The sequence below is a fragment of the Mesocricetus auratus genome, unplaced genomic scaffold, assembly GCF_017639785.1.
Source record: "Mesocricetus auratus isolate SY011 unplaced genomic scaffold, BCM_Maur_2.0 Super-Scaffold_100013, whole genome shotgun sequence".
NCBI classification, from domain to species: domain Eukaryota; kingdom Metazoa; phylum Chordata; class Mammalia; order Rodentia; family Cricetidae; genus Mesocricetus; species Mesocricetus auratus.
In genome coordinates, this window is record NW_024429196.1 from 32904211 (window position 1) to 32976299 (window position 72089).

At 37.6% G+C, this 72089-nt stretch overlaps 1 long non-coding RNA gene across 1 annotated transcript; it reads left to right on the forward strand.

The window, feature by feature from the left end:
* The first annotated feature begins 18671 nt into the window (after positions 1-18671).
* On the forward strand, positions 18672-34314 carry LOC121143530. The gene is made up of 3 exons (XR_005880764.1): positions 18672-18711; positions 26357-26471; positions 30260-34314. It is a non-coding gene; the product is annotated as an uncharacterized LOC121143530 (long non-coding RNA).
* Positions 34315-72089: the final 37775 nt, after the last annotated feature.

Consider the following 72089-nt stretch of genomic DNA (forward strand, 5'->3'; position numbering starts at 1 on the left):
TTCCTTTGCTGCTCTTAATATTCTTTATTCTGTATGTTTGGTGTCTGGATTATTATGTGCTAATGTGCCCCATTTTTGTGGTCCACTCGATTTGGTGTTCTGTAAGCTTCTTGTACTTTCATTGCCATATCTTTCTTTAGGTTAGGAAAGTTTTCATCTATGATATTGTTGAATATGTTTTTTGTACCTTTGAGGTGGGTTTCTTCACCTCCTTCTATACCTATTATTCTTAGGTTTGGTCTTTCCATGGTGTCTCATATTTCCTGGATTTTTTGTTTAAGGATTTGTTGGACTTAAGATTATCTTTGGTTGGTGAACCTATTTGTCCTAGTTCATCTTCAATGCCTGGATATCTCATTTCAATCTCTTGTACTATGTTCGTTATTTTTGCATCTGTAATTCCTGATCATTTCCAAGATTTTCTATCTTTATTGTCTCATTTTCACTTTTCACTTCTTGAGGTGTTTGAGTTATTTTCTTCATCTTTTGATTGTCTTTTTCTTGGCCTTCTTAAGAGATTTGTTCATTCCTTTATGTTTTGGTTTGTTTTTTCTTCCACTTCTTTAAGTGATTTCCTCATATCCTCTTTGAGATCATCTGTCATTTTCATGAAGTTGTTTTTAATGTCATTTCCTTCTGCTTCTTCTGCCTTGGGATATTCAGGTGCTGTTTGTGTAGAGTCAATAGACTTCACTAGTATTATATTGCTTTGTTGTTGAATGTGCTTTTATAATGTTTTCTTACCAACCCTTCTTCCAGTCAGTGCAGGTTGAGTCTCTTTCTCTCCTGGTGATTATGGGTCCAAGGTTCTCTTCTGGTAGGTACATGCAATACTCCAATGGCTCTCATCTTCCTGTAGACGGATGCAGGACTCCTCCCATGGTGGAGGTAGAACTAGGATGGTGGCAGACTCTGGATGGCCTGTTCTGCTGGCATGGCTTCCCTAGTGCACTGTCCGCTGATCTTTGGAGGCTCCATCAGGGTACCAAAAGGCAGGTGGGAAACAGGCCCATGCTTTCCTCCTTCTATATGTAGAGGTGGGACTAAGGATTCTGGAAGACTGTGGATAGCCTGGTCCACTGAGATAAGTTCCCCCATGAGTAGTCCCAAAGCCTCAGGAGATTCCACTATGGGACTATTCTTATTCAAACCACTGCACTTAGTTAGCTGATTTCAATCATTATGGTGAATGGAAAAAGCTGTCCTCTGATCCACACATGCCCTTTGTTTTATGTGTTTCTGCCCTCACACACATCATGTATTCTCATATATACATGAATTCATAACAATAAATAAAATGGTGTTAATAGAGAGCTATTAGAGAAATCACATTGAGTTTCTCTCCATTTTGTTTGATGTTGACAGTTAGTTTGCTGTATATAGCTTTTATTATGTTTAGGTATGTTCCTGTTATCCCTAATTTCTCCAAGTCTTTTATCATGAAATGGTGTTGGATTTTGTCAAAGGCTTTTTCTGCATCTAGTGGGATAATCATGTGATTTTTGTTTCTCAACTTGTTTATCTGGTGAATTACATTGATGGATTTTCGTATGTTGAACCATCTCTGCACCACTGGGATGAAACCTACTTGGTCATGTTGAATGATTTTTCTGATGTATTCTTGGATCTGATTTGCCAGTATTTTATTGAGTATTTTTGCAAAATGTAATGGATATTGGTCTAAAGTTCTCTTTCTGAGTTGTATATTTGTGTGGCTTGGGTATGAAGGTTATTGAAGTCTCATAAAAAGTTTGGCAATGGCCCTTCTGCTTATATTATGTGGAATACTCTGAGGAGAATTGGTATAAGCTGTTTTATGAATTTCTGGTCGAATTCTGCACTGAAGTCATCTGGCCCTGAGGTTTTATTTTGGTTGGAAGGCTATTGATGACTGCTTCTATTCCTTAAGGATTATAGGTCTATTTAAGTTGCCTATCTGTTATTGATTTAATTTTGGTAAGTGACATCTATCCAAAAAATTGTCCATTTCCTTTATATTTTCAAATTTTGTAGAGTACAGGTTTTCAAAGTGTGACCTGAAAATTATCTGGATTTCCTCACTGTCTATTTTTATGTCCCCCTTTTCATTTCTGATATTGTTAATTTGCATGTTCACACTGCTATTTGCTAAGTTTGGATAAAGGTTTATCTATCTTGTTGATTTTCTTAAAGAACCAACCCTTCTTTACAGTGATTCTTTTATTGTTTTCCTAGTTTCTACATTATTGATTTCAGCCTTCATTTTGATTAACTCCTGGCATCTACTTCTCCAGGATGATTTTGCTTCTATTTGGTCTAGAACATTCAGTTGTGCTCTTAATTCTCTAGTGTGACTATTCTCCAGATTCTTCATGTGGGCACTTACTGCTTTGAACATTTCCTCATTGCACTGCTTTCAAATTTTCCCATAAGTTTGGGATTGTTGTATCTTCATTCTCATTCCTCTCTCCATACCTCTTCAATATTGTACTTGAAGTTCTATCTAGAGCAATAAGAAAACAAAAAGAGATCAAGGGGACACAATTTGGAAAATAAGAAGTCAATATTTCACTATATACAGATGATAAGATAGTTTGCATAAGCGACCAGAAAAACTCTACCAGGAAACTCCTATAGCTGATAAATACCTTCAGCAAAGTGAGAGGATACAAGATCAATTCAAAAAAATCAGTAGCCTTACTATATACAGATGATAAAATGGGTGAGAAAGAAATCAGAGAAACATCACTCTTTACAATTGCCATAAACAATATAAAATACCTTGGGGTAACACTATCCAAACAAGTGAAATACCTGTATCACAAGAACTTTAAGTCTTTAAATAAAGAAATTAAAGACTACACCAGAAAACTAGAAAGATCTCACATGCTCTTGGATAGATAGGCCCAACATAGTAAAAATGGCAATCTTGCCAAAAGCAATCTATAGATCTAATGCAATCCCCTTCAAAATTCCAGCACAATACTTCACAGACCATGAAAGAACAATTCTCAACTTAATATGGAAAGGCAAAAGACGCAGGATAGCCAAAACAACCCTGATCAACAATACAACATCCAGACACATCACCATCCCTGACTTCAAGCTCTGTTACACAGTTATAGTCCTTACAATAGCTTAGTATTTGCACAAAAATAGACAGACCAATGAAATTGAATTTAACACCCTGATATTAACCTACACACATACGAACACCTGAACTTTGACGAAGAAACTAAAATTATACAATGGAAAAAGAAAGCATGTTCAACAAGTGGTACTGGAACAACCGGATGCTGGCATGTGGAAGACTGAAGATATATGCATATATACAGCCATGCACAAAAGTTAAGTCCAAATGGTTCAAAGTCCTCAACATAAATCCAATCACACTGAACATCTTAGAAGAGGAAGTGGGAGGTACACTACAACAAATTGGTACAGAATACTGCTTCCTGAACATAACACCAGTAACACAGACACTGAGACCAACAATTAATAAATAGGACCTCCTAAAACTGAGAAACTTCTGTAAGGCAAAGGAAACAGTCAACAAGACAAAAAGGCAGAACACAGAATGGGAAAAGGGATTCACTAACCCCACATCTGACACAGGGCTGTGATGGGGGAAGTCCTATGTGTATGTCAATAAAGCACTGTTGGCCAATAGGCAACCAAGATAGGTGGGACTAGGAGTCCAGGAGAACTCTGGAAAGGAGAAACACAGGAAGTCGAAATCTAACTGCCATGGGATAGGATGCCCAGAAATTTCTCTGGTAAGAGAAATACTTAGATTAACAATTATGGGGTAAATACTTAAGTCAGAGCTAGCCAGTAAAAAATAAGCAAGGCCAGCAGCTTCATAATTAATATAGCCTCCTGTATGTTTATTTGGGACTGATGCGGCTCTTGAACCAGGCTGGTGGAAAGGCTTCTCTTTACAGGGCTGATCTCCAGAATATATATTAAAAAAACTCAGGAAGCAAGACTCCAAACACCAAAGGATCCAATTAAAAAGTGGGGTATAGAACTAAATAGAGAATTTTCGATAGAGGAGCATAAAATGTTCAAGAGACACATATGAAAGTGCTCAAAGTTCTTAACCATTAGGAAAATGCAAATCAAAACTACTCTGTGATGCCATCTTACTCCTGTCAGAATGGCTAAATCAAAAACACAAATGACAGTTTGGCTGGAGAGGATGTGGAGAAAGAGGAACACTCCTTCAATGCTGGTGGAAGTGCCAACTCATACAGCCACTTTGGAAATCAGTATGGATATTCCTCAGGAAAATGGGAATCAGTCTACCACAAGACCCAGTAATTCTACTCTTAGGCATTTACCAAAAAGATACACATTCCTACAACAAGGACGTCTTTTCCTGTACGTTCATAGCAGCATTATATGTAATAGCCAGAAACTTGAAGCAACATAGATGTTCCTCAACTGAAGAGTGGTTAGAACGAATGTAATACATTTACACAATTGAGTTCTACTCAGTTAAAAATTGGAATCTTGAAATTTGCAGGCAAATTGATACCACTAGAAGAAACCTTCCTAAGTGAGGTAATGCATTCACAAAAAGACATACATGGTATGTACTCACTCATATATGAATTTTAGACATGGATCAGGGGAATGCTAGCCTACATTCCCACTGCCAGAGTGTCTGGAAAACAGGGAGGACACTAAGAGAGATATGTATGGACCCCAGAGAAAGAGAATGGGGGAGCAGGATGGTTGAGTTGGGGGAAGAATAGAAGAGAGATCCCATAATAGAGGAAGTCATTATATGTTTGAAGAGAGATTTGGCACTAGTGAGATTTGCAGAGATCTACAAGGATGATACCAACTGGCAAACTAAGCAACATTGGAGAGACTACCTTAAATTCCCTTCCCAGATAACAACTACCTTATATGCCATCCTAGAACCTTCATCCAGTGGCTAATGGAAGCAGAGGCAGACACCCCCAGGTAAACACTCAACTGAACTCCTCAAACCCAGTGTCAGAGGGGTAGGAATGATGAGCAAAGCAGTCAAGACTGGGCTGGTGAAACTCATAGAGATAGCAGACATGTACAACAGGGAGCTCTTGGACCCCACACTGATGACTGAGAGGCTAGCATGGGACTGATCCAGACCCCCTAGATTTGGGTGTCAGTGAAGAGGCCTTGGCAATCTACAGAGCCTTGGGTAGTAGATTAGTATTTATCTCTGGCTTACAAATGAACTTTGGGTGTCCATCCCAAATTGAGGGATGGTCTGTCATCCTGGACACATGGGGAAGGGCCTAGGCCCTGCCCTAAATAAAATGACAGACTCTGGAGATCCCCCATGAAGGGCCTCAACCTCCCTGGTGGGCGGAATGTGGATTGGGTGTGGGGCTGGAGTGTTTGGTGGGTGAGGGACAGGGAGAGGTTACTGGGATTGGCTTGTGAAGCAAGCTTGTTACTAATTTAAATAAAAAGATTTAAAAAAGAACTTTTAGATTTGATTATTAAATTTAGCAGCAATGATTATAAGTGCAGATATATTGTTGCAAGGATTAAAATACAGAGATTATGACTTGATCTAGTAGTTATAAGAAAATAAAGAATGACACTCTAACAGAGTACTCCATGTATATGCCCTAGATGATGTAGCAAAAGTTCTTATTTCTTCTTTTCAGAAGAGAGAAACTACAGAAATATGCTTACTCATCTTTTTGTCAAAGTGCTAGATGAAGTCATAGGTGATGTAGGCTATACAGGAAGACATTGATGATACAGAGACAGGCCAGATTTAAGGTCTGGGGTACAATATCAGAGTTAAAAGCAAGAGGCCATACAAGAAATAACAAGCATCTGTGTAGGAAAGAGTCAGGCTGCGTATTGCCCAGAGAGTAAGACCAAGGAAGAGCAGTTGGGACATGCCAAGCACATTGGAAAAGCTATGCAAAGGAAAGACCAATGGCTATTCAGTAAAGATTAAAACAAAACAAAGGGAAATCTCATTGATGACAATAGTCAAGTGTACCAGCAAAATTCATAGTGAAAATCAATCTGATTGAACTGGAATTGGATAGAATGGGACACAGAGCAATGAGATGACTCTTTCTTTTATCTATAATGGACATCCATAATCAAATGGAAAGAATAGGTAGATTTTGTGATTGCTGCAATAGTCATATACAGAATTCTTCTCTAGTTGGACAAATCACTCTCTCTGACACACACACACACACACACACACACACACACACACGCATGCGCATACACACACACACACACACACACACACACACATGCATACACACACATCCTACCCTGGGATTTATAAATGTGAAGAGAATGGATATTCACAGCACCTTAGAAGAGAGATGTAAGAGATCTGGACATACAGAGGTGTGTGCATTACAGAAATCTAGACATGTAATTCTTGTTCCAAACAAATTGGAGTCAGTTGGAAAACAAAATTTGTAATTTATTTCCATTTCTTGCAGGAATAATGAAGACACTATCACCAAAAGCACCAGTGTCTTTCATGTTTTCCACCATCTCTCTTCTGTAAAAAGGACACAAACTGTCCATCAATTTAACAATGCTGCAAAAAAATCTGTGATTCTTTGTCTGGCACCATTTGAATCCCTAATCCTTTTATTCCACCTTTTACATTTCAGTCATCTCTTCTCTCAGTTTAGAAAACAAAAGATATAAATTTCCATGCTCTGATCAAATTTGTAGAGGATAGACCATTTACTTGTTTATTTGGAAAGAGAATTCATAAGTGTTTCCCCTTTATTCCTTGAAATAAAAAACAAGAAGCAAAACATTCCAGTTGCTGATATTATCAAAAAAGAAAAAAGACAATATGGTAAGTGCTTGTTGATTCTGATACATTGAGCTCAGTAGCAAATAGCAAGATTTATATATTCTCTGTTATTGTTATTTCACAGCTCTGGGGGAAATTTTCAAATGATAATCTCAGTATATCAGATTCACTTCTCAATATGTTATTGAGCATATTCATTTAAAATGAACTGTATATCAAAAGAAAAGAAGTACATACCTTTTATTTTTTTGTGTTACTTGTAAGGCCATGGAAAATGTCATAAACTTCCTAGAGGGAATTATGTCTTCTTTTAGGATATAGTAATGGCAGACCTTGACTGTGTAAAGATCAGAGCAAAATCCAGAAATTACATCTTATTTAGGCTTATCATGTTTGTAACTGCTGCAAGCAATGAATTTCTGATTATGTTTCTTTGCCTCCATTCTGAAATATAGTGTAATAATCAGGGTTCTCTAGAGTAACAGAACTTACAGAATAAATCTGCCTATCACTCTCTCTGTCTCTCTCTCTCTGTCTCTCTCTCTCTCTCTCTCTATATATATATATATACATATATATGTAGGATTTATAACAAATATATTTATTTCATTATTTCATTATAGAAATAAATATATTACAGTAGATATTTCATTTATATATTATAATAAATATTTTACATAAATATAAAAGGGATTCATTGAAATGATTTGTAGGCTGCATTACAACTAATTGAACAACGGTTGATTGAGAAGAAGTCTGACAATCCAGTAGTTGCTCAGTCCACAAGACTAAATCTGCTGGTCTTCAGCATATGCTAGAATCCTGAAGAAATAGGCTCTAATAGCCGTGAAGGAATGGATGTGCTAGCACAAAGGTCCAAAGTAGAAGTGGATTAACCCACTTCAGACCAAGTAAAAAATCATTCACCAATGTGCCCTCTACTTTTGGATTGCAGTTCATTTCAGTTGTAGTCAAACTGATAACTAAGAATAGTCATATCATAGTTTGTATAAGTATAATATCTATAAGTATAACTGTATCTGTATTTATATCAGCATCTACATTTACATATATATATATATTTTCCATTTTCTTATGTTATGAAATCCTTTTCTAGAGCACAGACTAATATGGTATGTACTCACTCATATATGGATTTTAGATATGGATCAGGGGAGTGTCAGGCTACAATCCCAGTGCCAGTGAGTCTGGGAAACAGGGAGGCTCCCAAGAGACATGTATGATAACACAGAGAAATAGAATGAGGCAAGATCTCCTGAGCACACTCGGAATATCTGTGGAGGGGAGAGGGAACCAGGAAAAAGAGAGGTGGATAAGAGGAGGGGAGAGGAAGGCATGGGGGAGCAGGAAGTTTGAGTCAAGGTAAAAATAGAGGAGAGTAGGATGAGAGATATCATAATAGATGGAGTCATTATAAGCTTGAGGAGAGAGCTGACATTAGTGAGATCTCCAGAGATCTACAAGGATAACACCAACTGGCAAACTAAGCAATAGTGGAGAGACTACATTAATAAACCCTCCTTGATGATAAGGTTGATGACTACCTTATATGCCATTCTATAACCTTCATCCAGTGACTGATGGAAGCAGAGACAGATACCCACAGCTAAACACTGAACTGAACTCCTGGAACCTAGTGACAGAGATGGAGGAGTGATGAGCAAAGGGGTCAAGACTGTGATGGTGAAACACACAAAGACAGCTGACTGGATAAGGGGGAGCTCTTGAATCCCAGACTGATGGCTGAGAGGCCAACAGGGGGACTGATCCTGATTCCATGAATGTAATGCCAGTGAGGAGGTCACAGAAATTACTGGGGCATTGGGTAGTAGATCAGGTTTACCATGGTGTATGAATGATCTTCAGGAACCCATTCCAAATAGAGGGATGCTCTCTCAGCCTGGACACATGGGGTAGGGCCTAGGTCCTTCCCTGGATGAACCCCCAAGGAAGGCCTCACCCTCCCTGGGGAATGATGTGAAGATAGGGTGGGCTTCTGTGGGTGGTGGTGGAGGGACAAGGAAGGAGGGGTGAGAGAGGGAGCTGGGATTGACATGTAAAATATTCATGTTTCTAATTTAAATAAAAGCATATATTGAGGAAAAATATGCAGCTGATTCAGGTAATGCTTTGACATTGAATGGAGGTGATTGGAGAGGGCAATGTTTCAGAGGCTAAGACTGCTTTCTGTGCTATGTCTGGATCTTAACACCCATGTAAAAGATTGGTCATTGTAGTGTATATGCTATAACCCTGCTGCTGTGTGCACTGGAGACAGGAGGACAGGTGAGACTTAAACTAAATCCATGTTCAGAGACAGAACCTGCCTCAAGCAAAGAAAGCTAGGTAGTCATCAGAAAAGCGACCCAAATTACTCCATTGACCTTAGCACATGTGCACATGGAAGTGTGTGCCAAACACACACATGAAAGGAGGCAATATATTATATATAGGTAAGAGCATTTATTTCAAGTGAGGAGCTGCATAAAAACTATTCATTTGTTCACATTCCAATTTTTCCACATTAAGAACTTGTTTTGAGAATGTGAACTTGATTTTCATAATACATTTATAAATTTGTTCCCACACCTTTTGGAACAATAGGCAAAAATGTTTTAGAATTGTCTCTAATCATTCAATTTGGCAGGAGATGGAGAAGCATAGTGGTGCAGGACAGCAATCATCTTCCTTTCTAGAAATGTGAATAGAATCATAAAGAGGATTTTATTGAGCAGAATGCAAGCTGGAGGTAATTCAGAGCCAGTATTTCTCAGTGCATGTAACGTTTTAATCCTCAAGCTTTATGATATATATATAGAAGGAACTCGTTCAGCATTAGAGAGATACCATCCAGGTATGTCTGCCCTCAAAATCTATTCTGCTGTGAATGACAACTAATTTGTCAGAGAGCATCAATTATGGTGATCCTGAATTATTACAATATATTTATAAATGTGCTTAAATAAGTCTCATAGTCAGATTTAGCTGGGCATGAAAGACAAACAGTTTCAAGGGATAATTTGAGGATCTTCCTGGATGTAAAATCATCTTATATATCTCCCTGCTTGAAGGCATTTCTTAACATTAAATCCTGGGTCCGTTTTCTGCTTGGGATGCATTCTCAACACCACATCTCATACCTAGGGGAGAGGGTTCACTGCATTTAACATCCCCACTTAAAAGTGCAGTAAAATATTTTCTATGTTTTTCAAGGTCCTCATCCAAACATAAATCCTCCACTTATAAGGGACATTTTTGTCAAACATTGCAATGTTCCACCCAGTACTTTCCAGACTGCAGATGAGAGAAAGGTCACTGTAGGGATGTAGGATCACAGCTTGGAACATAAAAATCAACCTAGTCTGCAAGTACTACCACTTGATGTAGCAGTCAACAAATATGACAAGCATGCGTGTCATAATCTACAAGGCTTGGTTCTGGTATCATGACTGGGACAATGAGGGAACACATTTACAGAATGGAATCAGGTAGTCTGTGCTTGCTCCGACAGAGTGACACCTATTATACAAGAACCTCAACGTTCAGTGAGTTCCTTGTATAGCAGGAGAAGAAAGACTTGTCTAGTCACTGGAGGAGGTTTCCATTGGGGAGCAATCTCAGATTGCAGACAGCCTGGAGGAGGAAGTTGCAGTTGCTGATTTTTACACACAGTGGTCAATCCTTGGTAAACATTTATGCTTGGACAAGATGAAGGCTTTGCCATGCTGCTGAGACTCATCTGGAGGAAAGCTTGTCTAATTCCATGGGTATGAGTCCTTGGTCCTGATCAACAATATACATTCAATCAGGACTTCATCTGTTCATTGTTCATTCACTCAGGATTCTCTTAGCTTTCTAAATATGTTTGTAACTCTTTGAGATGGAACATACCTTGAAACAATATTGGTGAGACTAATTTAAAGCAATAAGTACAAAACAATAGCTGAATCGTTAAATGCTATTACCTAAAAACTGTTAAGAGTATACATTGGTGATAAAATCGCATAAAACTACATTCAGATGTAATACTGGTATGTATGAACTAAAAAAGAGACTTCATATGTATTCCTTACCTTTATTATTACTTTCTACTTGCTTCAGAAGATAAATGGAGAATAGCATTATATATCTGAACATTGTATGTGAAAACAAATCAAGAATACACACACATAAAATGTGCACATACTATATCTATATATGTCACTATCCACATGTTTATTTGGCTTTATAATTTTTATTTATTTGTTGGCCTATCAAACAAACATTCAGTTTATCATCTGTCATTTATCTACTATTTACCAATCATTTATTTACTACATATTTGTAATTTGTCATCTATCTCTACATATTTTTTCTATGTGTAAATCAATCAAAATTTATCATTTAATATCCTTTAGGTAGCAGGAACCAATCATCTGCAATCTATTATCTATTTTTACTATCATCTGTCTACCTGCCTACTATCTGCTATGTATCTATCTATCTATCTAATCATCCATCTACCAATAACATACCTGTACAATTATCATCCCTATGTCTGTCTGACTACATGTTATCTATCAGCTCTTATCTATAGATTTATCTGTCTATCTGCCTCTCTATCTGTCTACTATCCAGCCATTCATTCATTTGTGCATCCATCGATCGATCGATCCATCCATCCATCCATCCATCCATCCATATCTCATATAGCCTTGCCAATGTAGGAGGAAATCTGTATGCCACCATTAAACACGTGACTTACTAGAGGCACATACAGATGAGGTAATAAAAGGGCAGTTTACCACACCGCTAACCACACCCACTTTAGGCATGACTAAAGACGTATACAGCCGGGCGTAAAGACGTATATGTACGTAGGCGGTGAACTACGTCACTAGCCAGGCCCACTTTTGGGCATGGATAGGGGGCGTTACAGGGGAAGGCATAAAAGACAGCACACAGCAAATTTCGGTCTCTTTTCCTGGAGTTCGGCTTCCGGTTCGGCAGCGGAAAAATACTTGGCTCATCTGGGTTACTTGTTTGGTGTTTTGTGAGTAATTTCTACAATAAATACTTAGTTTTACTTTCAGTAAGTGTGTCGCTTATCGTTACAGCATCATTTGGAGCATCATTTGGTGTCGGAAGTTTTGGAATCCGGATCCAGGTGCCCAGAAAAGCAGCTGCTCCTCGGCCCGACCAGGCACATGTGGACTCTCCTTCCGCTAGGTTCCTTACCACTTCGCTCAGCAAGGCACGATTCCTGCCGCCAGAAACCAGCACCTTCTACCTGCCGGTAAGGTTAGGTGGTATTCCGAGATTTCTCTCGCAGCCACGTGCTGTTTTACTGGCAGCCTGCTGACTTCGGCCACGTCTTCTTTCGCTGGCAGCCTGCTGATTTCGGCTTGAATTATTCCACTGGTAACAAACTTAACTGCTTTATACAATGTCAACAGCTAACATTATGATGCAGATGTTAAGAATTTTCTTGTTTTTTGTATGGATGGGATTTTAGAAAGGGTTGAGGACCTACCTGAAATATTCTTCCTACCCACGATGGTGATTATTAGTTTCATAATAAATATAATTTTGCTAAAGAAATGGCTCAACAATAGGACTAAACTTATACAGGTCATATGGTCATCACAGGATAGTTTTGAAATCTTAATACATAGAATTCAGTAAATGCAAAATTCCTTGCAGGATAGTAAGAAAGGGTTGGTAGAAAATATTAAGGATATTAAAAATGATAATGTTGGTCTGACAAACAGGTTTAAAGAGATGGAACACAAAATTGAATTACTTTCAAGAAAAATGTGTTCAACAGATAGAATTGAAAAAGTGGAACATAATGTTGAAACATTTAACCAACAAAACTGTTCCATGTTCAATGATTTCACTAGCAAACTAGAAAGACTGGAACACAAGATTGAAATGCTAACAGAAAAGAATTGTTCCAAGTCTGAGAGCAATGATAAACTAACTGATAGAATATCATTTGTGAAAGGCAGTTTAAATGCTATTGAGGTACTTTCTAAGGATGAGAATATTAAAAATTTGGAATCACATGTAAATGATGAATGTAAAAAAAAATGAAAGATTCCATGACGTCCTTAGAAAATTATTTGTCCAAGGAACTTCAAGAGCTCAGAGAAACAATGATGAATAGACTTCAGGATTTAGAAGACGTTCAATCTGATAATTCAGAATCAGACATACAGGCAACAGGTCAGGACAGGAGTTTCCCAACACCTCTCAAATGCCGGAAAGATCTCCCTAAGGTTGCTATACATTCACCTATGGTTTTTCCAGTATCTGTAACAGAAAAACCAGCAATGAAAAAACAATCATATGGTCCCATTGCTTATCACTGGGAACCTATACAGATGAAGGATCTAAAGGAAATCAAGGAGGCCATTGTCTCGCATGGTCTTCATTCTCCCTTTGTCAGAGAGCTCCTAACCTCATGGGCTACTGTAAATAAAGTAAACCCAAAAGACTGGGCCCAATTAGCCTCCGCAGTGCTCGAAAATTCTTGTCAAATTCAATGGAGAGCTTTATGGAGGCAAGAGGCACAAGCTATAGAGATTCAGGAATTAAAGAACCGTCATGAAGTACCCCAAGACAAGATTCTTGGAGAGGTTCCTTACGCTGACACGCAGGTTCAATCTGCATATGGCGAGCACATGTTGTCTTTATGCCATACAGCTGCTTTAAATGCCTTGGATAAGGTTTATGAAACAGGAGAGATAATGCAACCCTATACCAAGGTATTGCAGGGCCCAAGGGAAAGGTTCACTGAATTTTTAGAGAGATTATCCAGAGCAGTAGAAGTACAGGTAGCAAATCCAGAATCCAGGAGACTCCTTATAGAATCTTTGGCGTATGAGAACGCGAATCCTCAATGCAGGCAGGTAATTTGGCCATTAAAAATAAGATCAGCGCCATTGGAGGAATGGGTCCTACATACAGCAAACCTGGAATGTAAAAGTCAGGATACAAGAGCTTGGGTAGGTGAAGCTATTTCTACAGGCTTGAGGAGGTACCAGGATGCCAAATACCCTACCTGTGATGATATAGAGGCCTGGGTATGGAAGGCAATCTCCAATTTTTAATAGGCATAAAGATGCAACATGCTTTAACTGTGGTAGAATAGGACATCTTAGTAGGAACTGTAGACAACGCATTCCTAGAAATAATGCTTTTACCAGGAATGCATCAAACAGAAGGCCTCAGCCTCCTGGTCTCTGCAGGAGGTGTGGGAAGGAGAAACATTGGACTGATGAATGCTGGTCCACAAGAGATAGACAAGGTAGATTTTTAAAGCCGGGAAACGGGGATCATGGGCTCAATCGAGCCCCAAAAAGAAAGATTATCCGGTCATTCCCAGTGACATTAGAGGACAGCCTCTCCCAGGACAATTAGAAGATCCCCTGCCCATTGTAAATAATACGTCATTGGATAATATATTAGCTCCAGAGGATGAATCAATTACATCAGGAGGAGATACAAAACATGTATTTTGGCAAACTTCTATACAATATCATAGACCCAAGCTATCAGTTAGGGTAAATAATAGGGTGATTAATGGCATTTTAGACACCGGAAGTAACATCACTATCATTAATCAGAAGTCCTGGCCCCCCAATTGGGCTTTAAAAGAGGTTAATGTTCAATTCTTAGGGATTGGAACCCTATCTGAAGTTAACCAGAGTGTCAGATGGATTGACTTTATTGGGCCAGAAGGACAGAGAGGAAGGTTAAAGCCATATGTTGCAGATATTGCTGTAAACCTCTGGGGTCGTGATCTACTCCAGCAATGGAATATGCAGATTAACATACCTCCTGTATCAGCTAGGAATTATAGACAAGTTCTTAGTGGTAGAAAGAATATAGTAAGACAGTACATAAACAGATGCCAAATGTACAGGCTGTACAGAAGCAAGATGCTAGTGCCAAACCTACAGAGCAACCAAAAGCTCTACCCTTAAAATGGCTGACAGATGAACCCGCCTGGGTGGGTCAATGGCCTATGACATCTGAGAAGTTAGAGGCTTTGGAGAAGTTAGTTCAGGAACAGCTAGATGCTGGACATATTGAGGAATCAACTAGTGCATGGAATTCACCTGTTTTTGTTGTCAAGAAGAAGTCTGGTAAGTGGAGAATGGTTACTGATCTTAGAGCCATCAACAAGGTAATTCAGCCTATGTGGTCTCTACAAGCTGGGATGCCGTTACCTTCTCTAATTCCTAAGGATTGGCCAATTATAGTTATAGACTTAAAAGATTGCTTCTTTACCATACCATTACAAGAAAACGACAGAGAAAAGTTAGCCTTCACGGTACCTACCTATAATAATTCCCGTCCAGTACAGAGATTCCAGTGGAAGGTACTACCACAAGGTATGTTAAACAGTCCAACTTTGTGTCAATATTTTGGGAATAAACCTCTAGAAATAATTCATAAAAATTTCCACATTCGTTAATATATCATTATATGGATGACATATTATTGTCTGATTCAAATAAGGATACCTTGGAAAAGATGTTTGAAGCAGTAAAGTAAACTTTGCCTTGCTGGGGATTACAAATTGCCCCAGAAAAAATACAAAGAGAAGATTCTATTAACTATTTAGGTTATAAAATAGATGATCAGAAAATTAGACCTCAGAAAGTACAGATCAGAAGAGATCGTTACCGGACTCTTAATGATCTTCAAAAACTATTAGGAGAAATCTCTCAATTACAGATAATTATTGGTGTAGAAGGGCATGATTTAAAACACCTGAAAATGGCGTTAAAAGGAGATAAAGACCTAAACAGCTCACGAGTACTATCAGCTGAGGCTGAAAAAGAATTAGAATGGGTAGAAAAGAGAATATTAGAAGCACATGTGGACCGTGTGGATCCAAATCTGGATTGTATTCTGATTATTTTACCATCTAGAGAATACCCCTCAGGAATATTAATGCAGAGGGATGACATCATTCTAGAATGGGTATTTCTGCCACATAAACAGAATAAAAAATTGAAAAAGTATATAGAAAATATCTCCGATTTGGTATTAAAAGGTAAGTTAAGGCTTTGTCAACTGACTGGAAAAGACCCAGTGGAAATTATTGTACCTTTAATGAATGAGGAAATTGGCAAATAGCTTGCAGTGACTTTTTGGGAAGTATTAGTAATAACTATCCCAAAACAGAGAGAATCAAATTCATAAAGAAAACAATTTGGATTCTTCCACGTATCATGAGGCAAACACCTATTTCTTGAGTTCTTAGCTTCTACACAGATGCAAACAAATCAGGTAAGGCAGGGTATAAATCAGGAAATATAAGTAAAGTAGTTCAAAGCCCTTACAACTCCGTACAAAAGGCAGAGTTATAGGCCATTCTCATGGTACTTAAAGACTTTACAGAGCCTCTCAATATAGTCATGGATTCTCAGTATGCAGAAAGAGTTGTCTTGCACATTGAGACTGCAGAATTTGTTCTTGATAATATAGAATTAACCTCATTGTTTTTACAATTGCAGGAAATCATCAGAAACAGGACTCATCCTATATATATAACACACATTAGATCCCATACAGGTCTGCCAGGTCCTCTGGCAAAAGGCAATGATGAAATTGATCGTTTATTAGTAGGTAATGTGTTGGAAGCTTCAGAATTTCATAAGAAACACCATGTTAACAGCAAAGGTTTAAAGAAGGATTTTTCTATCACCTGGCAGGAAGCCAAAGAAATAGTAAGAAATTGTCCCAGTTGCTCATTCTACAATCAAACTCCATTACCAGCAGGTTGTAATCCTAAAGGTAATCACAGAAATGAACTTTTGCAAATGGATGTATTTCACTTCCCAGAATTTGGCAGTTTGAAATATGTACACCATACCATAGACACGTTCTCAGGCTTCCAATGGGCTACTGCCCTCAGCTCTGAAAAAGCTGATTCTGTTATTGCACACCTCTTAGGGGTGATGGCTGTTATGGGTATACCTAAAACAATAAAACATGACAATTCTCCAGCATATGCCTCTAGTAAATTGGAACAATTTTTCAAATATTATAATATAAAACATGTAACTGGTATACCTTACAATCCCACAGGACAAGCAGTAATTGAAAGATCTAACCAAACCTTAAAAGAGATGCTTCATAAACAGCCAGGGAAAACAAAGACACCTAAACACAGTTTACACAATGCTTTACTAACGTTGAATTTTGTTAATGCTAATGAAAAAGGACAAACTGCAGCAGAAAGACACTGGACTACAGAGAAGACTTCTGAACTGAACCAACCAGTATATTTTAAGGATGTTATGACCTCAGTCTGGAAATCAGGATATGTGTTATGTTGGGGAAGGGGTTATGCTTTTGTTTCCACAGGAGAAGAAAAGGTTTGGGTTCCATCAAAATTAATTGGAATTCGATCAGAACAGAAAATATCTTAGGAGGAGGAAGATAACAGCCCATCAACAAATTCATATTCCACCATGGGTAAAGTGACCTCCTAAAAGGAAAGAGAAGTTTTTTGTTTTTTGTTTTCACAGGTAAACTCAGCAAAGAATACTGGACATATGGATTCCTGTAGAAGACTGAATAGCTTCTACCATCAAACAAACAGTAACTCACTGTGTGGTATCAAAGTCTAAATCTCTCTATATTGTTTTTTCATAGTACCCTTTTATCTTTATTTCTTCACATACCTCAGTCCCCATTCATTTAGCTGAACCTGGCTTTGGAGTTGGATTGGCTCTCCTATTCTAAACTCAAACATATTATTTAAATACAATTCAGAATTTCTGTATTATATCAAAGAGCCATTGATATAAGACAGAAGAAAATAAAATTAGGGACTGTTATCTGTGTATTTCTTTTTCTGTAAAGTCTAATTTCCTTCAGGTTTACCATCTTCCCTATTGTCACCTCTTCCAGGATGCATACATATAAGAGTTAAAATATTTCTTTGTTAACATTAATGTTTGAGTTTTCCAGAGAACAAGGGATTTCCTGACAGCAATATTCAACTGCTTCAGAAAGAAAATGAGGATCCACTTCCTTGACTTCACCTGATTCGACTGGAGGCATCTGAACTGCCCCACATCATTGACTCCACCTGACAAGCACTATCCTGAAACTGGCTTGAAACTACATCACTCTACACAACTCCGGACCAAGAAACTGAAACAGCACATCTTCTACAATCTGGCCAGAGCTTCAGATGAGAGCTTCAATCAACATTAGAACCCCAGTGAGGAACTTCAATCAAGCATCTCCTGCCATACAGAGACTGTCTGATCTACTGAGATTTTGTTATACTAACATTTTTCTTCTCACAGGTCCCCATGAGATTATCATCGTCCCATCTCAGCAGGAAGTAGTTTTGAGAATTCCACGCCCCCTCTCCCTACTATTGATATTATAAGATAGTTTACACCTGTTAGTGTTAGTTTTCAATTATTTTAGAGTTGGGATTGGAAGGAGGTGTTCATATTTGGGTGTTTCTTTCAGATAAGTTTATGTTTAGACAGAATAGATGTTTGATACATTTTGTTCATGGACACAAGTTAGTTGTCCTTTTTAGACTAAAAGGGGAATTGTAGGAGGAAGTCTGATGCCGCCATTAACCATGTGACTTAGTAGAGGCGCATACAGATGAGGTAATAAAAGGGCGGTTTACCACACCGCTAACCACACCCACTTTAGGCATGACTAAAGACGTATATGGCCGGACGTAAAGACGTATATGTACGTAGGTGGTGAACTACGTCACTAGCCAAAAGTGGGCCTGGCTAGGGGGCGTTACGGGGGAAGGCATAAAAGAGCACACAGGAAGTCTCGGTCTCTTTTCCCGGAGTTTGGCTTCCGGTTTTGGCAGCGGAAAACTACTTGGCTCATCTGGATTACTTGTTTGGTATCTTGTGAGTAATTTCTACAATAAATACTTAGTTTTACTTTCAGTAAGTGTGTCGCTTATCGTTACAGCATCATTTGGAACATCATGCCAAGGACATAGATATTTTATAATGAATGACAGTTCTTAATGCAAATATTATATTGAATATTTTGTATAGTTATTTTATTAAACATTAGACTACTACAAATGGTAGTTTTGGTTTGTTAGTTATCTTTTATATGAATATTTCATTTTGAATCTCTCATGTATGGCTGTAACAAAGAGACCGTCTTTTGAAACAAAGGGGATAGAAGGTATTTATATTTCTGTATGGTCACTTGAAGTATCAAAGCAGCTCTCAGGATCCAAGCTCTCCTTCATTTTATCATCTACATCTAAAATGGTGGAGAAATTCCCTATAATTTATCTGCATTAATTTCAATCATGTTCACAATTGATAATAATCTTGATTGTATTTGATTGTAGTAAATTCTTAAGAACGTTATTTTTCCTTAGTTCTTGACCTGGCAGAGGCACTTGTTAGAGGTAGAAAAACTAGCTGCTGAGAATTAGTGCAGCATTCCACTCACTTCAGTAGGGACAGGAGAATAAAAACAGGACCTTAGAAGGCAAAATCAAATTAAAAACATACATTTACTTTCATAGAAAATAATGTGGCAGCAGGAAGAGGATGGGAGGTTGCACAAATATGTAATCAGAGGAAGAAAGAAAACAAATGTTGCTATGATAAACATGTCATTAATGCCCACTATAAAACATGAATTTTATGATAAAAAACAAAGCAAGCAAGTTAATAATAGGTTGTTTCATTTTCAATATTTCAAAAGCAAGGGGATTGCATTATAAAACAATGTGTGAGAGGTAGAGATGGAGAAGTAATGAGGAGCTACATAGTAATGCTTGCTACTCTGTGTCCATGATAGCCTCTAAACAGACTTTTAAAGGGATAATCTTAAGTTTTCGTTGAGGTCCCTAGTGTAATTCAGGTTTCTAGAAGGAGAGGGTAAAGCTAATGGCTCTTGTAACAAATTGGAGAAGGGGATTCAAGAGGTAGGAGCCATTACTAGGGTTAGAGAGCAGGTAACTAATATGCAGAAAGGAGTGCTCAGTTGCTCCTCTGTAACTTGTCACTCCATCATACCTGTGCCAGAGAATGGAGCATTCATGGAAAAGGATAAAATCCTTCTGAAATACTCCTATCTCCAATTGCAAATTTATTCCACAGATGAGCCCTACCACAAAGTAAGCTAGAAGTCCCTAAATGAACCAATAGAGATATGGTGACCTACTGATGGGTTAATTGTAAAATATTATATATCCCACTCATCTAATAATGCAAATATTATTGGCATACACAAAATGTGAGACCGATGAGATTAAAAGATGCCTAAGAGCTATACTCAGGATGGTAAATTCCTTTGTTATTATTGAGTTAGTATTTAATTTTTGATATTCTGAATTTTATAAATAACTGCAGAGAGCTAAATCTCATTTCTAAAGATTTTGTCTTTCATTTTGTATAGAGTGTATGTGCTTGCCTGTGTCTGTGTGTGTGTGTGTGTGTGTGTGTGTGTGTATTTGTTGGTATGTGCATGTAGGTACAGTGACATTAGAGACTAGAAGACAGCACTGTATCTCATAGAACTTCAGTGAATCCTGTAAACTGAACCCAAGGCTCCTGGAAGAGCAGCAAATCTTTACCTACTGATCCATCTCTCCAGTCTTATTAAAATATATTTAGCTGTGTGGTGTTAAGGGAAGCTTTTTCTTTGAGAGAAGCCTTTCCGCCAGCGTGGTTCTAGATCCGCATCAGTCCCAAATAAACACACGGGAGGCCATATTAATTATGAAGCTGTTGGCCTTGTTTGTTTCTTACTAGCTAGCTCTGACTTAAGTAATTACCCCATAATTGTTAATCTAAGTATGTCTCTTACCGGAGAGGTTTCCGGGCTTCCTACCCCAATGGCGTTACATCTCGACTCTCTGTGTTTCTCCTTCCCAGAATCCTCCTGGACTCCTAGCCCCACCTATCTAGATTCCTATTGGCCAGCAGTAATTTATTAACATATACACAGGACTTCCCCAACAGTGTGGTGGTGGCACATGCCTTTAATCCCAGCACTTGGAGGGCAGAGGTCAGTGGATTTCTGATTTTGAGGCCAGCTTGGACCACAGAGAAAATAAATTAAATAAAGTTGAGCTATCCTAACTAATTAAAATGTCACTATATTATAACTTTTACTGTTAGTTATTATTACAATTATGAATAGATTTTATATGGGATTTGCTTTGCTTTGTTTATATATATATTTTAGTTGTAATGTTTTTCCAGTTTTTGAGATAAATTGTCATGTAGCTCATGCTAGCTTCAGGCTTAGCATATAATCAATACTGAACTTGATCTCCTCCTCCCCACCTCTGCCTACTGAGTGCTTGGATTACAGAATTGTGCCACCACACCTGACTAAATATCTAATCTTACTAAAATGTAAATCCTAACCTAGCAAGAGCCAGGGGTAAAGTTCTGGTGCTTCTAAAACAAACAAGCCAATATACTTTACTGTTTGTTTTTTGATTTTCCTGTAACCAGGAGCAGTTTGTCACTGCAATTGACTGTTTCATGTGGTTTTGTACTTTTCAAAGCTATATATACACCATTATATTCCAAAGGAAATACTCTAAGATACTATTTCACATGATGTACATGATCCATAGACAAGGTATAGAAATATTTGGGGGGATGATTATATATGCAAGGCAATGAGGATGTAGACTTGGGCGAAAGGTCAAGTTCAAATATGATGAAGCAACTGCAGAGACCTTAGTCATTCCTATGACTTGTCTCAAATGGGGACAAGAGGAGTATTGGATTCAGCCATGTTCCTGGTTATGGAATATATACACAGAAGAAGAACATTTTCTTTAACTATAAGAAACACTTGGGAAGGGACAGAGTTGAGCAGTTTTAACAGCAATGATCTTAATATCTGGGAAGAATGCTTCTACACTTGGAGAGAGTGTTTCCTTATTGCATTGGGTTTAACAGACCCATTTCACAGAATACATTTGTAGAGGAAGTGACTGGATATTTAGATAAATTGAGAACATTGGAGAAGACTGAAAGATTCATGAGATACAGGAAAACACATTTAATATAGAAACAAGTAAAGGGAGAAGCCACGGCAGTGATATTGGAAAGACAGGTCCTCCCTGTTCATAGGGTTCTGCTACAGAAAGAAATGTGGTCAGATATATCATCTTCAAAAAGGAGAGTGTAGAATGCCATAGAAATGAGATCTGTATATCAACATCAAATAAACAAATTTCCCAACAACATTGTCAGGAAGCATTACATTTAAAACTCCTTCCATGTGAAAAACATGTGTGACATCATGCTAAAACAAGATTTCAGTTCAGCTAATGTATTATAGAACATCTGTATTGTTAAGGATTTGTACTGAAATTATTTAAAGGTTTTCACAACCCAACAAAAAGAATTAATTTACTTTTTAAATGACCCAAAGGGATGAAGTAACATCTCAAAATAGAAAAGAAAGAGACAGAAATATGCATACTAAACACTTCCAACATAAGATAACATTTAGGCAATAGCATACTATATTACTATTAGAATAGCTGATAATTGATAGAATGTACTTATGGTACTATGACATGCCATGCTGAGTCAGGAAGATTTCTACATGAACAGGGTCAATTGAGAAGCATAAAGCAGTAATACTTTCAATAAACCACACACACATGATAGCTTCCCCGTAGAAAAACTGACAACTTGCACATGAACTACATGCCCAAGGGGCAGACCTACATCGTGTCATGTTGCTAACAGGTGTCCTGGAAGTGAATGATTGAGAGTGGAATCTAACTCTGTGATAAAAAATAACAGCAACACAAAACAAACTAGGTATATTTAACAAATACAATGAGTCATTGAAAGACAAAAGAGCATGTGATTTAAAAGAAGAAGAAGATATATATGGGAGAACTCAGAGTAAGGAAAGGGAAGGGATAAATAAAGTAGTTACATTATAATCTCAAAATATAAAATAAACATGAAACTGAAAGATGGAAAATTAATGAGAGCAATTTTCAAATAAGAGCATACATTGTTTTCTGACTATGATTTGATCAGAATGGGAGACAACAGGACAAATATTTGAACAATGTTCTTTAACTTTTAATTGTTTACAAGCTTTCCCTCTATAGTATACTCATCAGTCTTCTGCAATGTTGCCTCTTAAAACAAAATACTATCTGATAAAGCAGTATCACAGTGAAATCTGTGAATAATTCCGATAGAATAAGCTACACATCCTTTCCAGTATTAAAACTACCAGCATGAATCATCACCCACAACATAAGGAAAATAATCACCAACAACAAAAGAAAAGACAAAGTCACACACTAAGATAGGTTGCTGTTGTTTATTAAAACTTCATGATATAAAAATGGAAATTAGCCACCATGTAGAAGAATGCAGATCGATCCATGTTTATCGCCATGCACAAAACTTAAGTCCAAATGGATCAAAGACCTCAACATAAATCCAGCCACACTGAACCTCTTAGAAGAGAAAGTGGGTGGTACCCTTGAACGAATTGGTACAGGAGACAGCTTCCTGAACATAAAACCAGTAGCACAGACAGTGAGATCAACAATTAATAAATGGGACCTACTGAAACTGAGAAGCTTCTGTAAGGCAAAGGACACAGTCAGCAAAACAAAAAGGCAGCCTACAGAATGGGAAAAAATATTCACTAATCCCACATCTGACAGAGGGTTGATCTCCAAAATTTACAAAGAACTCAAGAAGCAAGTCTCCAAAACACCAAAGGACCCTATTAGAAAGTGGGCTGCAGAACTAAATAGAGAGTTTTCAATAGAGGAGTCTAAAATGGCTGAGAGGCACTTGAGAAAGTGCTCAACATCCTTAGCCATCCGGGAAATGCAAATCAAAACAACTCTGAGATACCATCTCACTCCTGTCAGAATGGCTAAAATCAAAAACACCAATGACAATTTATGCTGGAGAGGATGTGGTGAAAGGGGGACACTCCTCCATTGCTGGTGGGAGTGCCAACTGGTTCAGCCACTTTGGAAATCAGTATGTAGATTCCTCAGAAAAATGGGAATAAACCTACCACAAGACCCACAACTCCACTCTTAGGCATATATCCAAAAGATGCCCATTCATACAACAAAGATGTCTGTTCCACTATGTTCATAGCAGCTTTATTTGTAATAGCCAGAACTTGGAAGCAACCTAGATGTCCCTCACCCGAAGAGTGGATAGAGAAAATGTGGTACATCTACACAATGGAGTACTATTCAGCAGAAAAAAATAATGGAATCATGAGATTCGCAGGCAAATGGATGACACTAGAAGAAACCCTCCTGAGTGAGGTAACCCAGTCACAAAAAGAGAAACATGGCATGTGCTCTCTCATATATGGACTTTAGACATAGATCTGGGGAGTGCCAGCCTACAATCCTATGGCCAGAGAGTCTGGGAAACAGAAACTTCATTTAGTGGCTGATCGAAGAAGAGGCAGATTCCCTTGGTTAAGTACTGAGCTGAACTCAAGAAAGCCAGTAACAGAGAGGGAGGACTGATGATCAAAGGGATTAAGACTGGGCTGGTTTAACCCCCAGAAACAGCTGACCAGACAAAGGTTAACTCTTGAATCCCAGGCATCAGCCTGGGAATCCAGCACGGGACTGATCAAGACGCCCTGAACCTGGGTGTCAGTGAGGAGGCCTAGGGAATCTATTGAGCCTTGGGCAGCAGATCAGTACCCATCCCAAGTATACACAGGGACTTTGGACTCCCATAGAACAATGTGAGGTGCATTCTCACCCTGAACTCTCGGGGAAGGGTCTAGGCCCTGCCCTATATGAAATGACAGACTATGGACACCCCCATGGAGGGCCTCACACTCCCTGGGGGAATGAGGGGATAACGGGGGGGTGTTGGGGGGAGGGCACGGGAGGAGGGGAGGAATGGGAGAGGGACCTGGAACTGACTTGTGAAGCAACCTCGTTTCTTATCTAAATTTAAACTGGAAAATAAAATAAAAAATTAAACATACTAACACAGCACAACCTCAAAAAAATGGAAATTAGATGGTTTTACAAAAAAGGAAATAAGGTTGCAAGTGGCTATTAAACAGTTTGGCTCTCAGATCATCAGGACTTCTTCCTGGACTGATGGTGCTGCTCAGGGTCAGCTGTGTGAGGAGACATCAGCTATGGAGTTATACTTTCAGTTCATATTCTAATTGATCCTCCTTATTTTGTAATGTTTGGGCCTTTGTTCTTGTCCATAACTATTTTGGGGGTATTTCTCTACCTATTTGAATTCTAATATAGCATTTAAAACTATATTTGCATTTAAGCACTTGGTAAGAACATGCGCTATTTAAATATTTTCAGGAGGGAACACTGTAGATTATGATGTCATTAAAGCAAGCAACAAACCCAGTGTAGTGGTGCAATTTTTTTTAACTCAACACTCAGGAGGCAGAGGAAAATTGATCTCTGTGAGTTTGGGGGTAGTCTGGCTTACATACAGAATACCAGAACAGCCAGGACTGGACAGTGAAACCTTGTCACCAAAAACAACAAAACAAGCAATATTTTAAAGTTCACAGGAAGTTTTGAGAAGTGGGAAGACAATTGAACTGATGGCAGTTGGCAGATTTATATGAGGTCAGTTCATATTACCTAATTGATTTTCAATATAGTTTTTCCTAAAAGCTATTAAGTACTTCATGTTGTATAGGTTCTAGTGTCATTTCTGTAACAGTGATAAAATTCCATGACCAAAACACATAGAGGAAGAAAGGATTTATTACATGAAGAATTCTAGATTATAACCCATCAGTGGGGAGAAGAAGACCCATGAAGCAAGTCACAGCAAACCCACATCAAGAATAGAGAGAACACACGTGTCCCATCCAGGTGCCTGCCATCAGATTTCTCCTTTCTTTTCCATGTGAAGCCCCATCTATAAAGCTGTGCCACCCACAATAAGTTGCATCATCATATATCAATTAACACTCAAGACACTCCCCAACAGACATGCCTGTAGGCCAACCAGATCTCAGTGACTCCTCATTAAATCTCTCCTCCCATGTTATTCTAGATTTGGCCAGTTGACAATTAAAACTAATGATCATTGTTTACACTATGAGTAGGGAAACATAACAGGATATTTGTAAATCAGAATCATAGCAAACAGACCAATAGAAATGTGATGTGAATTTATCTCATAGTCCATAAAATTTAACATAAATGATACCTGTAATCTATTTTATCTTTATTTTATGTCTATTTTTAATTGCAAACTAAATTCCCTCATTCTTGGTTACGTGTCTCAGATCCAAAGTAATTGTAATTCTAGAGATTTACCAAAACAGTAAAAACCTGCTTATAATATTGTATCTCCCTATGGCAATGATTTCAGTCAGTGCAGGCAAGTGTCTGGGGGGGATTTAAAAGAAATTCCTGGAGCACAGGGAATTTTGAGATTCAGGAAGAGATAATTCCTGTCAGTTATTTATGATTTTCCTTGAGAACCTTCCTTAGCAGCAAATGAAAACTAATATTTTATTTCTCTATGCACTGTGAAGGCACTTCCCAGCACAAGAGCATAGAACTTGAGGAGAAGGTAAATAATGAAGCGTGAAGAAAATCTTCTGATTAATCATTGGCAGAGAGTGGATCATACTATGCACTGTTTGCTTGGTGAGTTCTGACATTGAATCTGGATGTGAAAACATTCTGAAATAATCAACTTCCATCCAATTTCTGCCAAGTTAGTAAGCTTTACTATTCTGCAGTGATAGTCCTTACCCACTGAAATAGAGAAAAGCTATACATAAGACCTCCTTGCCTCAGATCTACTGAGAAAATTGGGAGCATGGCAGGGGTGGGAGAGCAAGTTAGGAGAAAGAGAAGGGGAGACGAGGAGGGTGGGAGGAAGACATGAGGGGCCAGGAAGATTGAGTCAGGGGAAAAATAGAGGAGAGCAAGAAAAGAGGTACCTTAATAGACGGAACCATTATAGGTTTAAAGAGAAACCTGGCACTAGGGAAATGTCCAGAATTATACAAGAATGATCCCAACCAAGAATCTAAGCAATAGGGGAGAGGCTGTCTTAAATGCCTTTCCCCATAATGAGATGGATGGTTACTTTATATGTCATTATAGAGCCTTCATCCAGTAGTTGATGCAAACAGAAACAGAGACCCACAGCTAAGCACTGAGCTAAATTCCTGGAATCCAGTTGTGGAGAGGGAGGAGTGATGAACAGAGTGTTCAATACCATCCTGGAGATACCCACATAAACAGCTGACCTGAACAATGGGGAGCTCATGGACCTCAGACTTGGAAACCAGCATAGGTTTCAAACAGGCACCCTGCATGTGCATGTCAGTTTGGAGGCATGGGCAGTCTATGCAGCCACTGGTAATGGAACAGCATTTATACCTAGTGTAAAACTGAACAATGGGAACCCATTTCCCATAGAGGGATACTCTCTCAGCCTAGACACATAGGATAGGGTCTAGGCCCTGCCCCAAATGAACAAAATAAAACCAAATTGTTTGCCAGTATATAGATTGAATGGCTTCCAATCCTTTTTCAGATAAAATACTTTTTCTCTGAAACTTCAGGAACACAATCTTTACTGTCTTCATGGATTCTGGTAGGCATCCTTGTCTTCTGAATCAAGGCCTAACAGAATAACCCACTAAGGTGTACTTACCACATTCTACAGCTCTTCCCACTCCACATTATTCAGCATTCCTCCAAAACTCTGTTCCAGTTTATCAGACTAAGATGACCCATTGTTTCATATGTATTTTCTGAGTAATACAGTTTTTAAATGACTGTACCTGAAGTTGCATTTCTACTCCAAGCTTTAGTACTGATTCTCATCTACTACATTTAGAAGGTTGTACAATCTTCCTCTGATCTTTGTGAATACCCATTATCCTTACTACACTGACACACTTATTCACCTTTTAATATTTCGCACTGTAAATATTGACATAGTTTTGAACACTTCTTAAGTGCTGTGTTGCTGTATATCCCATTTCCTCAGTTACATGGTGTTCAGTTTGTAAAATGATGATGCACAAAAATCTAAGTAAATGTTAAAATAATTTTAAAATTACTTATTCAAAAGTTTATATAAACTATTTTCCTTCTCATTCGGTTTAGTTAGAAAAATCATTAATGTATAGGAGGGAAGCAGCTGTTAAATTGAACATAACGCCTTATCAGAATTTCCTATCCATTTTCTTTTCAGAATGTATGCTTTGTTGAATTGAGGAACTCGATAGGAATTTTCTGATCATGTGTTGAACTCACTGCCTAGAGAATACTGAACAATTGTTTTATAAAAAAAGAAACATATTTTTGAAAATAGAGGAATAACTTGAGCTAGAGAATGAGAGAATGAACATTAGCTACCTCAAGTGATTGCTAATAACCCAACATTTGAATGGATATCTTAATTCCTGACTGACTGCTTCAAAGTATGTGGATATCAATTTTCCCTGGGGGCCCTATATGCCCTGACCACTCACCAACAGAAAATGCTGTGGGAATTTATAGTAGAGTTTCATAGTTGATACACTGCTCTTTGTAAACTTAAGTGCAGAGTTGAATTGTATGAGTTCATACAGGTGAGTATTAAAAGTAAATGGATTTAACTTTGTAAAAACAAATAATGGTTTTCTTTGTGTATCAATTAAAATAAATGAATGGCTCACAAGTATCTATTTAATAATATTACAAATAGAAACAGAGATCCATGGGATGCATATATTTGTCATAGAAAGTCTTATGGGATTAGAATAATAGAATTAATTTTTTAAATATGACTTAAGCCTATGAATTAAATACTGTAATTTTACAATTATGTAGATGTGGAAGTTGGTTAGTTGACTGAAAAACCATAAAAATAGGATTTAAGGATAAAATGTAGCCAAATTCTATAATTGTAGTCCATTATTTTCTTTCTTTAAAAAAAGATGAGATACATGCTATAAAATGAAATATTTTTAAAATAATTTTATTGCCTAAGACAATTTTCATATTGTTAAGCAGATGAAATTTACTGGAGAATAATTGAAGCTTAAATTTTATTTAACTAATTTAAGATTAATTTGCATAAAATGGTAATATTTTTGACATGGGTAAGAATTTGTAAGAAATATAATGAGAAGCAGGTAGTAGAACATAATCCAACATGAGATCTTAAAGTGGGGCAGGTGAAAGGTATCCTTTTGGTTTTCTATAATGAATGCATAATGCTCAGTTCAAGACCGATTCTAATGGAATATCTGTGACATGAAAGCAAAGGGGGTAGTGTTTGTGGAGAAGATAGAGACCTGAAAAGAGGGAAAGAGAAAATTAATATATACTCTAAAAGTATGTATTGGTCATATCTGCTATACTATGTGTATGATATCATACACATAATGCTGCTTTTTAACATTAGTAAAAATAATAATCAATTAAAATTTTTATAGTTTATGACAGCTAGGTGGTCCAAATATAGATTATTTTTAAAGACTTGTTAGTTTTCTTGTATGTGTACAAATTTTTTGATGAGTATATGTGTTGTGTGAGTGTGCTTTTAGAGTATCTTGGATGCCCTAGAGCTAGTTTTGTAGCCACTTATGAACCATCTCATGCCGCTACTGGGATCTAAACTGAAGTCCTCAGGATACAGTAGCAAGCTCTCATTATTTGAGCTATCAATCCATCCCCTATACCAGTGATTCTCAATCTATGGATCACGATCCCTTTGAGAATGAATGACCGTTTTAAAAGGGTCATCTAAAACATCCAAAACCAAAGATATTTACATTATGATTCATAACACTAGCAAAATAACATTTATAAAGTAGAAACAAAAATAATTTTATGATTGGTGATCACCACAACATGAGGAACTTTATTAAAGTGGCATAGCATTAGGAAGACTGAGAGCCATTGCCCTCGACTTTAGTGTTAGTGTGTTGACATAAAAAATATAAGAATAGATGCAAAGGCCAAGCAGAGTAAAATATGAAAATGGTTAGCCTGAAAAATATTATCATGTGAAAAACTGTAGAAACTCAAAGGAACATGATTAGGAGTACAAACTGTCAGAGAGCATAGGTGTTCTTCCAGTGGCATTCATTATCTCCTGTGGGACAGACAGAAAAACAAAGGAGAAACTATGGATTACTGTATGCTGGAACTATCAATACAAGGGTTTACAATGAAAGACATTTCATAGTGAAACAGCACAAAAAGCCAGAGTCTGCAAGAGGAGTTTATTCAGCATCAAGTCTAGGGAATCAGGGTTCACTATTAGTTTCCAATCATTCCTATATCTCTGTGATTCTGTGATTCTCAGATTTAGTCAGGCGTGTTGAATATGCATCATATTTTCAAAGAAGAAACAATGAAGTTTAGTAAGTTCACCAAGTTCAATACAACTTAAGAGGTATTCTGTTTTTGCAAAAATGTTTCAGTGTACAGATGTCTGAAGTTAGAAAATGCTGGAGGACCTCAAGAATACATGTGAGAACTCGCTGATATCCTAGTGAACTTGTGAAACTGCATGCCTGCAAGCCTTCCTTTGCTGCAAAGACCACATGGGGACAACCAAATCTGTCAAATGCCAATGCTAGCAAAGAGCTTCCAGCTCTGGTTTCTCATTTATTACAATGTAGATAAATTGAGCACATGTCCCACCAAGTGTAACACTCCTTGACTCCAGGCCTGTATATAGGGAAAATGAGTGGGATTTTTGCTGCTGAGAAAATTACAATTGTTGTAAAACAACTGAAATAGTTTCTTATAAAGTCTAAGTGCTGCTGTATTTTATCCAGAGTAGAAGCTTGATTAACACACATATATTTCATTTTATTCAATATGTGTTTATGAAAATCTTAATGTTTGAAGCTGGGTAGTTCTGGGTCCAGATATGGTTTTTCCATGCCCTTGGACAATTAAATAACCTTATCTTTTGTCCTTGTTGTTATAGTGTACTATGGACATTGAACCATGGCGGCAGGGAGAATGCATCAAGTGCGGTGTCCCATTATGTTTCCCAGAATTCCTTTCCTATCACTTTTCCTCATGCTTAATCATCTCCTAATTCATTTTAGCTTCACTAATTAGGCTGGTTTAAACATTAAGTCAGACATGGCAGGAGTGTTTCAGGGATTTAATGGCGTGAACAACATCCTGTAGGATTCCTTTAAAGCAATGTGTAACCATTTGACAAAATACTGCCATTCATGAAGTCCCACAGTGAGAACTCTGAAGACAAGTAAACAAATTCTAAAAGCCAATTTTATGCCACTTTTTCATTTATCTATTCTTTGTGTGTGAAAGACAATGTGTATGGCATGATATGCATGTGGATGTCACAGGGCTACTCGGGGAAGTCAGTGCTCTTTTTCTATAACGTGGACTCCAGGAATGAAACTCAGGTCATGAAGCTGGAAGGCCTCAGAGCAACCTACAATCATTATAATGTTTTAAGTTTAGAATCCTGTGTGGATATGCATTCACAGCTATCTTGCCTTGGTCACCATTTTCAAATTTATCATAATTGACTACGAACTCCACAACGACCCGAGTCCACTACGGTGCTTCTGAGAATCTGCCCCAATTTGAAAACCCAAAGTTCCATTAATTTAATTCTGAAGATAGGTTAATCAAAATAGATTTGTTTATAAACCTCACTTTTGTTCTTATGTAAAGTTTGTTCCCCATAGAAGAGTTCCAGAAAAAAAATCAGTACAACCGTTGGTTTTTCTCACACACATGAGAAGAAATATTTTTGTGTGTCTCTGTATCTCTGTGTGTGTGTGTGTGTCTGTCTGTCTGTCTCTGTATGTCTCTCTCTCTGTCTCTCTCTGACACACACGCACACACACACACACACACACACACACACACACACACACACAGATATTTGCAAGAAGTCTGTTAAAGCTAAGTATACAATTCTGTATCCCAGGGTTCCTAATCCATGAATCTCCATGATAATTATATGTAATCAACTCTCTAAAAGGCTTAAAAGCAAAAGATATATAAACAAAGCTTTTACTTACCCCTAATTTGATTCCTGGCTAGCCAGCAGGACTCTATAGTCTATGGTTATTATCCACGTGTATTTTCATTTAAAGCATGCCAGCTGGGGCTACTTCTCATTTGAGAATTCTAACAGCTGTCCCAGTGGAAAATAAAAGCATGCCACTTTAAATTTTAGAACGGGACCAAAGAAATGTCAGATTCCTACCTCAGATGCACAATGACACACATTATATTTGACCTGAACACTTCCTATCAATTCATGTTCATGAGAAAATTACACTTTGGATTTACTTGATTCCTGTTCTTTATCCAATTTCTTACATAAAGAGGCAATTTGATCTTCTTTTCAATGGCCACTGTATAAATATATTCAACACCGGCATGCTAATATCTTGAAAGCTGGATGGTATTTTTGAAATGCCAGCTATGATATTCCCTTCTCTCTTCTTACACCACAGAATATTGCAATCTAATCAATTTTAATTAGTTGTACTGGGTCTCGTCTAAAACACATCAGACTTCACCAGTGACATATTTAAAATGAGATTTAAATAAGATTTTCCCCGTATAAAATTCTGAGGCCTAGCCATATAGCTGTCATAAGGTTTTATTCTCTTTGTCCTATTGACCTTGGGAGCATATTAAAAATATCTCCTATTTATCTATGTGACGAAGTGGGTTACTTTAACTTTTAACAGTACTTTACAGGATTTATCACAGACCTCTAAATACTCAATTTCTGATTTGTATGAGTTTTAATTGGGGAATGAGCTTTATCCTTTTCTTCTTTAAGATGCAATTTTGTTGTGCAATATCAACAAAGACAAGAAAGGAAGGCATTTGGTTGGGTTCTAACATTGCATGCAGCTGTGTTGAAATTTATGCTTTAAGAGGAAAGCATATACTTCTATAGTTTCAGCAGACATCCTATTCTTGGTGATATAAGATAAACTTCTACGATGAATACAGACAGCGGTGAGGAGATGTCTTAATGGCTAAAATGACTGACACATTATGAACAGGACCAATATCAGCATAAATGTTTGATGGGCTTGGCAGCCCACTTGCCTCAGAGGGTAAAAACAAGAGATTCTGTAGCAAGAGAACTAGTATGTCTAGCTCAAACTGGTGAGCTCCAGATTTGAATGAGAGAACAAATAGCAGAATAGCTGAACACACATGTTTGCTTACAGGTGAAGAGGAACATCATCATTCATGGGCTACAGATGAGCATACATGAGAAAATGAGAAATGTAAAAAATTAAAGAAGACAACAAAAACTTAAATATGACAAAAAGAACACAAATGAGAAATTAGCATGAAACCTGTTTAGAAAAATTTTCAGATAGAAAACTATCTGAATTTGGTCTAGGCAATAAATATTACTATGTATTTATAAAAAAATTACAACTTAGTTAAAGCAAGTGAATATTTCTAGCACAAAAATGGCATATCCAATGATATGCAACATTCATAAGAAATAAAATAGTCATTGTAGTCTAGAGTAGAGTCAACAACTCCAAACAGTTGCCTCAATTGTAAATAAAATTTTATTTGAACAGGATCATGTTTGTTTATTTATTTATTTATTTATTTTTGAATTCACTATGACTTTTGCGCTACAAACCCAAGACTAAGAAAGGGAGATCATCATGTTTGTGAAGACTAAATTATTTACTATCTGGAATTTTAAAAACAGAAAAAATTATTTTCAATGCTTGAGCATAAGATGCACATTGGACCAAGAAAACCAAAATATCATGGGTAATTATAGAGCAAATACTTTGAATTTTCTTTGGCTAGTTTTCGGCATGTGACCAAATGTCTGGTCATTGAGAAGACTAAGACATTTGTGCAATTTCTGAATCACACATTTAACTAGGAAGCATGTGATCATCTGTTTCTTTATTTTACTTACCTCTTAGGCAGCATTTAGCCATATTTGGAAGAATTGCTTTGGGGTTAAATTTTGGAGCTAGTAACAATGCTGGATATAAATTATATATCTCTGACCAAAAAGCTGAGAAAGGCACGATACATTTCATCCTTCATTCATTTAGCAGGTTAGAGGTGATTATTATCAATCAACATACACTATGTGCAATATAGCTTTTCAATGTAAAGGTACAATTATGACATTCAAAGACATTCAAAGAGAGAAATCATCAACAAAAGAACCATATCCATATGTACCCCAAGACTCATAAGTAGTAAGAGAATGATGCTCCAACCAGAAAACTACCATTGGCAGGAAACACTTCTTAATTATGAAAGAATTAGATAACTGGGTGGAGGTGACACTCCCAGCTCTGTTAGTATACAGGCCATAACTGTGATACTAGGGTACTAAAATTGGGGGGCTAACGGATTTCACCACATAACCACAGGGATCATCAGAGATTTTTACAAATTAGTTCTTTACCAAGAATGACAGGAATAGCTGAGAATTTTGTTTTCATGTGTTTACATAAGGAATAGAAGGAAGTGGCAATAGGGTAGGAGACTAGGGGGGATGGTGGAGAAATGAGGGAGGAAGGGAAGGAGAGGGAACTGGGATTGACATGTGAAGCAAGCTATTTAAAATTAAAATAATAAAATAAAATTTATTTAAAAGAAAGTTCTACGTAACCATTTATTTTCAGCCACATCTTATTGTGCTGGAAATTACATTTTTTTCATGTAAATTTGTAACATCATCACATAAAGGCAAAAAGGAGATTTCCCTAAATTTATAAAAGAAATTCTCTGTTACAAATTATGCTTTTATATTTTGCTTACCCAACATCAGGTTTTTATAAGTGTCAATCCCATTAATTTTCTCTTAAGGATTTGAACATCTGATAAAAATCATGAAATATTACTTTAAGTATAACATCAGGATGTCTTAGACATTCCTTTTCATCATATTTATGTAAGCAGTCTAGGATTTATGCTCAGCAAACACTAAGCATAGATTTGAAGAATTATCAGATTATTTTCTGTGCATTGGCCAGTTATAGTAACACTGTTTATTATGTAGACTTGCTGCTAAATTACTAAAAATTTAGCCATGATATAAAAACTATCAGTTTTAATGGATTTTTTCTTGATAGGGTGACATTTTTCTTTATAGATAAATCTATTCTTACATTCGTAGTATTTTAAATGTATAACATGAAGTACCTGGCTTTGAGTTTCCTTTCATTAGCTCTCCTGTATGTTTCCCTGATTATTATGATGTCTTACTATTGTAAAAGAAATATGTAATTTTAGTCAACTTTTAAAATAAAATCATTTGTGTGCTTGACTGAAATATAATTACATATGTACTATGTGCTTTGCCCTATTTCTGATTTTTATGAAAATGATTTATTTTTATTGTTGAATGAGATGTTGAAAATGAATTGATACTTAGTTTTACATTCATGAAATACATCTATGTTTTTATGATAATATTACCAATTATAGCATATTTTATGCTTACCATATGTCTGTGCTCTGTTGTCAAATTGTAATAATACACTATACATAATAACTATTTTTATTTTTTATACTTTATGTGCCCTAGACATTAGATTATGTTTCCAAAATTTATTATTTAATTTAGCTTTCACAGCAGCAGTATTTGTAGAGAATATTGAGGGTTCAGAGACTTAAGTAATTTGCCTCTAGTTTCTTGAAGGTCAGAGGTGGAGCACAGCTGTTCACCTGGCAAATGGAAGCTGGATAGAAAAAAATAGATCTAATTTTTCTTTTTGTTACTTATATACCTATACACCTACACAAATATTATTCAAAAATCTACTAGGCCCATGTAGTGCTGTTTGTATGAGCATGTGTTTAAAGATTACCTCTTCTGATAGGATAAACTTCCAGGAAGCTTCTCCATAGAGACAACTGATTCTCCCCTCTCATTAACAATAGATTCCTTGTAGCTCTTCATCTAGGAGTTGGAATCTTATGAAATTTTGTGTTTATTTTTGGATGTCAATAGCTGTGGTCATTGCTCAAATCTTTTTCCTGTCAAAATGTTAGATCGTATGGGTGCAGTTTCCCTGTTAAGCCTAAAATACAGTAGCAGCAGGAGTCAGTTCCCGGGCTCTTAGATTCATACTGCAACTATTCCCAGGATATTTTATGTATCAACTGAGCCTGGACAATGCCTCACCCCAGTCACGTTTTTTCTGTGTTTTGACCAGTTGTGATTTATTGTAATGGTCTCCATCTAGACAAACAGAAGCTTTATAAGATGTAAAACCTACCCTTACCCGTGGGTGTAAAGATACATTTGAGAGTGGTATATAGAATATATTGCAGAGAATGGAGTATATAATTGTTGTGTTTGAATTGAAATCAATAGACAACAGTCTTGAGTTTGTTCATAACAAAGTCTAATTGGGAAAATTTTATATGAACTTTTTCCATCAAATATAAATATCTGTGTGTGTTAGAATACACATCCATATGATACAGATAAACACACATTGTACCAATGGACACATGTAAGCACATATGCAAGCAAATATGTGTATACAACTTTTATGTACGCATAAATGTGCACTTGTATGTATGCATGAACCCTCTCATATGTACTGGCACTTACTCACTCATGAATGTATTCATATATATACATATATAAAGAGCTCAAGACTGACTGAAAACCTGGGCTTTAAGCTTCTGGAAGAAACCCTCAGTCCCTTGTTCTTTTTCCATGCAGTTCTCTCCTTTCCCGCGATTTCTTATTTCCTCCCATTCTCAATTTTCTTCCAACTTTCACTGCTTCAACTCTTTGAATATTTTTATTATAAGTATTTCTTTAATTCATGTGTCACCGTATATGTCTGTAGTGTGTGTGTGTGTGTGTGTGTGTGTGTGTGTGTGTGTGTAAATGCTTGCACATACCTGGGTGTACAGGTGGAAGACAGAGGATAAACAACCTTGTGAGAATCAAATTTCTGCTTCCACCATATGTGTCCTGGGATTGAACAAAGAATATCAGGTTTGTTGGCAAGCTCGTTTATCTTCTGAGTCATCTTGGCTGACCCCACTTCTTTCTCTTTCTTCTTTAGATTCTTATCTCTACTCTCTTTTTCTTTCTTCTATGCCTTTTTCTTTATTTTTGGTTCTTTTTTTTTTTTTTTGGTTTTTCGAGACAGGGTTTCTCTGTATTGTTTTGGAGACTGTCCTGGAACTTGCTTTGTAGACCAGGCTGGCCTCGAACTCACAGACATCCGCCTGCCTCTGCCTCCTGAGTGCTGGGATTAAAGGCGTGCGCCACCAACGCCCGGCTCTTCTATGCCTTTTTCAATCCCTCCATTGCAGCTTTCTGTCTTCTATCTCCATACCTGCCTGATCTTTAATATGTTCTATTCATTTTTAGATAATTTCACTAGCATTTTTTCATGAAAAATTCTCTTATTCTATGCTGTTCCTTTTCATTTCAATATCCTGGCTTTGATTTATTTTGAAAGCCACGAGAAAACTTCTCTTCTTCCTGTTTCCAGATCATCACAGTTGTCACTGTGAAAGCCACCTGTTCTGCAACCTGAGTGCCTCTTTCAGCTTAGTATATCTGAGTCCATGATCACTAATCTCTCTGGTTTCTCCCACAACGTGTTAACACACCCTGATTTTGATGGTGATAGATTTCAGAGTTCCCTAAAATTTACACAAATGCATATTTCACCCTCTGGGTTAACAAGTGGATCTGCTGGGTTTTTTGTTTATTTTTATTTGTTTTTTAAAAAGCGATCTGTAGTTCCTTTATGGAGGAAATGAAAGAGCAATGGCAGTTATGATGTGGTTATATTTTATGATAATGTAACACAGCAAAGCTAATCTCTATAACGAACAGAAGACATGATACAGGAGAGCAATAAGTAAATAGCTACAAGGTATTTCTTTAAGTAAGAGTTTAACACATACATACATAGATCCTCCTAGATGTACACACAGAGGTATAGCTGGGAAATTCATCATTAATTGAGGATAATGTATACTAGAAATGCAATTAATATAACTAATCTATAAAACAGAATGGCCGAACCTAACTGTAAGACAGCCTATCCAGGCTTAAAAAGGTTAAAATATCTACATTAGCTTCCACTAATGCAACATCAACTATCTCAAAGTGTATATCATAACAAAACATTTAATAGCTGCTGAAAACACTTCACACCATCAGAAAGTAGCAAAATTCTGTTTAGTTCATTTCAATTAAAAAATGGATAACAAATAAGCAAGTAACATAGTTACAGAGATATAGACATATGTAAATATATAAACATCAAATATGCAGATGATAGACACACAAATACATCCATATGTAAGTAATAGATAACTAGGTACATTTATAAATAAATAACACATGGCTATACAGACACATGGATGACAAATACATAGGTACATATACAGGTGATCAGATACATAGATTATAGATAGGTACATTCACAGATATTTAGATGATAGATACATAGATGATATATACATGAAATACAGACAATAGATAGCAGCTATATGGATAGATGGATATATAGATATTATAGATTTCTTAAACGTCAGTATTGTTTCTAGGTAAAGTCTGAAGCAAATTCAGTAGTTAAGACAAATGATTTGTTAGAGGAAATTAATAGAAAAGGTGAATTTTATCATTTATAGATCATGTATAATTATCTGACAAGATTTTCTTTTGGATTTCACACTGTTTCTTATTTAGTTTGACCTCTAAGTATTATTGATACTCAATAAATAAAGCTCTGCTTGGTTGTGTGTTTATAGAATTTACAGGCGAGTAGTTACATTTTATTTAAGAAATTCACTTGTGTTGTAAGATCTAATATAATACCATTTAATTGATTGGTATTTATTACAAGCTTTTCAGTTAGCTTTTTATTTTTGTTTTTAATGATTCTTTGGAAACTTCATACTGGTGTACAATGTGTCTTGATGACACCCCTTCACTCCAACCCTGACTTTGCAAAGAAATGTTAAGGGTCTTGTAGTCTAAGAAACAATTTTAAAATACAGAATGCCAGGTGTGATCTATGATGAGTGTCATAATTCTAAAATACTAAAATATGATCACTAAAATGTGCTTAAAGACCATCACAAAAGTTTCCTGTGACTTTTACTTTGGCAGATGTCTTCCACAACTGTTGAAGGAAACAATTCATTGAATAAATTCAGTCTTATGCTAAAGACAGTTTTGTAAGGTGTATGTGCACACTTGTGTAGGGATATACATGTGTTTTCCTACACACAAAGAGGTCAGAATACACTGGTGTCATCATTTAGTATTCTATATCTTATTCCTTTCTTACAAGGTCTCTCACTGAACCTGGAGCTAGGCTGGCAGCAAACCTCAAAAACTGTGTCTCTGCTCCCACAGTGTTAGGATCACAGGCCGGTGCAGCCACACCTAGCTTTTTACATCAGAGCTGAAGATCAGAGTTCAGGTCTTTGTGCTTGTACAGCAAGCTTTCTTACTCTCTGAGTCATCTTTTCCTTCCTAAAACTACTTGCATGAAAAGTACTGTTACAGGATCCTTGAATGTCAAGTGATGACCATTTTATGGAAGGACTGAAAGAACAAACTCACTTGCAAAAGTCTCTATAGGTCCATGTTCATTGTCAAATATGGACCTAAGACACATACTCCAGGATCTTACTTATGAAAAGTACACAACAGAGTCATGTTGGACAATATCAGTTTAAGATGTGTTACATTTGTTTATGCTGTTTAATGATTCAAAGATATGCTGCATTATTTTATGTTGAATTTGTTTAACTATGTGAAGTGGTGTCACGTTGCCTGTCTAAAATACTTAAAGGTCTTAACAGACAACAGATAGGCAGGCAAGAGGAATAGGTGTGGCTTGCAGGGAGAGTGCATAAATGTGAATACAAAGAGAAAGAAGTGAGAAAGGAGAACGAGAGGAGGAAGCCAGGGTCCTGCCACACAGCCACACAGTCTGCAACAGAGTAAAAAGTAAAGGAAGACATTTACAATAGAAAAAGGCAAAATCCCAGAAGCAAAAGTTACATGGGATAATTTGTAAAAAGCTATGTAGAAACAAGCCAAACTAAGGCTAGGCAATCATAAGTAAGAATAAGTTTCTGTGTATTTATTTGGGAGTTGGGTTGCAGGCCACCGAAGAGTCAGCGTAAAGAGTAAAATAACCCACTACAGAGTCACATTTGCTGTCACAAAGCTTAAGGAAGAAGGGGAATGAGAATGTTGCTGTCCTTATAGTTCTTGTACACTTCTACCAAGGATTAGAGCACAGCCCAGAGCTGAACAGGAGACTTGGATATGTGAAAGACAGGTGAAAGTTCTGTAGCTAATCAGGTAGACTAGATGAATTTTTCTAGAAGCTTAATGGGACTGGAACTTCTCAACCTGACTGAGAGTGTCAGGCAGTGTCAAGAGGAGGCCAAGCAAGTCAGAGGCACAGCTGTTATGATGTAGGGAATAAGGTGAGCTTTATTGGGATCTCAGATATCATAGAGTCCACCAAGTAAACCACATCTCGAGAATGTGAAGAGTTGGACAAAGCAAGGTTGGATTATAACTAGTGACAAGCTGTGATTTATTTATTTTTTTTACTTTTCCAGTGAATTCCTAGTAATAGCTTGCATTCCAGTCAGCTTTGGATGTCATCATTTTCAGTCTTTTCCTGTCTTCCTCAGAGCTTATATTGTTGTGATAAAACATCATGATAAAAAGGAACTTAGGAAGGAAAGGATTTATTTGATCATGCACTTACAGGAAGTAGTCCACTACTGAGAGAAGCCAGACAGGCACTCAGGCAAGACAGAAACCTGGAGGCACTAACTCAAGCAGAAGCCATGGATGAATACTGCTTATTGGCTTCCTCCACATGGCTTTCAAAGCCTGCTGTCCTATGTAATTCAGAACCACAAGCCCAGGGGCAGCATTGCTTCCAGTGGGTTGGGCCCTCCCACATCAATCATTAATCAAGAAAATGCCCCATGAGATATCTTTTTTTTTCTTATGGAGGTATTTTCCAAATTGAGATTTGGTTTTCCAGATATGTCTATGTTTGTTTCAAGAAGACAAAAACAGCCACCAAATGCCTCCATGAGGAAATAGTTCTGTTGCAAATGAAAGAAATAAAAGAGCATTTTTATTCTGTAGCTAAAGGGCAGTTCCTTGGTTACACCAAAAAAAGTTGTTTATTGTGCATAAAGTAGAACAGAATATGGTATTTTACCTAATCATGAATATTATATGACACAATCAATACAGTACAACATATTATAAATGGACATATTAAAATTGCACATACATTCAATTTTACTAAAATTGTACTTCTTGGATTGAAACTGTCAACTGCTGATTTCTTTCATAAAATAGATATTTACTGGGATAATAAGGTCCAGTTTTTAAGGTTCTACGTTGAATTTCCTCAACAAATATGCCATAAAGTTAATTCCTTTTTGTTCATTTGAAACAGAAAGGGTTTTCAAGATTTTTGTTGTTGCTGTCCTATATTTTGTTCCCTTCGACACAGTCAATAGCAAATATCAGCTTTTCCTTATATGACAGTGACAATTTTAGGTTACCTCTAGGATATGATCCACAATCCTGTTTTTACACAGATGAGTGAATATTTTAATGGCAGCACAAAATAAGAATCTAGGGCACTGCTTGTAAAGGGAAAAAGCATACATACATATGTAAAAGATCATTTGCAGAACCCCGTGGGTTTGGAAAAATAAAATGATAGATATGTAATGTTTTAATTCAGAACCCTTTATAAAATGATTATTTTCAAAGATATGAGATGGTTTTCTTTCTTAATGTGTCGTGTTCATTTCAGTATCGTGTAGAACCCCGGTGTTAATTACAAATGCATGCCTCTTTTGTTATCTCTGGCATATGCCCCTCAAGGGCTATGCATGCTACATACTGGGCAGCCCTCCTGTAAAACAGATGCTTCTAGGGTAGAAAAGGGACATGGATTTATCTTTAATGATGAAAAAGTTTAACTGTTCCAAGAAGGCATTCTAAAATCTGAATCTAGTATTTGATTTTTCACTAAACTACAAAATGAAAGCCATTTTAACAAATGCTGTAGTTAGAAGCAACTGAACAAGGATTTTAGGAGAACTTTGTATTATTGTCTGAAGTGCAATTTACAATCACTTAATGTGTCACCCGAGGTGCTTTGGCTATTGATTGGGCATCAATATTTAATTTCTGTCTCTGAAGAAATTGCATTGCAACATCATACACCATCTGCAGTAGTTTCTAAAAATCATCTTCTTGTTTCTATATTGGGAACATAACTTTTAAGTTTTTATCTTTGTTAAACAAAGGGATTTTTGTGCTAGGATATTTTTGCCTGCTTGGAATTTTAGAGGGTCATGTAAGTCTAACTTCTGCTTTCATTCCCCCTTTTTATATCTGTGTTTTAAAAAACAAAATGCAGTTTCAATTGTCCTTAGAAATTATAATGTGTGTGTTGTTTTTTGATTTTGACTCTTTCCCATTTCACTAGGTGGGTTACCGGTGCTCTGAATTCTGTCGACTCTTTGTCATTGTCTCGTATTTCCAATTGGATGACTTTGACAACTTCACATTACAATTCTAATAAGTTCATTCCTATACATATCTATAAGTAATACATATTTACATACCATATACACATATGTACTATATGTACATATATATTTTATAGATGTATTTTATAAAGAGATATACAAATGTAGTTTCATGTTTTTTTTTCAAAATGTGCTTAAGATGATTCAGATTATATTTCAAAGGTTTTTATAGATAATCTGTGTATTTGGAAAGGAATAAAACATAACCAGTGATACAATAACCGGTGTAATAGGTAATAAAAGGCAAAAACCAAAATCAGCCCTGCTGATCTTATCCATGGATACACAAACTGGGAGTGTATGAATGCCCTGATGATTTAGTCATGTGGAACTTTCAGTCAACACATATATTCACATGAGGATATATACATGTATCTGAAGCTAGATACCAGGAAAGAAATGCTCACCTCCATTCACAGTCTGCTTAGGATTTTTCACAGATAGTTTATCTATAATAAAAATGTATTGAGTGCCATCCTCAGTGGTTTGGTTTGAACACTATATAAGGCTGTATTAATGTGATGTTATTTTCTTTATTTTAAAGGGAAATGGATTTACTCAGCCATTCTGTAGTGTGGTTTGCATTTGTACACTTCTATGAGTGATTTGGATATGAAGAGTGTTGTATTCAAGAAACAAAAAATTGTCATGTATCAATTTCTCCTTTTTCCCTTTATGTAGATCACCCTCAGTGTAGGGCCCCAAGTAGATGATGACACAGTTTTGGTCAGTTTATAGTAGGTTTCATTATTTTCTAGTTTTCTGTCATGGATAGTGTTTAGTGTGTGTTTGTTTCTTGTCAGGACTTAGAGGCTTCAAGGTGTTTGTGTTAGCCACCCTTGTTATTGCATGCTTCAATCACCTTTTTCTCCTGAGACATCTAGCACAGTAATGGGACTATCATTTAACAAAAAGTGACACAGACATGGACTCATTATTTCACGCCTATAATATCAGCTTATATAGCAGAAGGATAGAGAATTCAAGGTCAACATGAGGGACTGGAATGACAGAAGTTGTGCATTATTTTATATGATGTCAAGGAATGGAACTTGGGTCCTCTACAAGAGTACTATGTGTAAGTAACCATTGAGCTATCTCGTCATCCTCCAAAGCATGATTTTAATGTCAGTATGGAATTGAGAAAAGTCTATCAATAGGTAAAGTAAACCTCTACACCAGAATAAAGAATCAGACCTTTACACTTGGTTCATTAGGATTACAGCATTACTGTGGACCTGCTTCTGCTTTACATACTTTTTGTAAAAGTATTCATTGTAGTTGTTTAATCTCCTCCCTAGTGTACATTTGGAGTTTTCAGGTAGATAACTTTTCTTAGATCACAGATGTCTGGATGAAGAGGAGAGATGGTAGGATCTAAAATAGGCCATGAAATCCTGAAATCCTGGACCTAAAATTAGCATCTTAGGATATATGGAGAAAAGCAAAGGGTGGATTGAACCATAATTTCTCAATCTTTCCCCACCCTACATTTGTGTGTTTGTGTGTGTGTGTGTGTGTGAGAGAGAGAGAGTATATACACGTGTATATGTGCATTCATATTTATGTATGGGAAACCAAATACACACTTGCCATGATAAAACCATACTGATTGCAGATTCAAAGAAAAAAATAAAAATCTAGTTCCCATCTAGAAATCCCTGCCCTTTGACATGAAATTTTCAGTGACTTCATCATTGAGTCGGCTCTCAGATGTAGGGCAGGCTTGGTTGTGCAATTATTATACATTCATTGCAAAATATCTGTGCAGTGGTATTTTCCTTTTCTTTTAATGAAAGTGTTCATTAAAAGTAAGAGCTAAAACCCAGAGCTAAGTCATCTGTTCCAGGGGAAGAATAAAAGATAGATGTGATAGAGACAAATATTGGGTAGTTAAGAAAGAACACACAAAATAAAGCTGATGTGAATATGATGTGAATATGACAAGCTGATGATTGATGTAACTTAGAAATTTCTTAAAAGCACATTGTCAAGACTTGAAGATAATAAAGACTCAAAATGCACAATATAATTCTGGCTAACATTCGTTCTCTGTGTGTCAATATGATATTGAAATGTGAGTGAGATTTCTGGGTGGGGGATGCTACAGAGTAAAATATACTTTCTTAAAGTAAGGACACTTTATGTGGACCACTGGTTAGAAAGGAAAGAGTACAAAGAATCCTGAAGACCTCCTGAATTAACACAGTTCAATACATTTAGCGTATGTCTGTCTCCCAGTGCTTAGCCATTGACTGAATATAATAAAAAGATAGATCATATATATGGAAAAAACATAAGCAAATGTCTGAAGGCTGATATATACTTGTGAAAACCTACTCACCAAAGGAAGAAATAGGGTGTCACTTAATTTAAGAGGAACAGGAGACATGGCCTAGCAATGCTTTTCACTACAGCTTCAATTTCCCAAAATCTAAAAATAAAAGCTATGTTTCCATCATAAATGGCCTTAGACTACAGGGAATGGGTATTTTCAATTTGTATGTACACTAACTAAGCAGTCATCTAGTGAAGCTATCGTTAAAATCTTTTATATGGCAAATTCAGAATAATTATCAATCCAGAATGTAATAAATAGAGCAGCCAAAGAAAGTATTTGAAAACAAAAAGTTAATTTTCAGTTTTTGTCATATAGTTAATGTTTGGCCTTTTATGAATAAGATTTTCAGTGTCTTCAGGGAATGGAATGGAGTATATAGAAACTGCAGGTCCGCCTCCCCCTTCTCTTCCTCCTCCCTCTCTCTTCTGGTATGGGGTTTCTCTTTCAAAGCAGGAAACACATTGAGGGCTCACTGGGCTTACCATGAGATTATTTTTCTATTGATGATAAATTGACTGCGTGTAGAGGAAGAAGTGTCCTCCTTGTTGGTTATCAGCACTCCCAGTGGAGAGGCCGCATGTTTTTATTTCTTTATTTTTTCACATCTAACTGAAATTTTTTCGAATAACTTTATCTAAAGGTCAGCTACCTTTTCCATCCAATTTAATTTTATCTACAAAATTTGGTGGCTTTGGATTTGGATTGGTGATAGTTAAAGATAACTGTAATGCCACAAGCATCCCTACCTCAAAGGTCAGAAAAATACAGCCTGTAAACCAACAAGGATTTACTGTGAGCTAGCTCTAGAACATTAAGAAGTAAGAAAAGGCCCTCTGGCTATTAACCTCTACAGTTAATTTCTAATACCTCAGAATGGGGAAAAATGTAAAGTCATTTAAAAACTATGTAGGTTCGTAGAGATGCAAACTTTAACACAGTTATGAAGAAGAGATAAGAAAGTGAGAATAATAGATGTGTCCATCAGAAGGGCATTTGGATTTTTAATGGGGGAGGAGTTAAATACCAAGGGAAATACACAGAAGCAAAAATTGATAGGGATATTAGAAGGCAGGTATCCTAAAAGTAGATTTTTATTTTTCCATTCCTATTGGGGAGAAAAGGTATGCCACATTTATAGCCTTACCACAATCCAGATTTTGGAGACCCCATGATCCCCCACATCTCCAGGGAGAACAGTCCTTTCCTTTTTCAGTCTCAGGTGGTTCCACGGCCTTGATTTTTCTTTTTCAATTTCTTTTTTGATATAGGGTTTCTCTGTGCATCACTGGCTGTCCCAGAACTCACTCTGTAGACCAGCATGGCCTCCAATCTAAAAATGCATTTGCCTCTGTCTCCTAAGCAATGGGATTAAAGGTATGCACTACCACAACCCTACCATGGCTTTGGTTTTTCCCTTCAGTCAGTTATTATGGTTAATTTTTTTCCTCCTCTTGGCGCTTGTGGGTTTTTTTCTTATGTTTCCTGTAAATACACTTGTCACTCTCATCTGAATAATCAGGATGAGCTCATCACAAAAGCCTTCAAATCAGAAAACCCTAATTGACAACAAACATATTAACAGGCACTGTTTTCTACGTTCTTTACCCTTGGACACAAACATTCCTCTGGGTGTCTTCTAAATCTAGAAGAAATAGGTAAAAGTAAGTGGATGCAATATAAGTCCTCACCAGTCACTCATTAAGATTTTCTATTATACCAATATCCTTTTAACAGAGAATGTAAATGGGAAAATCATTAATGCGTATTATGTTGCTCATTTTACAAATCAATAGTGAATTGTAATATCATTACATCTACCCTGAAGGTACCATCACTGAATGTGTAAGGACAGAATTAGAAAATACATCACACAGAACAAGTGTTTTCTTACCTAAGTCTTGTATACTAAATGATGTCAGAATATCCACATAAGTAGGTACACTGATATTTCTCACCTTATTAGGCAGCCAGTGAACACAGAACTCAGCAGTTATTAGGAAAGGATTGGGGTAAGTAATGTGTTTAAGGCATATTAAGGTTTTTATTTCCTCTGAAAGTTATTTGAACTGCTGAATAAACTATCTGATCAATGACAATTTTCAAAATAAACTGAACACATAAACTGGATCAATATGTTAATGAGGCCAGGACTACCATAGAATAGTGCCATTTGGGATCTCACAAACACAAATCTAATTTTTTAGGAAGAAACTCAGAAAAAAGAATGAAAAATCCAAATGGATCATTCTCTGTATCTAACCACTTTTGTAGAGTAGATGAGTTTCAACATATGGCCATGATTTCCTGAAGGTACAGCTGGTGGTTTTGGTGGTTTGTGTGTATTTCTGTGCCTGTGTGTTGGGTTTGTGTATGTATGGTGCATGTGTGCATGTGCATGTCTGTGTGTGTGTGTGTGTGTGTGTGTGTGTGTGTGTGTTTGTGTTTGCATGAGAGTATGGGCATGTGAGGGCTAGATGTTCATTTAGAGTTTCATGCCTCAAGACACCATCTTCCTGATATTGGCCTGTCTCTGTTTGGATCCTGAAATTAGCACATTGAGCTGTGGTTTCTGGCTAACAAGCCCCAGGGATCTGCCAGTTTTTGAATTACCAACACTCAGATTGCAAGCATGGACCACCAACCCTGGTTTTTATTATTTGGGTTATGGAGATTCAACTCTGGCCTTCTCAATAAGCAAGCTACTAACTGAGTTATCTCACCAGTCCTGATTATTTTTCTTTGTGTTGTTACTCATAGACAGGGCCAAGTTAGTTTAAAAATGAAAATGGCTATTTTGAATACTATAAAACACATTTTCTGAGAGTTAAGGGCCTATATGATCAATAATGGTAACAGCGACATATATGTATTTATTCCTTTTATTCATATCATTGGAGTTTATAAATTATGGACTAAGAATAATTCAGATCTTAATTTCTTTATTAAAAAGAAAGACAATAATTAATAAATTTCCATCAGTTGTATTTAATATTGGTAAGGTGAAAATGATATTTAGAGAATCATAGTAAGTGAATTCCCATAAATTCTGAGACAAAAATACTGACAAAATAAACAACAATACATAGGAATTTCACATCAAAAAACATTGTGTGATTTTCCAACCCTTACAAATAGAATTTCAAATAGAATCAAAGGTCATGAAGAAGTAGCAAACACTTCAGAATAATACTATTGCTTTGTTAAAATGTTCCTAATCCAAGAGTATGGAATTATTCAGATAGCTTATTGCTTTCAGGTTTTCATAGTTGGGCATGAAAAATAACCAGTTTCAAAGATTCACACAAAGAAAAATGTGAGCATATCTACTTGGAATTTAGGCAAAGACTTTAGCAATTTATAAAGTATACATGGAATAGCTATCAGTTTGCACTAGAACTAGATTTCCAATCATACTTATTCAATTTTCACTGATTCAGGATTTCTGGATTAAAAATGCCTAAGATGCCACAGGTGTTGCATAGCTTTGTTTGTTTTTCCTCAGCTCAGTTATTTATGTTCTAGTCTTGTGTTTCCCATTGATATAAATCAGAAATATGTTTCATTTATTTGAGTACATTTTCAAAGAATTTAGAAGATGTAATCAATTTTTAAATTTATGGAACTAAATGTGGATTTATTTTAATCATGATTTAATAGTTTTTAATAACTGAATATCTTAGCAGACACTGCCATTTTAACACCTCTAAACATCTCTGCCTTAAAATATTTTTTCTTTATAGCTAAATGATATCAGTATGACAACACTACATTCATTCCCAAGCATTCTTTGGTAACTGAAGCATTTTGAAACTTCAGTTAATGAAAAATTTGCACTTAACATCATGTGGAAACATTTTCTGGAGAATGGGTTGTTCCTTTTTTCCATCATGAAAAACAACACCCCATATACAAAAAGGTATTTATCTGTCAGCTTCTCCTAGTTCATAGATTAGAAATAGCATAGGTCCCTTGACATGTGACATAGTAGGACTGCCATATCCATATGGAAATAGAAAATAAGAATAGAATTTGAAACTAACCTCACTTTTAAAGCATCATAAGCTTGCATTGCAATTCTTGTTTATTCTGTGTTCAAGAAATTGTGCCTCTACTTATTTATTTGTATGTTGTTCATGAATGGTTGTGTCTACAGGAAATACGATTATACAATGATCTTAGTTCAATGAATTTGTCAAGGTTATGCTGGGAATTGTATGAAAACCCTTCTAATACTGAATTCTTATGTTCTGTCTGCTGTAATGGACACAATAAAAGCAGAAGAATCTCAAAAATGCATTGGAGCTGCAAGACATGATAAAAATAGTGTAGATCCTTTAGTGTAGGCAGACCCCCAATGAGTAATAGTAAGTGAAGTTCCAAGGAATTCCTTTGAGCAGACTCCAGAAGCTCACAGTACAGCTGGATTAAGTTTCACACATCTCTCAGCTCTTTAATTCAATCTGGTGTCTATGAAATTCAGTGCAATCATTACTCATTTATGTTTTTTTGTTTTGTTTTGTTTTTTGTTTTTCAAGACAGGGTTTCCCTGTGGCTTTGGAGGCTGTCCTAGAACTAGCTCTCCTAGACCAGGTCGGTCTCAAACTCACACAGATCTGCCTGCCTCTGCCTCTCTAGTACTGGGATTAAAGGCATGCACCACCACCATCCGGCTTCATTTGTATATTTTTAAAGAGAAAACTCTGAAAGAAAATTTCATATAATTCACTTTAAACTTACAAAAGAGTCAGAGGACTACCTCATCTGTTCCATTGGAGATTATATAGTGTGTGCTGGCCTGAACTCATTTCTAGTTGTAACTTAGATAACCAATCAAAGGGACTATAATTAGACATCGAGCAACCCATGCTAAATTAACTTAAGTAAATTCATTCACTATAAAATTAGTTAGGATACTGAAAGTGAGACAAGGTAAATGGAATTACACTTAAAATATAGTTTCACAAATTGAAATAATGTTTTGTTAAGTTAGATTTAGGTCATAAAATAGATTAAAATAGGAAAGGTGTAATATAGAGACAGTGTACTCATCACAAAATAGCAAAAGTAAATACATTCTAAATATTGTAGAATGATTGAAGTTCTTATTTTAGGAAATGTCATTATGTCTCTCCATATTTAAAGTAAATCTCATTCTGACAAAATTGCATATGTACTGATGTCTATAAAATTGTTTTTTAAATTTTTTATTTAGTTTAAATTAGAAACAAGTTTGCTTCACATGTCAATTCCAGGTCCCTCTCCCTCTCCTCCTCTCCTTCCCCCTTCAACCCTCCCCAAACCCCTCCTCCAATGCTCACACCACTATCCAAGGAGGGTGAGGCCCTTCATGGGGGATCTCAAAAGTCTACCATGATCTGGGGCAGGGCCTAGGCCCTCCCCCATGTGTCCAGGCTGAGACAGCATCCCTGCCTCCCAAAGTCCATCTGGATGATAGGGCTAATTGCTGATATATTGCTTGAGGCCCCAAAGGATGGCGAGGCCTCCTCACTGACACCCACATTCAGGGGGTCTGGATCAGTTCCATGCTGGCCTCTCAGCTATCTGTCTGGGGTCTATGAGCTCCTCCTTGTTCAAGTCAGCTGTTTCTGTGGGTTTCACCAGCCAAGTCATAATCCCTTTGCTCATCACTCCTCCCTCTCTGCAACTGGGTTCCAGGAGTTCAGTTCAGCATTTAGCTGTGGGTGTCTGCTGCTGCTTCCTTAAGCCACTGGAAGAAGGCTCTAGGATAGCATGCAAGGAAGTTGTCAATCACCTTATCAGGGAGAGGCATTTAAGGTAGCCTCTCCAGTATTGGTTAGATTGTACTCACTCATATATGGATTTGAGGGCTGAAACAGGGGGAGTGCCAGCCTACAATCCCCAGCCAGAGAGTCTGGGAAACAGGGAGGAACCTAAGAGAAAAAGCAGAGTAACCCAGAGAAGGAGAACAGGACAGAATCTTCTGAGGGGATCTGGAGCACAGTGGGGGGGGGGAGGTGAGGAAATTGGAAGAAAGAGATGAAGTGAAGAGGAGGGGAGAGGGGGACATGGGGGAGATAGAAGAGAGAAGGATGAGAGATACCATAATAGAAGGAGCCATTATAGGTTTGAAGAGAGATCTGGTACTAGTGAGATATTCAGAGTCCTACAAGGATAACACCAGCTGGCAATCTAACCAAAATTGGTTTTTCTAAATAGAGAAATGTACCAATTCAATTTTTTCAAACTTTGTAGTTTCTTAGCCCCTTTCTTTGCATTATATGGAAAAATGTTTTTTCTTTTCAGTAATAAAACTGCTGAATTTTAACAGTATAGTACAAAGGATATTAGACACAATTCATTTTGGAATAGTGTTTTTCCTCACATATCTGCCTTTGCAGAGGTTTTATTCCATTTAAAAGATAATTATTTGATCTAGATATTTTAAACATTTGGAAAATATTTGTTGTGTTAAACTCATTTTATTTTCATGACTGGCTAAGAGTTAGACAGAACCATAGACAGAAAGAGATGTCTCTCCAGATGCAAGCTTGCCTCTGGCAAGATGTTAAAAAATGATTAGGGACATGCATTATAGTCATGTATAAGATATGCTATCAAATGTTCACATAGCTAAGATCAAATATCTTATTCAATTTATGAGTATTTCTAAAATGGAATTGTTTGTTTCATCTTCAAATTTCTATTGTCAAATATATTGCTCCTGTAACATCTTCAAAACAAGAAACCATCTTAAACGGTAAAGACCAAATAAGGGAGCACACCATAGCACAGCAATGCTGGATAACAAACCTTGAGAATGCTGGCTTAGAACACCTTCCCCACTTCCACCCAATAGGTAAGAATTTCACCATTTTTTATTTAAATTAGAAACAATCATATTTTACATATCGCTCCCAGTTCCCTCTCCCTCCCATCCTCCCACACCCCCAACATCCCCAGGATAACACCATTCACTCCCCAGGGAGAATGAGGCCTTCCATGGGAGATCATCAAAGTCTGTCACATCATTTGGTGGAGGGCCTAGGCCAAGAGAGCACCCCTCCGTGGAGAATAGGCTCCTGATCACCATTTTGTAAAGGGAAGCTTTTTCCTTGCTAACCGCTTTTGGTTTATCACCTGCCAGCCGCCTGGGCTCTTGCCTAGACTGTTTAACTGTTGCTGTATAAACTGAACATGCAGGACCCACAGGAAAGTGACTGCTGAACTCAGTCTTACAGGGTTCCTGCTTCATGAAAGAGTCTAAGAAACTTTCTACAGGACAAAGAAAAATGACTGACAGACTGCCAATGCAGATGGACAGTTTGAAATGTCCTGCTTTGCTGAGAAGTCTTCCAGACACATTGTGGCCTTATGGGCTGAAGATGGATGCCCCAACATTACAGAGGAACTCCAGGTGACTGTCCAGGAAGCAAGATGTCTCTGTCAGTTCTATTGTTTACATATTATCCTTCTGAGGTCTTTGATAGAGTTAAAGACAGATAGTTATAACTATAGTTTTCCTTAGTTATGATAAAAGATAAGCTACATATAGGACTTTGGACTCACAAGAATAAGATAGATGATATTTTCTTTAAATCTTGCTAAATGTTGATAGACAAAATATTGTAACTATGTTCTTACTTGATAACTGTTCTTTTATATATAATTTGACTATGTTAAAGTTAAGACGTTTCTTTTTGTTTAAACAGAAAAGAGGAGATTTGGGGGGAAGTCCTGTGCATTTGTCAATAAAGCACTGCTGGCCAAAAGGAATCTAGATAGGTGGGACTAGGAGTCCAGGAGGACTCTGGGAAGGAGAAACATGGAGAGTCGAGATGTAACGCCATGGGGTAGGAAGCACGGAAACTTCTCCGGTAAGAGACATACTTAGATTAACAATTATGGGTAATTACTTAAGTCAGAGCTAGCCAGTAAGAAACAAGCAAGGCCAACAGCTTCATAATTAATACAGCGTCTTGTGTGTTATTTGGGGACTACAATGCGTCAGAGCCCAGGCGGCTGGCGGGTGATAAACCAAAGCGGTTAGCAAGGAAAAAGCTTCCATTTACAGGGAACACCTACAGCTGATAAACACCTTCAGCAAAGTGGCAGGATACAAGATTAAATAAAAAGATCAGTAGTCTTACTATATACAGATGATAAATATGCTGAGAAAGAAATCAAAGAACTATCACCCATTACAATAGCTACAAACAAAAGAAAGACCTGTATAGTAAGAACTAAAAGTATTTTAAGAAAGAAGTTAAAGAGTACCTTCAGATTGCCTGGAGACTGCCAGGGAGCTTCACATCCTGATGAGAGCCAAGCACCCCGGATCCCAGGCCTTTCTTCCACCAATGAGACCAGGGGACCAGGTGGGAGACTACAAACCCCAGATTCATGGGCTTCTTCTCCACCCACAGGAGAGGAATAGAAGAACTAGCAGAGGATTGGCCGTGCTTGCACCCACTGAAAGGGACCTCTGGTCCCCTAACCACCAGACCAGGAGGGGCTCTTTCTGCACCCACTAGAAGAAGAGAAGAGAAAGGGACAAAACAAAAACACACTTAGCAACAGGAAAACAAATATGACACTGCCAGATTCTAGAGACTCCACACCAGCAATACTCCAACATTCAATGCAAATGAAGTACAAGAGAATGACCTTAAAAACAACATCATGAAAATGATAGAGGCCCTAAAAGAGGATATAGGAAAACCCCTAAAAGAAATGTAAGAAAAAACAAACCAAAATATACAAGAAATGGAAGAAAAAACAAACCAAAAAATTCATAAAATGTAACAAAGGAATGAAAAGATAAACCAAAAATTGCAAGAAACAATTCAAACAGTGCAACTGTTGACAACTGAAATAGAGACAATACAAAAACAATCTGAAGAAAGGCTGGAAATAGAAAAGCTGGGCAAACAGTCAGGTACTACAGATACAAGCATTACCAACAGAATACAAGAGATGGAAGAGAGAATCTCAGGTGTTGAAGATACACTAGGAGAAATGGATTCATCAACCAAAGAAAATCTTAAGTCCAACAAATCCCTAACACAAAACATCCAGGAAATATGGGACACCATGAAAAGACCAAATCTAAGAATTATAGGTATAGAAGAAGGTGAAGAAAACTACCTCAAAGGGGCAGAAAACATATTCAACAAAAGCATAGAAGAAAACTTTCCCAACCTAAAGAAAGACATGCCAATGAAGGTACAAGAAGCTTACAGAACACCAAATAGAGTGGATCACAAAAAAGTCCCCTTGCCACATAATACGCAAGACCCCAAATATACAGAATAAAGAAAGAATATTAAGAGCATCTAAGGAAAAAGGCCAAGTAACATATACAGGCAAACCTATCAGAATTACACCTGATTTCTCCATGGAAACTCTGAAAGCAAGAAGGTCCTGGATAGATATTTTACCAGCACTAAGAGACCATGGATGCCAGCCAGACTAGTATACCCGGCAAAGCTTTTAATCACTATAGATGGAGACAACAAGATATTCCATAACAAAACTAGGGTCAAGCAATACATATCCACTAACCCAGCTCTACAAAAAAGTTCTGGAAGGAAAACTCCAACCCACGAAATTAACTATAACCAGACAAACATAGGCATTAGATAATCCCACCTTACCAAAAGCCAAAATAAAAAAAGAGGTGGAATTCCACACATAATTCCACCAGCACCAACCATTCCAAATCAAAGAAGAATGAGCAATCAATGGTCATTAATATCCCTCAATATTAATGGCCTTAACTGATCCATAAAAAGACAGAGGCTAACAGAGTGAATTCCAAGACAGAACCCATCCTTCTGCTGAATACAAGAAACAAACCTTACCCTCAAAGAGAGACATTACCTGAGAGATAAAGGTTGGGAACAGATTTTCCAATCAAATGGATCCAAGAAACAAGCAGGGGTAGCAATCCTAATATCTAAAAAATAGACTTTAAAATGAAATAAATTAAAAGAGATGAAGGAGACCATTACATACTCATCCCACATGGAATCCACCAAGATGAAGTTTCAAATCTGAACATCTATGCCCCAAATACAAAGGCATCCACATTCGTAAAAGAAACATTACTAAAACATAAAGCTCCACACACTTGTAGTGGGAGACTTCAACACCCCACTCTCACCACTAGACAGAAGTACAAGACAGAAACTCAACAAAGAAGCAAAGAGTATAATAGAAGTTATGACCCAATTGGGATTAACAGACATCTATAGAACATTCCATCCACATAAAAAGAATATACCTTCCTCTCACCACTACAGGGAACCTTCTCAAAAATTGACCACATACTTGGCAACATATCAAACCTCAGCAGCTACAAAAATTGGAATAACTCCATGCATCTTATCAGACCACCATGTGTTAAAATTAGAATTCAACAACAACACAATTTGCAGAAACCCTACACACTCTTGGAAATTTAATAATGCACAACTGCACCATTACTGAGTTAAAGAAGAAATAAAAAAGAAATTAAAGACTTCCTAGAATTATTTGAGAATGAATAGACAACATACCCAAACATATGGGAATCTTTGAAAGCAGTGCTTTGGGGGAAGGTCATAACACTAAGTGCCCACATGAAAAAAACTGGGGAATAGTTATACTAGATAATTAATAGCACAGCTGAAAGCTCTAGAACACAAAGAAGCAAACTACTCCAGGAGGAGGAGTTGCCAGGAAGTAATCAAACTGAGAGCTGAAAACCATAAAGTAGAAACTGGGAAAACAATACAAAGAATCAATGCAACGAAGAGTTGGCTCTTTGAGAAAATCAACAAGATAGAAAAATCTTTGTCCAAACTTACCGAACAGCAGAGCACAAACATGAAAATTAACAAAATAAATAATGAAAAGGGGGACATAACAATGGACTATCAGGAAATTCAGAGAATCATCACACCATACTTTGAAAACCTGCACTCCACACAATTCGAAAACTTAAAGGAAATGGATGACTTCCTGGATGGCAATCACTTGCCAACATTAAATCAAGAGCAGATAACCATTTTAAATAGCCTATAACCCCTATAGAAATAGAAGCAGTCATTAAAAGTAACCCAACCAAAAAAACCCAGGTCCAGATGCCCTCAGTGCAGAATTCTATCAGAAATTCAAAGAACAGCTTATACCAATTATTCTCAAAGTATTCCACACAATAGAAGCAGAGGGTCTTTGCCAAAAATTTTCTACAAGGTTCTAGTAACTTTAATGTCCAAGCCACACAAAGACACAACTAAGAAAGAGAACTTCAGACCAATATCCCTCATGGACATTGATGCAAAAATACTCAGTAAAATACTGGCAGATCGTAACACCACTAGCACAGACAGTGAGATCAACAATTAATAAATGGGACCTCCTGAGACTGAGAAGCTTCTGTAAGGCAAAGGACACAGTCAGCAAGACAAAAAGGCAGCCCACAGAATGGGAAAAATATTCACTAATCCCACATCTGACAGAGGGTTGATCTCCAAAATTTACAAAGAACTCAAGAAGCAAGTCTCTAAAACAGCAAAGGATACAATATACAGATGATGAAGTGACTGATAAAGAAATCAGAGAAACATCACCTTTTACAATAGCCAAAAACAGCATCAAATATCTGGGGATAATGTTAACCAAGGGAAGTGAAAGACCTGTATATCAAGAACTTTGTGTCTTTGAAGAAAGAAATCAAAGAAGATACCAGAAAATGGAAAGATCTCCCATGCTCTTGGATTGGTAGGATCAACATAATAAAAATGGCAATCTTGCCAAAAGCAGTCTATAGATTCAATGCAATCCCTATCAAAATTCCATCACAATTCTTCAAGGACCTGGAAAGAACATTAATCAACTTTATATGGAAAAACAAAAGGCCCAGGATAGCCAAAACATCCCTATACAATAAAGGAACTTCAGGAGGCATCACCATACCTGACTTCAAGCTCTATTATAGAGCTATAGTCCTGAAAACAGCTTGGTATTGGCACAAAAATAGGCAGGTAGACCAATGGAACCGAATCGAAAGCCCTAATTTTAACCCACACACCTATGAACACCTGATTTTTGACAAAGAAGCTAAAACTGTACAGTGGAAAAAAGAAAGCATCTTCAACAAATGGTGCTGGCATAACTGGGTACTGGTATGCAGAAGACTGCAGATAGATCCATATTTATTGCCTTGTACAAAACTTAAGTCCAAATGGATCAAAGATCTCAACATACATCCAGCCACACTGAAACTTTTAGAAGAGAAAGTGGGAGATACTCTTCAACAAGTTGGTACAAGAGACCACTTCCTAAACATAACACAAGTGGCACAGGCACTGAGATCGACAATTAACAAATGGGACCTTCTGAAACTAAAAAGCTTCTGTAAGGCAAAGGACACAGTCAAAAAGACAAAAAGGCAGGCCACAGAATGGGAAAAGATATTAACTAACCCTACATCTGAGAGAGGGCTAATCTCCAAAATTTACAAAGAACTCAAGAAACAAGTCTCCAAAACACCAAAGGATCCACTTGAAAGGTGGGGTACAGAGCTAAATAGAGAATTCTCAGTAGAGGAGGCTAAAATGGCCAAGAGACACTTAAGAAAGTGCTCAACATCCTTAGCCATCAGGGAAATGCAAATCAAAACAACTCTGAGATACCATCTTACTCCCGTTAGAATGGCTAGAATCAAAAACACCGAGACAATTTATGCTGGAGAGGATGTGGAGAGAGAGGAACACTCCTCCACTGCTGGTGGGAAAGCCGACTCATACAGCCTCTTGGAAATCAGTATGGAGATTCCTCAGGAAAATGGGAATTAATCTACCACTAGACCCAGCAATTCCACTCTTAGGCATTTATCCAAATGAGGCAGGTTCATACAACAAGGGCATCTGCTCCACTATGTTCATAGCAGCAGTGTTTGTAATAGCCAGAACCTGGAAGCAACCTAGATGCCCCTCAACTGAAGAGTGGATAGAGAAAATGTGGTATATTTACACAATGGAGTATTACTCAGCAGAAAAAAACAATGGAATCTTGAAATTCGCAGGGAAATGGATAGCACTGGAAGAAACCATCCTGAGTGAGGTAACCCAGTCGCAAAAAGACAAACATGGTATGTACTCACTCATATATGGATTTTAGATATGGATCAGGATAGTGCCAGTCTGCACTTCCACAGATAGTCTGGGAAACAGGAAAGAACCTAAAAGATATGCATATATGCATAGTACCCAAGAGAAGAGGATGGAGACAAGATCCTCTGAATGGATGGGGAACACGGCGAGGGGTGGGGGGGAGTGGGACCTGGGAAGATTAGAGGGGGTAAAGAGGAAGGGAGTAGGTCATGGGGGAACAGGAAGTTGAGGGGGTGGGTGTAGAATAGGGGGAAGAGGGAATCATAGGATCGAAGACAGATCAGGCACCAGAGTGACCTCGAGTGATCTAAAGGTATAACATCAATTGGCAAGCTAAGCAATAGTGGAGGGACCACCTCGAATGCCCATTCCTGATAATGAACTTGATGTCTATAACCATCTGGGAGCCTTCATCCTGTGACTGATGGAAGCAGAGGCAAACACACAACTAATCACTGAACTGAACCCAAGGAACCCAGTGACAGAGAGAGAGGAGTGATGAGCAAATTGGCAAAGAATGGGCTGGCAAAACCAGCAGAGACAGCTGATCTGAACAGGGGAGTGCTCTTGCACCCCAGACCGACAGTGGGGAGGCCAGCATGGGACTGATCTGGACCCCCCAAATGTGAGTGTCAGTGAGAAGGCCTGGGCAACCTATGGGGCCCTGAGCTGTGGATCAGTGTCTATCCCTGGTATACAAACTGTCTTCATGTGCCTATAACACAAAGAGAGATGCTCTCTCAGCCTGGACTCTTAGGGGAGTGCCTTGACCCTACCAAGAGTAAAATGACAGACTCTAGATATCCCCTATGTGGAAGGATTTGGCAATAGGGTGGGAGGGAGGGGGGCAAGGGGAGTGTGGGATGAGGGGAGGGAGAGGGAACTGGGATTGACATGTAAAACAAGCTATTTAAAATTAAAATAAAAAATGATAAAAAAGAACACAAAAAATTAAAAAAAAAGTGGGCTGCAGAACTAAATAGAGAATTTTCAAAAGAGGAGTATAAAATGGCTGAGAGGCACTTGAGAAAGTGCTCAGCATCCTTAGCCATCCGGGAAAGGCAAATTAAAACAACTATGTGATACCATCTTACTCCTCTCAGAATGGCTAAAATCAAAAGCACCAACGACAATTTATGCTGGAGAGGTTGTGGTGAAAGGGGAACACTCCTCCATTGCTGGTGGGAGTGCTAACTGGTTCAGCCACTTTGGAAATCAGCATGGAGATTCCTCAGAAAAATGGGAATAAACCTACCACAAGACCCACAACTCCACTCTTAGGCATATATCCAAAAGATGCCCATTCATACAACAAGGATGTCTGTTCCACTATGTTCATAGCAGCATTATTTGTAATAGCCAGAACTTGGAAGCAACCTAGATGCCCCTCAACCAAAGAGTGGATAGAGAAAATGTGGTACATTTACACAGTGGATTACTATTCAGCAGAAAAAAAACAATGGAATCCTGAGATTTGCAGGCAAATGGATGACAGTAGAAGAAACCATCATGAGTGAGGTAACACAGTCACAAAAAGAGAAACATGACATGTACTCTCTCATATATGGATTTTAGACATAGATCTGGGGAGTGCCAGCCTACAATCCCATGGCCAGAGAGTGTGGGAAACAGAAACTTCATTCAGTGGCTGATGGAAGAAGAGTCAGACACCCACGGTTAAGTACTGAGCTGAACTCAAGAAAGCCAGTAACAGAGAGGGAGGACTGATGACCAAAGGGATTAAAACTGGGCTGGTTTACCCCCAGAAACAGCTGACCTGACAAAGGTTAACTGCATGGGACTGATCAAGACCCCCTGAATGTGGGTGTCAGTGAGGAGGCCTAGGTAATCTATTGAGCATTGGGCAGTAGATCAGTACTCATCCCGAATATACGCGTGGATTTTGGACTCCCATCCAACAATGTGAGATGCACTTTCACCCTGAACTCTTGGGGGAGGGTCTAGGCCCTGCCCTGGATGAAATGACAGACTATGGACACCCCCATGTAGGACCTCACCCTCCCTGGGGAAATGAGGGGATAATGGGGGGCTTGGGGGGAGGACACGAGAGGAGGGGAGGGAAAGGGAGAGGGACGTGGAACTGACTTGTGATGCAACATTGTTTCTAATCTAAATTTAAACTGAAAAATAAATAAATTATAAAAATACTGGTAAATCGGTTCCAAGAACACATCAAAACAATCATTCACCACGATCAAGTGGATTCATCCCAGGGATGCAGGGATGGTTCAACATAAGAAAATCCATCAATGTAATCTACCATATAAACAATCTGAAATACAAAAATCACATGATCATCTCACTAGATGCAGAAAAATCCTATGACAAAATCCAACACCCCTTCATGATAAAGGTCTTGGAGAGGTCTGGGATAACAGGAACATACCTAAACATAATAAAAGCTGTATACAGCAAATCAACAGCCAACATCAAAATAAATGGACAGATACTCAAGGCATGTCCTCTAAAATCAGGAAAAAGACAAGGCTGTCCACGTTCTCCATACCTTTTCAATATTGTATTTGAAGATCTAGCCAGAGCCATATGACAACAAAAGGAGATCAAGGGGATAAAATTGGAAAGGAAGAGGTCAAACTTTCACTATTTGCTGATGATATGATAGTTGACATAAATGACCCATAGAACTCTACCAGGGAACTCTTATAGGTGATTAACACCTTCAGCAAGTGGCAGGCTACAAGATCAACTCAAGAACATCAGTAGCCCTAATATATACAGATGATAAAAGGGATGAGAAAGAAATCAGAGAAATATAACTCTTTAAAATTGCCACAAATAACATAAAATACCTTGGGGTAACTCTAACCAAATAAGTGAAAGACATGTATTACAAGAATTTTGAGACTTTAAAGAAAGAAATTAAAGAAGACATCAGAAAATGGAAAGATCTCCAATGCTCTTGGATAGGTTGGATCAATGTAGTAAAAATGGCAGTCCCGCCAAAAGCAATCTACAGATTCAATGCAATCCCCATTAAATGCCAGCACAATTCTTCACAGACCTTGAAAAAACAATAATCAATTTTGTATGGAAAACTAAAGACCCAGGATAGGCAAAACAACCTTAGTCAACAATGCATCATCTGGAGGCATCACCATCCCCGACCTCAAGCTCTATTATAGAGCTGTAGTCCTGAAAACAGTTTGGTATTGGCACAAAAATAAACAGGTAGACCAATGGAATCGAATTGAACACCCTGATATTAACCCATACATGTAGGGACATCTGATCTTCGACAAAGAAGCTAAATATACACAATGGAAAAAGTAAATTATCTTTAACAAATAGTGCTAGCAAAATTGGATGCTGGCATGTAGAAGAATGCAGATAGATCCATGTCTATCACCATGCACAAAACTTAAGTGCAAATGGATAAAATACCTCAACATAAATCCAGCCACACTGAACCTCTTAGAAGAAAAAGTGGGTGGTACCCTTGAACAAATTGGTACAGGAGATGGTTTCCTGAACTTAACACAAGTAGCACAGACAGTGAGATCAACAATTAATAAGTGGGACCACCTGAAACTGAGAAGCTTCTGTAAGGCAAAGGACACAGTCAGCAAGACAAAAAGGCAGTCCACAGAATGGGATAGATATTCACTTACCCCACATCTGACAGAGTGCTAATCTCCAAAATTTACAAAGAACTCAAGAAGCAAGTCTCCAAAACACCAAAAGATCCAATGAGAAAGTGGGCTACAGAAATAGAGATTTCTCAATAGAGGAGTATAAAATGGCTGAGAGGCACTTGAGAAAGTGCTCAGCATCCTTAGCCATCCGGGAAAGGCAAATCAAAACAACTATGTGATACCATCTTACTCCTCTCAGAATGGCTAAAATCAAAAACACCAACGACAATTTATGCTGGAGAGGTTGTGGTGAAAGGGGAACACTCCTCCACTGCTTGTGGGAGTGCCAACTTGTACAGCCACTTTGGAAATCAGCATGGAGATTCCTCAGAAAAAATGGGAATAAACCTACCACAAGACCCAGCAACTCCACTTTGAAGCGTATATCCAAAAGATGCCCATTCATACAACAAGGATTATTGTTCCACAATGTTCATAGCAGAATTATTTGTAATAGCAAGAACTTGGAAGCAACCTAGATGCCCTTCAACTGAAGAGTGGATAGAGAAAATGTGGTACATTTACACAATGGAGTACTATTCAGCAGAAAAAAAACAATGGAATCCTGATATTTGCAGGCAAATGGATGGCACTAGAAGAAACCTTCCTGAGTGTGGTAACCCAGTCACAAAAAGAGAAGCATGGCATGTACTCTCTCATATATGGATTTTAGACATAGTTCTGGTGGTGCCAGCCTACCAAACCATGGTTAGAGAATCTGAGAAACAGAACCTTCATTCAGTGGCTTATGGAAGCAGAAACAGTCTCCCATGGCTAATCACTGAGCTGAACTCAAGAAATCCAGTGACAGAGTGGGAGGACTAATGACCAAAGGGTTCAACACTGGGCTGGTTTAACCCCCAGAAACAGCTGACCTGACAAGGGTTAGCTCTTGAATCCCAGACTGATGCTTGGGAATCCAACATGGGACTGATCAAGATCCCCTGAATGTGTGTGTCAGTGAGGAGGCCTAGGTAATCTATTGAGCCTTAGGTAGTAGATCAGTATTTATCCTGGGTATGCAAATGGACTTTGGTCTCCCATCCAACAATGAGAGATGCACAATCACCCTGGACTCTTGGGGGAGGGTCTAGCCCTGCCCTGGATGAAATGACAGACTATGGACACCCCATGGAGGGCCTCACCCTCCCTGGGGAAATGAGGGGATGTTGGGGGGGTTGGTGGGAGTGCACGGAAGGAAGTGAGGGATAGGGATAGGGACCTGGAATTGACATGTGAAGAAACCTGTGTCTAATTTAAATTTAAATTTAAAAATAAAGTATAAAATTATAGCCATCCACTAAATGTTAGTTTCTTTTAACAGCTTAAAAACAAGAAAGAAATTGAAAAAGATATCAGAAAATGGAAAGATCTCCCATGCTCTTGGATAGGTAGGATCAACATAGTAAAAATGGCAGTCTTACCAAAAGCAATCTACAGATTCAATGCAAACCCCATCAAAATCCCAGCACTATTCTTCACAGATCTTGAAAGAAATATACTCAACTTTATATGGAAAAACAAAAAACCCATGATAGCCAAAACAAACTTGTACAATAAAGGCAATTCTGGAGGCATTACACAATGGAAAACGAAAGTGTCTTCAACAAATTGTGCTGGCATAATTGGTTGCTGACATATAGAAAATTGCAGATAGATCCATATTTATGACCATGCACAAAACCTAAGTTCAATTGAATCAATTACCTTAATATAAATCTAGCTACACTGAATCTCTTAGTAGAAAAAGTGGGAGGTATCTTTGAACAATTTGGTATAGCAGACCACTTACAAAGCATAATGCAGACTTTAAGATTGGCAATTAATAAATGGAACCTCTGAAACTGAGAAGCTTCTGTAAGGCAAAGAACATAATCAGCAATACTAAATGGCAGCCCACAGGATGGGAAAAGATCTTCACTAACCCCACTTCTGACAGAGGTCTGATCTCCAAAATATGCAAAGAACTCAAGAAGCTAGTCGCCAAAACACCAAATAACCCAGTTAAAAAGTAGGGTACATCTTTGTAGATCTCTGCACATTTCCATAGTGCCAGATTTCTCTTTAAACCTATAACAGCTCCCTCTTAATTATCTCTTTTCTTGTTCCTGGGGAGCAGAAAGGAGCTGGGTTGAGGGGTCGGTAAAGGGTCATGGGAGGAAGCAAGGGAGAGGGAACTGGGATTGATATGCAAAATAAGATTGTCTCTAATCTAAAAAAAGTGGGGTACAGAACTAAATAGAAATTCGCAATAGAGAAATCTAAAATGGCTGAAAGACACTTAAGAAATTGCTTGTCATCCTTAGCCATCAGGGGGAAATGCAAAAAAAAAAAAAAAAAAAAAGAACCAACTCTGAGATACCATCTTACACCTGTGAGAATAGCTAAAATAAAAAATACCAAGGACAGTTTACACTGGAGAGGATGTGGAGAAAGGAGAACACGCCCCCATTGTTGGTGCGGGTGCAAACTTTTGCAGACACACTGGAAATCAGTATGGCAGTTTCTCAGAAAAATGGGAATCAGCCTACCTCAAGATACAGAAATTCCTCTCTTAGGCACATACCCAAAGGTTGCACAATCATAAAAAAAGAATAGTCATAATCCCACAAATCAAATGGAAATCAATGTCAAATTACATAATGATTCCTTACACATCTCATTCCTATTCTGTGACTGGAATCCTAAAGAATAAATTCAAATTTTTGCACTCCAAAAACAAAATAAAACAAGCATTCAAACAACAATAGAGAAAACCCTATTATTCAGTCTGAGTCTGAAATTTCTCCCACATGTTTATGTCACAAATGCCTGTAACTCAGATGGTGGCGGTATTTTGAGAGTCTGTGGAGCCATTTGACAGTAGGGCCTATCTTTTAGAAATAGGACAGTTGAGGCATTGAAGGGTCTTGGGAGGTTCTTCTGTTCTCAACTTTATCTCTTTCCTCTCTGCTACAATATGAATAGTTGTCCTCTGCAATACCCTTTCCCTGCCATGATTTTTTTTGTTCAATTTAATGGATATAACCAACTATGAATGACATTTTTGAAATTGTGACCCCAAATAAATACTTTTTTCTTTTAAATTGTTCACTATGGTATTTTCTCATACTGACAGAAAATCTGACTAGTGTAGAGATATTTCCTTCTCATTAGACACAGTTGTCCAACACAACATTCCCCTTTCTTTCCTCTAGAATCCCTGTGATATTGGAGAGAGTAATGGTTTATCTTTGAAGAGAGAAAGAATGAGAGAGGGTGGGTGTATACATGAAGAAGGTAAAACATGGAGAGAGAGAAAATTCTATAACAATTATTCACTAAAATAATTGTGAGAAGTCGTAAGCTATGTCTACTGTTTTTATGTTCCTTTGTAGGTTGATAACCTCCCATAAACTAGGATAATTTGAAGGAGGTATGACAATCTAGTAGTTCATATGATGGTAATTAAATTAGGAACTAGATAGGGTAAAACCAAGAAAGTTAAATTATCACAATATTTTTGGATGTTATTATATATATATATGTATATATAGTCCTCCAATCTAATGCATTCAGTAGATTATACTTTTGTAATATATTTTGCATAAATCCTTAATATGCAGCAGTACAAATTATTTTTATGAATTTTCTACACTCTGATAAAGGAGTGTCTGGAAATTGATAAAATGTATGTTTTCTACATATGTTATTATGCATTTGAGTCTATAATACCACCAGAATTCTGCATTGTTAATGAAGACTCAGTGGACAGAAATGTGGTATGCAAATATCTTTCTGTGTCATAGTTGAGTCTAACTCTGTCTCTTTGGTTATGAAACTTTCCTTTAAAGACCAAACCATATTTCCAGCCCCAATTCTTTCTAATATCCAGTTTAGACCAAGTGTCTTTTTAGATGTGCTGTTCTTGATAAAAATGAAATAGGGTTTGTGACCATGTAAAAATCAAGCAAAGGTCATCTGGTCTGAATACAGAATCAACTACACAGATAGTTGTGATAGGTTATAGGAGTAGCTCAACACTAGACAGTGATCCATGAGAACAAAATTAAGGGCAGATGCTTGGAAATTTTAAACATTTCCTAAATAAAGCTGAGATTTGACTAGAATTTTTGTATCTAGGTATTGATGTAATAACTTATTTGTTTGAATAACTATATAATACATTTAAATAAAAATGTTATTTGAGAATTGATTCCTATTATATTCCATAGTAGGGTAGGAAGTGTCACAAATATCCATGTGTCGAAGATATCAAGTACATTTTTACTTCACATCCAGACAAGTAAAAGAAGCACCCCAAAGTAGGTATTTCTAATAATATTAATAAAATACGTTTTATCAAAGTCCAATTACCCAAAATACCTTCCTTTTTTCACTGAGGAATTCTGAAACTTAAAGATACATACATATGTGTGCTGATGACCTGAAAGCTGAAGTGAAACTGAGCTGGGAAATAAACGGTGAAGGGAACAATCCCCATCAAAATCCAAGCACAATTCCTCACAGACCTTTACAGTACAATTCTCCACTTTATATGGCAAAACAAAAAACCCAGGATAGCCAAGGCAATCCTGCTCAACAAACCAATGTCTGGAGGCATCACCATCCCTGACTTCAAGCTCTATTATAGAGCTATAGTCCTGTAAACAGCTTGGTATTGGCACAAAACTAGACAGGTAGACCAATGGAAAAGATTTGAACACCCTGAGATTAATCCACAAACCTATGAACACCTGATTTTCAACAAAGAAGCTAAAATTATACAATGGAAAAAGAAAGCATCCTCAACAAATGGTGCTGGCATAACTGGATATTAGTATGTAGAAGACTGCAGATAGATCCATGTCTATTGCCATGCACAAAACTTAAGTCCAAATGGATCAAAGACCTCAACATAAATCTAGCCACACTGAACCTCTTAGAAGAGAAAGTGGGAGGTACCCTTGAACGAATTGGTATAGGAGACAGCTTCCTGAATATAACACCAGTAGCACAAACACTGAGATCAACAATTAATAAATGGGACCTCCTGAAACTAAAAAGCTTCTGTAAGGCAAAGGACACAGTCAGCAAGATAAAAAGTCACTGCACATATTGGGAAAAGATATTCACTTACCCCACATCTGACAGAGGACTGATCTCCAAAATTTACAAAGAACTCAAGAAGCAAGTCTTCAGAACACCAAAGAACTCAACTAAAAGTGGGGGATTGAACTAAAAAGAGAATTCTCAATAGAGGAGTATAAAATGGCTGAGAGACACTTGAGAAAGTGCTCAACATCACTAGCCATTAGGAAAATAAATCAAAACAAATCTGAGATATCATCTTACTCCTTTGAGAATGGTTAAAATCAAAAACACCAATGACATTTTGTGGTACAGAGGATGTGGAGAAAGGGGAACACTCCTCCACTGCTGGTGGGAATGCCAACTAGTACAACCACTATGTAAATCAGTATGGAGATTCCTCAGGAAAACGGGACACAGTCTACCACAAGACCCAGCAATTCCACTCTTAGGCATATACCCAAGAGATGCCTATTCACACAACAAGGATGTCTGTTCCATAATGTTCATAGCAGCATTATATGTAATAGCTAGATCTTGAAAGCAACCTAGATGCCCCACAACTGAAGACTGGATAGAGAAAATGGGGTAGTTTACACAATGGAGTGCTACTCAGCAGAGAAAAACAATGGAATCTTGAAATTTGCAGGCAAATGGATGGCACTAGAGGAAACCATCCTGAGTGAGGTAACCCAGACCCAAAAAGATAAACATGGTATGGACTCACTTATATATGGATTTTAGATATGGATCAGTGGAGTGTCAGCCTACAATCCCAGTGCCAGTGAGTCTGGGAAAGAAGGAGGTTCCCAAGAGAGATGTATGATACCCCAGAGAAGTGGAATGAGGCAAGATCTCCTAGCAGATTGGGAACATCGGAGGAGGGCACAAGGAACCATGAAAAAGAGAGGGGGATAAGAGGAGGGGCGAAGAAGGCATGGGAGAGCAGGAAGGGCGAGGTGAGGTAAGAATAGAGGAGAGCAGAATGAGAGATACCATAATAGATAGAGTCATTATAGGCTTGAGAAGAAAGCTGACACTAGTGAGATCTCCAGAGATCTACAAGATAACACCAACTGGCAAACTAAGCAATAGTATAGAGACTACAGTAACAGCTCCTCCTTGATGATAGGGTTGATGACTACCCTATATGCCATGCTAGAACCTTTATCCAGTGACTGATGGAAGCAGAGACAGATACCCACAGCTAAACACTGAACTGAACTCCTGAAGTCTATTGAGAGAGATGGAGGAGTGATGAGCAAAGGGATCAAGTCCATGATAGTGAAACCTACAAAGACAGCCGACCAAATATAGGGGAGTTCTTGAATCCCAGACTGATGGCTAAGTGGCCAGCAGAGGACTGATACAGACTCCATGAATATAGTGCCAGTGTAGAGTTCACAGAAATCACTGGGGCCTTGGGTAGTAGATCAGTGTTTACCATGGTGTATGAATAATCTTTGGGAGCCCATTCCAAATAAAGGGATGCTTTCTCAGCCTGGTCACATGGGGAAGGGCATAGGTACTTCCCTGAATGAAATGAGAGTCTTTTGAGATCCCCCAAGGAGGACCTCTCCCTCCCTTTGGAATGATGTGGGGATTGGTGGGGGACTCGTAGTGCTGGTGGAGTGACAAGGGAGGAGGGGTGAGAGGGGGAGCTGGGATTGACATGTGAAGCATGCATGTTTCTAATTTAAATAAAAACATATATTGAGGGAAAAAGTATTGACATATGGGTGGGAGATACTCAACGTATATTGTATATATTCATGAAAATATCACATGATAAACATTTTTTAAAAATGGTAATATAATTATTTGAATCCCATACGAATTCTACTTTAAGTAATATTTAATATAACAAGAAGCAATATCACTCAACAGGAACCCACAGTTCAGTACAGTCACTGGATTGACAGGTAAAATTGAAAGCTTCACAATGTCCTCAAGAAATGCTCACACTGGCAGTTGAGATCATTCTGTGACAAGCAGGCACTTACATGGGGGCAGTGAATATTATTTTTTTATTATTTGTTTTACAATACATGTAGAGGTACACTTACCAGAGTGCTTTTAAAGAATGTCTTTGGTGTATACAGTTCTCATCCAAGCAGCTGTGCACATATAAACAGTTATGCTTCTTTAATAACCCCTTTTCTACTTGAGCTGAGGATGGAAGTGCCCTGGTCAGCCAGTAAAGGGAAAACAACCTGTCTCTGGAGAAGCACTAGTAGAAAATGGCGTAGACAAGAAAGACACAGAGCTGTATGTGTGAAGGGAGATTCATCATAAGACAGCAATTATATATCCCTCTGCCTGATTTCCTGAAGTCAAATAAATAGGTTCAAATCTCAATTCAGTTTCTACTTGCTGAATTATAGTAACACAGTGAGTTTTCTTTAATAATGATAGGGAACTTGAATCAGTTCCTGACTTTTTTTGATATTTACATGCTTAGCAAGTTAACCATATCACCATTTTAAAAGATTAGAGATGAATTAAATTGATGAAATAATGACTATCAAGTTCCACTTGTGTCTATAAGCAAAATTGTATGTCCTCAAGCTGTTGGGAAAGATGACATGGCATGAATCTGTAAGAAAACAGGAATGGGCTGCTTTTAAAATTGCTCTCCAAGAAGGAAGTAATGCCCACTTTCAGATTCACACCATTGGGGAGTCTTGTGGTCTGAGAAGGCTGCAATGCAGGCACCAAATGCCACAGATGCAAATGAAGTTGTTTATACATGGTAATTGTTCAACATTCAAAGGAAGATTATGAAATTTTGGAATGATATTCAGGAAGAATTTTAACTCAAACCATACAAATTTTTCTCATCGTGAAATGACTGGTTTTATTCTACTTCTAGTTAGTCACACCTGTTGTTCTGCACTACTCACAGAGCACATGCAACATTTCTACATAGGTTCGGCTGTTACCGATTGCTAAAATTCCCATCACTTTCTCTTCATTTATCCAAATCTCCTTTTTCTGTACTTTCCATAATGCTCTCTGGCTTGTACATGAAAGTTTCTGTCCCACCTGGTCCCTCTGCTGATTAGTCCCAAATAAACCTACAGAACCTTGTATCAATTTTAAACTGCTGACAATGGAATCTCCAGAGAGCTTTCCTTCCATGAAGGCTCCTCTCAGGGCTATTCTGGGAGTTGTAGCCGATTACTCCCATTCCAGGAAATGCAAGAGGCACAGCAATGTTCATGGAGTCACCCAACAGCAGCCAATCATTTTGTCCTCAAATGAAGGTCAAAGTGTATGTATCCTGGGACAAAGGTGCACACTCAGGCCTATTTTAGTATGCTTCCTAAAGGATAACATAGACTCCACTCTCATTATGTGACACCTTGTATGCATATGCATCTAAATCTAGATATAAATCTATTTCTGCTGTTGTTTGAGTTTTAAACAGCAGATAAAGGGTAATGCATACGGTTGCATGTGCATATATTTATCTACAGATGAATAGAAAATGGGTAGATAAATGACTAGAGACAGATGGAAGACAAGTAAAGAGGAGATGAAAAGCAGGGGAGGGGATGAGGAGGAAGAGAACAAGAAGAGAAAGGAAGGGAGGGTGCATAAGAGAGCCAGGGAGGAGAGAAGAGTGGAGAGGAGAGGGGAGAGAAAGGCAGGAGGGAATAGAGGAGCATAGAGGTATGTGACTTGGTTACAGCTGTTTTCTACTCCAAGCACCAGACACATTTAGCTGTATATAAATAGAGTCTTTGTTGTGTGGATGCTGCTCTTGTAAGTTAAAGGTTAGTGATAAAAGCTACAAACTCTCAGAGTTTAAATTAGCAAATGCACAAAACATTGTATTAATCTCAAGGGCCCTGTATTGCCACTAAATCAACATATTCATCATTGCTACTTCAGTGAAGTTTTTGAAAACATTCCATTTGCTCTGAATTTCCATTCAATTAATTTTTCCTCATTCCATCTGCTCTGGTAATTGGGCAGGATGATAAGAAAGAAATAAACGGTTTGAATATTTACAATGCATTACAAAATTCTCCAGCCGCCTTTCCTGCTTTCCTTTAATTTTTGAGTGGCTTCTCCCCTAATGTTCTCAAGTGTCAATGGAGCTAGGATAATCAGATCCGATTGCTCAAAGCCAATGTCATTTCACTGCCCACTGGGTAAAAACCAACTGCGGTGGTGGTGGAACAGTGTCCGGAGAGGAGGAACACTGGAAGCTGCTCTCTGAAGCTTGGGAGAGGTGAATACAGGAAGCTTTGACTGTGGAAAAAAGTCACATCCATCTCTCTTCACCAAATCTTACTCATATGTATCCCTAAATTCTAAAGAACTCAAATTAATGATAGTTTTCTCCCTTAAACCAAATTTATAAAAAGAGTAACTGACAAAGATAAATAGTAAACATTCAAATAAAGTCTTTTCTAAGAAAAAATTTCCAGATTTTACAAGAAAAAAATTATGTCCATTTCAGCATTTCAGTTTTTAAATCTCTCTCTCTCTCTCTCTCTCTCTCTCTCTCTCTCTCTCTCTCTCTCTTCCCGTGTGTGTGTTTGTGTGTGTGTGTGTGTGTGTGTGTGTGTTCATGTGTGTTAGTGAACTAGTTGTCATATGGTCTGAAGATCAGAGGACAACTTTGGATGGCATTCTTTTGCAGACCCCCACATACCCCAGGTGAGATGGCTGGTGTCTACACTTCTATGTTGCTTAATGTGCCCTGGGGAATACAACTTTGATCTATTACTTCAAGCTTAATATGCATTCTGGGGATCAGCTTACACTGATATGATATATTCAAAAATTAATTTAGATGTACAGCTTTATGAATAAATGAATAAATGATCTAGGAGAACCAGAATCATTTAACAACACACTTAGAAAAGCTAGCACATGCATGTATTAATGTTACTTTTAATTTATGAATAATCCAGGATCACTTGAGTAGGCAGTCTTAATGAAGAATTAAGATTAGGTTGGAAGTGGGCATGTCTGTGGAGGATCTTTTTAACTGGGTTCACTGAAGTGGGAAGACTTGCCCTAGGCTAAAGGAGAATGACAGGGGGAGCTGGGCAATCAGGCAATGATGCACAAATTCACTGTCACTGTTCTGATGTGACTAAGAAGCATCAAAATAGTGCAAGCTTCTGCTGGAACCTCACCATCACCCTGGACTGTAACCTGGAACTTGGAGGTAAAATGAACACTTTCTCCCTGAAGTTACCTTCATCAGGATATTTTATTACAGAAAGAATAAATAAACTAGGACATTCCTCTTTCCCACACACTAATGAACTTCTTTGGACCCTTATAAAAATGATAGGAGCTTTGCTTTCTTTTGTAATTTCTATCATCTCGATTTTAAGAAAATAATTCGTGGAGACATAAGGTGACAGTTTAGAGAAGAAATACTCCTTGAAGGAATACAGTG